The sequence below is a fragment of the Onychomys torridus genome, chromosome 4, assembly GCF_903995425.1.
Source record: "Onychomys torridus chromosome 4, mOncTor1.1, whole genome shotgun sequence".
Lineage (NCBI taxonomy): Eukaryota > Metazoa > Chordata > Mammalia > Rodentia > Cricetidae > Onychomys > Onychomys torridus.
Window position 1 is genome coordinate 143,353,623 of NC_050446.1, and position 72,089 is coordinate 143,425,711.

At 46.0% G+C, this 72,089-nt stretch overlaps 1 protein-coding gene across 2 annotated transcripts; it reads right to left on the reverse strand.

Moving 5' to 3' along the window:
• Positions 1-19,119: 19,119 nt before the first annotated feature.
• On the reverse strand, positions 19,120-38,628 carry Nsfl1c (NSFL1 cofactor). Of its 2 annotated transcripts, XM_036184687.1 has the most exons (10): positions 38,407-38,628; positions 35,877-35,974; positions 29,940-30,014; positions 27,983-27,988; positions 27,253-27,418; positions 26,670-26,762; positions 25,116-25,225; positions 24,133-24,270; positions 22,224-22,388; positions 19,120-21,087 (listed from the first exon to the last, which is right to left on the reverse strand). In XM_036184687.1, exons 1-10 carry the CDS (start codon positions 38,509-38,511, stop codon positions 20,925-20,927), a joined length of 1,119 nt encoding a protein of 372 aa, XP_036040580.1. In that variant the 5' UTR covers positions 38,512-38,628; the 3' UTR covers positions 19,120-20,924. The 2 variants fall into 2 exon arrangements, with proteins under 2 accessions (XP_036040580.1, XP_036040581.1); XM_036184688.1 differs by lacking the exon at positions 27,983-27,988.
• Positions 38,629-72,089: the final 33,461 nt, after the last annotated feature.

The window sequence follows — 72,089 nt, forward strand, 5'->3', positions numbered from 1 at the left end:
TAAATCTTAAACAAACAAACAAACAAACATGGATGCTGGGAACTGGACTCAGGTCCCGTGCACACTCCACAGATATTTTCCAGCTGAGCTGTCTCCCTACCCCAGATGCTTTGCCCCCAGGAATCCCCATAGCTCATTTCCTTACAGTTCCCTGCCTTACAAAAATCCTCAGATCAGGGTCCAATAGTCCCCACATGTCCTCAGAAACTTTTCAGGGGATGTACAAGGGGATGCTACATTTTATAATAACATCAGGACATCACTTGTCTTGCTTCTATTTTTCATGAATACAGTGTTTTCCAGAAGCCTATGACCTATGACGTTACAGCCAGTTGAAACAGGTTTGAGGAAAGCTACCTGCTCTTTGTTGAGCTAGACCACCCAGAGGATTTGCAGCACTATGTAGCAGCACTATTCTTTATGCTAATTTTGGGGAAATATAGCTATGTCCATTAAAGATGTTATCATGTAATTATTAATTTTCAGTTTTTATTTTTTGGGTTACTGGGGATTGAGTCCAGGGCCTTGTGCTATACATGTGTCAATAAGTAAAGCAATTTAAAAGTTGGGGCTGCTCACCCCCTCCTCCCAGCCTGCCTCTATCCTCTTGGGACTCAGTCTCTTGGTGCAGTCCCAGGATTCTCCTAGTTTTTCCTCATCACTTCCCTCAGCCACTCCTCTTACTGAGGAGTCCAGTAGACCTGTACAACTGCTTTGTACCAGGGACCTCATGACCACCACGCTGGGACCCAGATCACTGCATCATCACTGCTCACCAGAGAAGCTTCCTCTTGGCAGTAGCTAGGGATTAACACAGAGACCCACCCACAACTGAACAGTGTGTAGACAGAGACCTTAGAGCACTCAGCAGCCCTAAATGGGATGTCTTTATTAAACCCCTCCTCTCAAGGCTGAGGGATCTATGCAAAACAGGAGGGCAAAGGTGTGTAAAAGCCTAAGGTGGCAGATGAGTCCAAAGAAATGAGTGGTACACATACGAACTCAGAGAGTGACAGGCAGCATGAGCAAGGCCTGGGCAGGTTCAAAGTGGACAAAATTCAAACTGCACTGAGAAGGGGAAGTGGACACAAAGGCCCCTAACTGAGAAGCTGTTTCTGATTCCTGCCAGGAGAGGGAAAACCAGTTTTCCCCAACGGAGTGACATTAGGTATGTCGAGCACACTTCAGGGGAGGCTCCGTGCTCAGGAGGAGTCGACCAACAGAAACAGATGGAGGGGTTTGCACATTTGTTGTTGTTGTTATGGTTTGATGTTTTTTATCTTCTTGGCTTCTGTTTGTTTTTTTTTTCTTTTTTTGGGGGGGTGGTATTTCTTTCAATCTGGGGAGAACATGAAGTTGGGTGTATAGGGGTGGGGAAGGATCCTGGAGAACTTGGGGGAGAGGAAGGAATACCAAAAACTACTATATGGCCAGGCAGTGGCAGTGCATGCCTTTAATCCCAGCATTTGGGAGGCAGAGGCAGGCAGATCTTTGTGAGTTCAAGGCCAGCCAGGTCTACAGAGCTAACTCTAGATCAGCCAAGACTACACAAAGAAACCCTGTTTTGAAAAACCAAACAAACAAACAAACAAAATACTATTGTATGAAACAGCTAGTTTTTAAAATGTAGTAATATAAAAGGTTAGGCTGAGGAGAGAGCTCAGCGCAGTGTTTGGTGTGCAAGCATGAGGGCCTGACTTTGGATCCACATACAGCCAGGTGCAGTGGCATGGGCCTGTAACCTTAGCGTGGGGACAGACAAGGGAGATCCCAAGACTTGCTGGCCAAGTGGTCTAGCCAAAATGATGGAGCTCCAGGTTCAGTGAGAACAGTAGAGGATGACACCTAATGTTAACCTCTGGCTGACATACACCCACACATACATACATGTGTGTACACACACACACCACACAAAAAATTTAGTTTCTTAGTTTTAATGTTGGCTATGCTGACTACTGACATCTACTGTTAAGAGCACTGGCTGCTCTTCCAGAGGACCTGAGTTTGGTTCCCAGTACCCACAAGGTGGCCAACAGCCATCTGTGACTCTAGTTGTAGCAGATCCAATGCCTTCTGGTCTCCATGGACACCAGGCACACACATGATACACTGATATACATGTGGGCAAAACACCTATACACAAAATAATAAAATGAAAATAAAGAAAAGCCTTTCAGCTCCATAGTCTTTTTGTTTTGTTTTGTTTTGTTTTTTGTTTTTTTGAGACAACGTTTCTCTGTGTAGCTTTGCGCTTTTCCTGGATCTAGCTCTGTAGCCCAGGCTGGCCTCAAACTCACAAAAATCCGCCGGGCTCTGCCTCCTGAGTGCTGGGATTAAAGGCGTGCACCACCATCACCACCACCACTACCACCACCGCTGCCGCCTGGCTAGCTCCATAGTCTTTAAGAACATGAGGAAAGCCAGCTGTGTGTGGTATCTAGAAGCTCAGCACTCAGGCGGCTCAAGCAGGAAGAACTAGTGGCAACAAAATATAGCTGATCCAGGCCCGGTGATTCCCTAGTCCAGCATTCAGAAGAACATCCTAGGTTATATAGTGGAACACTGTCCAAATGGAGGTTGGGAGGGAGGGAGGGAGAGAGGGAGGGAATACTATATAGGTAGTCCAGTCCTCAGTTCCTTCCCGTTCACCCTCTTCATGACATTCAGTAAAAAAACACCGTAACTTAAAGCAGTTAACACGCATCTTCTCTGGAATGGCTGTCCTGTGCAGGGTTGGTGCTGTTGGCCCTCAACACCAGGAACAATTACACACAGATGTTCAGTGAGCATTCAGGGCTGACTACCCACCATGGGCTGGGAGGATAGCAGGTGATCTCCATCACCCCAAGTCCTAGAGGATGGTGACAACGACCTCATGAGGCTAGTGACTCTGGAGGCAAGAAGGGCTCTCAGAGTTGCCCATCTGGGCTGAGGTTGCTGCAGCTGATCTCTCTGCACTGGATGAGGTGGGCCAGCCGGGAGGGACCCCTCAGCTTGGCTAGGCCCGGCAGGGTTTGGGGCACCAGAGGGCATGTGTGTTAGGGAAGGTAACAATAACCTGAGGAACCATAAAAAGCAGTCCCAAGACTGCTATTAAGTAAGGGCAAAGAGCAGATGGGGTGTGAGGGCTGGGGCCAGAGAAAGGAAGGGATCCTTGTGGAAGCCCCGGCCTTGGCCAGGGGTGAATGAGCCCGCATTCTCAGTGCTCAGGGCAGATACAGGGGTAGGAGAAAAATCCTGACTCAGCTGTGTCCCTGGCCTTGACTTTGGGACTGAGCTCAAGGCTAGGCTAGTTGCTGGGAGTTCTGGAAACCAACCCAGGGAAGGAGTGAGGGATTGATTACTCATTAAAATTCTTAATGCAGCACTGGTATGCCATACATAACAAATGCCAATTGTTTTTTCTTTCTTTTTTTTTTTTTTTTAAAGATTTATTTATTTATTTATTATGTATACAGAAGTGGGCACCAGATCTCATTACAGATGGTTGTGAGCCACCATGTGGTTGCTGGGAATTGAACTCAGGACCTCTGGAAGAGCAGTCGGTGCTCTTAACCTCTGAGCCATCTCTCCAGCCCCCCCCTTTTTTTTTAAGAGCCAGTTGTTTTCTTATGATGATTTGTATTTATTTATTTTTGAGAAAGGGTCTCACTAGAATTTGTGGTGATATATCGTGTACCCTAATGAAATTTGCCTGAAGATCAGAGACCAGGACAAGCCACTAGATTAAACATAGAAGCCAGGCAGTGGTGGCACACACACCTTCAATACTAGCACTTGAGAGGCAGAGATCCACATGGATCTCTGTGAATTCAAAGCCACCCTGGACTACACGAGATTGACTCAGTCTAGGACAGAAACAGAGCCAGGCAGTGGTGGCACACACCTTTAATCCCAGCACTTGAGATCTCATGCCTTTGCTTGGGAAGCACACACACCTTTAATCCCAGGAAGTGATGGCTGGGTGGAGAAAGATATAAGGTGTGAGGAGACAGGAACTAGAGGCTTTTTCCCCTGAGGAAGCTCATTTGGCTAGAGGCCTCTCAGCTGAGGCCTTTTCAGACTGAGGAGTCCTAGAGCTGAGAGGTGGTTTGTTCCTTTGTCTCTGTGATCTTTCAGCATTTACACCAATATCTGGCTCTGGGCTCTTTATTTATAAGACCTTTTAAAATTTGTGTTACAAGAATTCACTATTTAGACCAGAGATCTACCTACCTATATCTTCTGAGTGCTGGGATTAGAGGCATATGCCCCTACACCCAGCCCAAGATTTTGATTCTTATCATTGAAAGAACAATGGTCTGGGGGTCCGAAGGCCTGTTCCTCTGCTCCAGTCTCTAAGACTATGAGATTGCGGGGGAGGGGCTTTCACCTGCTTCACATCAGGGCCAGCATGTGGAGTGAAGGCTTCCTGGGTAGTGCTCCCCTGCACCTGTCTTTCATCAGAAGCCCCAGGACTGCTGCAGCCTTGCTGAGCCTCACCTGGGAGCATCCTGGCTCTGTTCCAGGAGGCTCCTCTGATGTCAGCTATGATAAAGGGTCTGGATGTAGTAACCACTCCTCTCTGTCTCTGATCAGCTGTGAGATGAGACCTCAGACCTTACTTCCTGTCTCTGAGCCCCAGTTCCCTACTCTGTACACTGGGAATAAAGAGTAACCCTTTATTTCTAAGAGGCGCATCCCTCTGTCTGCTGGAGGGAATTGTTCTGAGCACTTTTAGTGGGATTCCCAGAGGAGCCGAGTAGATAGCCCTGAGCAAGTCTACTTGGACACAGGCAGTACTGCAGTCTGTTGAAGCGCCTGTCCCCACTCTCACTTTGCCTGAGCAGAGGGTGTGAGGAACTGAGGCAATTCCTTCCCAGAGAAGAGACTCTCCCAGCTTCCTACAAATCATGCAAGAGCTTCAGGAATGCAGTTTTCACAGTCCCTCACCCATGCTGGGTGGGCTACTCAGCAGTGCAGCTACCTGTGAGTCACCCAGGAAGCCCATTAGTTCACTAAACTTGACTTGGGCGAAGCTGTTTCCTTGGTATGTTGTCTGTTCCTTATCTGGGGTTACTAGACATTTGTTCTTATCTCCCCAGGAAAAGCCACACAACAACTCTATTTGGCAGATGAGAAGCTGAGGTTTAGAGAGGGAAGGCCACTTACCCAAGGTCACACAGTGTGTTAGTGTTGAGTTAGAATCCAAACCTGTCCACAGAACTTTTGGACCTGCTTTGGAATCGAGGTGCCTGTATTGAGTAACTATAAGCAGGAAAGGGGTGCAAGGTCGACAGGGTTCACATTTGGAACCTGCTGACCCGGCTTTGCAGCCTGCCCACCCATCCCTGTAGCCCACCCATTCCCAACTGTCTAGAGTGTGTGGTCACAGCCAAGGACTCAGTGAGGGCCAGAATCTACAAACAAGGACTCTACCAGCAATGCTCAATCTTTGTCAGCCCCAGCCTGAGCCTCTCTGTATCTCTCCCAGGGACCATATTCTTGGCACCTAAAGGACATTCCTGGGTGCTCCAAGACCCCTAACCATATGGGAATTTGCCTAGTTGGAGGTTCAAGCAGTGGAGTTGGTGAATTTGTTGCTGTTCTTAATTTAGGGCTATCCTATCTGTGCGAACATTGAATCCCTCAAGTTGGGGTCAGTTCAAAGCTTTGTGAGCAGCTGACTTCAGGTTCCCTGGGGTCAGAGACCAGATAGCCTCCTCTCCATTACCCAAGTAGGAATCATGAGGCTGGGAACACTGCTCTACACATCAGCCAAACTTCTGGGCTGGGCACCACCACCCATGGAATGATGCTCCGACTTAACTTCTCCTTTTACCACACCAGACCTAGTTCACTAATTCACCAACATGACTGCCTAGCTGTAAGTGAACACTTGTGGGTGCCACCATTCACTCACCCACGCTCATCCTTGAACTCCCCCACCTGGATCTTGGGTGCACTATGGTACCAGAGCAGTGCCTGGCTGCCAACCAACAGTGACACATTGGAAGAAAGGATGAGGCTTGGTGAGGGTAGTGGATGAGGTCAATTTAGGAGGCAACTCGTTGGGCCTGACCAGCCTAGGAGACCAGAGGGAAGAGTCTGGCCTGGGGGATTCTGGTCCTGACAGGGTTCATGGGAGGAAATGGAGGAGCAGAACTCTACCTCCATTTGCTGAAGCCCTTGTGCCTGACCTGGTTGGTGGTCACTGCTTCCCCACCGCTGCCCTACTTCTTCCAGGGCTGGCCTCCAGCTCATGTTTCTGCCCTGTGGTGTTGGTTCCTCCACTGGGCTCTGTTCCCAGGTGTTCCTGACTTACGGCCTAGATTGTTGTCTCTGAGCCACAGCTCGGGGCCAGGTGCTGTGTTCAGCACTTAAAGTAACTTCTCAGGACTTCATGGAGTCTGGAATGTTAGCTGCTGTTTTGAACCCAGGAAACATAGTCTACTCAGAACTCGCAAAGCAGTGGTGCTGGGCTTCAGGCTGGCTGACTCCAGTCTGTGTTAACTGCTCCCCCATAAATGCCTCTTAGGAAAGGGCAGATGTCACCAGGGAAGGGGTGGACTGGCGTGATTGTGTAAAAGGCCACAGAATCCTTTAGATCCAAATCCCGTCTCTGCTTGGGTGTGGCCTGCTTCTTCTTCACTCTGGAGCCCCTCTCCGGCTGGCATCACATCAGAGCCCGGCAGCTAGCTTGTACCCACTGATGGCAGCTGACACGGCTGTTCATCCATTGTCTGTTTGCACAGATAAATGAAGGGCTAATAGTTTTTAGTTGTGATAACTAGTCATTGAGCATCTACCACGAGTCAGCACCATGCTGGGCCCTATCCATCAAAGGTCCCCTGGACTGCCCCTGGCCTTTCTGCTTACAGCTCCTTACTTACTTACCTCCCACTGGAGGAGCTCAGAGCTGCTCCCAGCAGAACGAGGGCCTTGTTCTGGGACGCTCTTTGTGTCTCTGTCACCGGGTGTGTCACTCCATAGTGATGCCTCCATGAGGTCAGTTTGTTTTCACAGCTTCAGCTATAAGTTGAAATTCAGTGAGGATGTAGATATGTCAACTTAAATGGAGAGACCCAAATTGGCTCTTAATCACTTAAATGCCTTCTCTAGTGTGTGAGTCCAATCTGTTAAGGCTACTGTTTGGCCAAGCTGTGGCCAGGACACTCTGTCTCCAGGGCGAGGCTCTGGTGTACGTGGAGCTCCACTATGGTCTGCAGTCCTGTTAGAAAATAGAGAAGAAACAGGGTATCCTTATGCTTATGTCCTACTGGCTAGAACTTTGTCATGTGGCTATCTCCAGCTACAAGGGAAGCTGGGAAGTACAGTGTTTGCTTTATTATAAACCTGGAGTTCCCATCATGGTGAGAAAGGAGAGGGATTTCAGAACCTGACCCACAGCCCAGCTCTGTGACAGACACAGGGGACCATTAGAAAGTCAGCACAGAATGCCTGAGCAGTGTGCTGTACTCGCCTGAGCAGTGTGCTGTAGTCACTTGAGCAGTGTGCTGTAGTCACTTGAGCAGTGCACAGTACTCACCTGAGCAGTGTGCAGTACTCACCTGAGCAGTGTGCTGTACTCGCCTGAGCAGTGTGCTGTACTCGCCTGAGCAGTGTGCTGTACTCACCTGAGCAGTGTGCTGTACTCGCCTGAGCAGTGTGCTGTACTCACCTGAGCAGTGTGCTGTACTCACTTGAGCAGTGCGCAGTACTCACCTGAGCAGTGTGCAGTACTCACCTGAGCAGTGTGCTGTACTCGCCTGAGCAGTGTGCTGTACTCGCCTGAGCAGTGTGCTGTACTCACCTGAGCAGTGTGCTGTACTCGCCTGAGCAGTGTGCTGTACTCACCTGAGCAGTGTGCGGTATTCACCTGAGCAGTGTGCTGTACTCACCTAGCAGTGTGTAGTACTCACCTGAGCAGTGTGCAGTACTCGTCTGAGCAGTGTGCAGTACTCGTCTGAGCAGTGTGCAGTACTCGCCTGAGCAGTGTGCAGTACTCGCCTGAGCAGTGTGCAGTGCTTGCCTGAGCAGTGTGCTGTACTTACCTGAGCAGTGTGCAGTGCTTGCCTGAGCAGTATGCGGTATTCACCTGAGTAGTGTGCGGTATTCACCTGAGCAGTGTGCTGTACTCACCTAGCAGTGTGCAGTACTCACCTGAGCAGTGTGCAGTACTCACCTGAGCAGTGTGCGGTACTCGCCTGAGCAGTGTGCTGTACTCACCTAGCAGTGTGCAGTACTCACCTGAGCAGTGTGCTGTACTCACCTAGCAGTGTGCTGTACTCACCTAGCAGTGTGCAGTACTCACCTGAGCAGTGTGCAGTACTCACCTGAGCAGTGTGCTGTACTTACCTGAGCAGTGTGCAGTGCTTGCCTGAGTAGTGTGCGGTACTCACCTGAGCAGTGTGCAGTGCTTGCCTGAGCAGTGTGCGGTATTCACCTGAGCAGTGTGCAGTACTCACCTAGCAGTATGCAGTGCTCGCCTGAGCAGTGTGCAATACTCGCCTGAACAGTGTGCTGTACTTGCCTGAGCAGTGTGCTGTACTCATGTGTTTTTATGTCTGTGGGCATATCTGTGTGCTATGTGTGCAAATCTGTTTCATGTCAGTTCATGTGCATATCTATGTGTACCTGTCTGTGCACATGTCTGTGTGTAGGACTAACCAACTCTCTTCCTCCTAGAAGGATCCTTCATGAGGTGGGGACTTGGGCTTTCAGGGTTGTTGCTGCAGTGGGCACTGGGCTGGCACAGATAGGTTTCCCTAATGTTGACTTTCCCTAATTAGTATTTTCTCCCCAGGGAGGCTAAACCATCTTCTCAGTTTGTTTTGCAGTGATAGGCATTGAACCTAGGGCCTCACGAGTGTAAGGCAAGCACTCTACCACGGAGCTATATCCCTCAGCCAACTTTTAAACCAAAAGATCATGACATGGCTATTCTTACAAGTCCAGTACCTGCAGGAGCCCCCACATATCTGGTGAATGAGTTAATACATTTTGCTGGTAAAGCAAACAAGGCTCCAAGAGGTGGCTCACCCAGGTTCCCACAACTAACAAGCACTAAGGGGTGGGGGAACTCACCTGTGTTACAGTACTTTGCATCCCAGGGAGGAGAGGTTTGCTTGAGTGACGAAACAGGGGCCACTAAGGCCTGTCCACTGGACACTGGATGCCTGGGATGGAAGATTGCCTACACCAGACCCAGCTAAGGGAGCCTACTCCCCAGACTTGATCAACTGCACCTTGTGTCCCTAAAGACCCCACAGTTGAAGGGCCTCCAGGAGGCCACTGCAAACACTCCCAAAGGGGTGAGGGGAGAGAGGTCAGTCTAAGGTTCAGAAAAGACTTTGGGATGGGCAGATCTACAGTGACAAAATGATAGGCAGTGAGCTCCCCACCGCCCAAGAAAGGTGAGAGGGTTAGAAGGGCAGAAGACAGTTCTGCCTGAAAGTCAGAACACAGGCCATGAGGCTACAGCAAGAATCACAGAGAGGAGGCGGCGTCACTATGCACTTCAGTGCTTATGACCTTTGCACTGAGTATGTAGGTCCCCAGCAGCTACAGCAGTTTTTGCTTTGCTTTGACCTATGTGTCCATGCACCTCAAGGGCTGGGCAGTCTTTCCAAGTCTGGAGATAGGATCTGTGTCTGGCGCCAATGATTCCTGTCATTCAAAGTCATCTTGTCCCTTTATCCCTGCAAGCAGTCTTAGTTCATCCAGGCACAAAAATAAACTTCTGTAAGGATGAAGAAAAAACAAAAAAACAGTAGAAGCGAGTCATAAGACAAAGGAAAAGAATTAGAAAAACATTAGTGACTCCTATCTTCATATTTCAACATGTACCTCTTTGGTTCTGAATTACTCTTTATCCATAGAAAAGCAAAAAAGGACAAGGAATGGAGGGTCACAGGAAGAACCCACAATGGCTTCCAACTGTTTGCAAAGATGCTTAGTGTCTCTGGAACCAGGAGGTTAAGGTAAGTGACACAGGGGAGGGTCCAGTCTTCCACAGAAGGCAGCTGTAAAAGCCAGGCGGGCCACTGGGTGGGTATGTAAGTGAATAGAAAGAGCCATCATTACTTCCTTTTCTGTCCTTCTGACATATTTAGGCACAACAAAATGCAGCAAACCTCTTCTCCCTGGGATGTAAAGTACCACACAACATAGGTGAGTTCTCCGGTACCTGTTTGTTAGTTGTGGGAACCTAGGCAGAAATGCCAGAGACCTAGTTCTGGCTCAGGAGCTGGAAGGGTAATTCTCTTCTCCCTCCACTTTTTGAGACAGACTCTTGCTATAAGTCTTAAGCTGGCCTTGGACTGTTCATCTTCCCACCTCCGCCTCCTGAGTAGAGATCGTAGATGTGGGAATGGCAACCAAATCCCACCTCCTTCTTGTTCTCCGTGACCTGCCCCCAGACAGCCCCTGGTGAAGGGTGGCAGCAGAGGCCACTGCACACTGAGAGACTGCAGGCAAACCCTGAAGGAAGGGTGATTTCCCAGTGAGTCGGCTGGGCTGTGAGCAATAAAGACAGCAGCAAAGTCCTCTGCTGCTCCACCTGTCCTCCTGCTCTCAGCCTTGCCTTGGACATGTGTGCTGAGGTGGGCACTGGAGCTGCTTCTGCTGGCAGGCTGAGAGGAGAGTCTTAGGGAACTGGGAAGTGCCAGGGAGGTTAAGAACAGGAGGAGCTGGTGAAGTAGCCTCCTGAGGGGTTTGTGAACACCTTGGCTCACTGCTGAGCTACCAATGGTGCATGTGTGGGGCAGGTCCAAATGACACAGAAAAAGCTACCAACCCAACTGCCAATGGAATCATTGACCATAGAAGGGAGGGCTTTTGGCCTAAGCTAGCCAGGTTTTGTTTTCCTGCCAAAAAAGAAATACCAACGTTCTTTGTGGAATCTAATCAAAACTAAAGTTCTGTAATATAATATTCAAATGTTCAGGACACAGTCCAAAGTCACTCAGTTTTTCCTCATTGTGACACATACCACAAACCTTTCAGGGGATATCTCCTATCCCAGCCATTACACCCAGCACATAAAGAGATAAGATATTCTGAATATACAGAGGTTAAAAAAAGGTAGAGAGTAGAAGGAAAAGGTCCCAAGAACAGGCAAAGAGTCAGAGACACCCCCTCTATTACTGTTAGGTGTCCCACAAAAATCCCAATCTAAGCAACTACAACATATATGCAGAGGACCTAGCACAGATCCATGCAGGTTCTTGTCTTGTCCAGCCTTGATATGGAGGTTTGTGCCAGTCTTATTGCATCTTGTTTTGCGGTATTTGGTTAATATCCCTGGGTAGCCTGCTCTTCTATGATGGGAAATGTAGGGGCAATGGGGGAGAAGAGAGGTGTGTATGTGGGGGAACTGGGAGGAGTGGAGGCTCCAGTCTGGATGTAATGTATGAGAGAATGAATAAAAATAAAAAAAAAAATAGGGTTGGGGATTTAGCTCAGTGGTAGAGCGCTTGCCTAGCAAGCGCAAGGCCCTGGGTTCAATCCCCAGCACAAAATAAACAAACAAACAAATAAATAAAAATAAAAAAATATACAGGTACTCACTCCCAGATGACATGTGGACATTGGGGCTCTATGACAAAATGTGTTCCAAGCAGTAAGGATACAAAAATTCACATGGCACAAAATCAGCCATTTTAAAGTAGCATTTAGCATATGTACAGAGCTATATAACCACCCCTTCTATCTAGCCCCAGTAACCCTGAGGCACCACTTCCTATTCCTCCCTTTTTCTACCCAGACCCTGGCAACATCGTTCAGCTTCTGCTTCTGTGGATTTACCTATTCTGGTTATTTTATATTGATAGAATCATAGACTGTGTATGACTTTTGTATCAGTCTCTTTCACAAAATGTTTCTGAGGTTATTTGGAGTTAGTATGTAGCTTCAAAATCATATGAAGGGGGCTGGGAATATCAGTCAAGTTCTTGCCACCCGAGCCTAAAGACCTGAGGTTGATCCCCCAGAAAGTATAAAGATAAAAATGTAAAAACTGCTCCTGTTCTTAAGTTGTGGATTTTATCATGCAAATGTGCTAGATTTTATTGCATGTTTTTTTGTGTCTTTTGAGATGATCAGTTTCCCCCTATGTAATACTAACATTAGGTATGTTACACCAATGGGCTTGTGTTCAACTATCCTTTCTGTAAGAAATCTCACTTCGTCATGGTACTAATCCTTTTGATAAACTATTGGATTTAGTTTTCAGATATTTTATGGGGGATTTTTGGAGTCCATGTTTATTAGGGATATTAGTTTTATATAAAATGCTAGGAATTGTTCATTTCCCTTCTGTTTTGGGGGAGAATTTGGTAAAAACTATTTTAACTCTTTTGTCTATTTGAGAATTATTTTTGTTGAGTTGTAAGAGCTCTTTACATTTTTTGGCTACTGTGCTTTTGTGATCTGCCAATGTTTTCTCCCACTATGGAACTTCTTTTTTCTTAAGCTTTAAAAGATAGTTTATTATGTATGTGGGTGATCTGCCTACATGTATGTCTGTGCACCAGGTGTACACCTGGGGGTACCAGATTTGTTGGAGCTAGAGTCACAGTTGTGAGGTGCCATGTGGGTGCTGGGAATTGAACCCAGGTGGTCTGAAGAGCAGCCAGTGTTAACTAATGAGCCACCTCTCTAGCCTTCAATTTTCTTAATATCCTTCACACAAATGTTTACAAATTTCATTTTGTTGACTTGTGTAGTCCTTCTGTTGCTTGTGCCTTTGGTGCCACAGTCTGTTTCCCACCTCCAAACCCAAATTCTTAAATTTTCTGTATTCTCCAACTTCTAAGTGTAATACAGTTTTGAGCCATATGGCTGTACATATAATACCTCACTTTTCCCCCACTGTTAACCTGTGAAGTTGGTTTGATTGATGTGTCTACTTTACAGATGAGAAGGAAGGCCAAAGGGTCATGTGACTTGCCTAGAGTCTTGCTGCTAAGGGCAACACTGAGATTACCAGCAGTCCATCTGAAGTCCATCTCCTTAGTTTTGTAAAAGCGAACTCAAGCAGAGCATAGGATCCAATGTTTCTCAGATGGGAATGGTGACTGGTTTTCTTTCAATCTCTTACAGATTTTATAGATTATATTTTATATGTGCTGTGATGAAAAAAAACTATTTTAATGTAGATTTGTAGCAGCTGGATTTCTTAAAACTACATGATGGCTGATCAGGAGACTCTTTAAAGATAAATACATTTGGGGTTGGGGATTTAGCTCAGTGGTAGAGCGCTCGCCTAGCAAGCACAAGGCCCTGGGTTCGATCCCCAGCTCAAAAAAAAAAAAAAAAAAAGATAAATACATTTTAGAATCATAAGTGGGTCAGTGAGATGGCTCAGTGGGTAAAGATGTCTGCCACCAAGCCTGGAACCACAGGATGGAAGGAAAACAGATTCCTACAGATTGTCCTTTGACCTCTACGTGCATGGCACGACATGTGTATACACACACACACACACACACACACACACACACAAATTTAAGAAAGTAATATAATTCCAAAAGTAAAATGTGAAAAGTTACATTCTTATATGGCCCATTCTATAGGTAAAGGCAGATAGCTACATAAACATGAAGACTGAAGTTTGGATCTTCAGCATCCATGTGTATATTGGTGGGCATGGCAGCCTGGCTGTAATCCTAGCTCCTGGGAGGCAGATATGAGACTCCCAGAGGAAGCTTCCTACCTAGAAACTGGCCAAATCAGTGAGGAACTGCTCTACCCTACAGTATATGGCTGACTTTGTAGTTGGTCCATAATGATATGAATAATATAAGGGATCTTTTTGAAAAAAGGATACCACATGCTATAAAAGCTGCATATTCTGGGGTTGGGGATTTAGCTCAGTGCAAGGCCCTGGGTTTGATTCTCAGCTCCAAAAAAAAAAACAAAAAAAAAAAACCCTGCAAATTCTGTAGTTGGGAGGATTTGTTTAATAGGAAAAATAATCTGGCAGAGAGATTTCTTGGGAGTAACATGACCACCAGTGCTTACCACTGGTCTGAGTCACCCCTGTCAATCACAGAATGTAGAAATGCAACATTTGTGTCTTAAGGATTGTCTTGGAGCCAACCCCAATTGCTGGGATTGTGACTCACCCTATTGGGGAAATACACTTCTTCTCCCCACTTCCTGAGATTCGCTAGCATAGAATCCAGGACATTTGAGGAACAAATGGACCATTTCCATAGTGAATCAGCATGTTAACTTCAGCTGTTTTCCCCAACAGTATGAGTGCATCCAATTCCAGCAGCAGACAGTTTGCCATGAATATAACTCATGTAAGACACTAATGGTAAGTGTTGTTATACAGTACAGCATCCTTTCTGAATCGGGTAACAGTGAATTGTTCTCCATTACATGGGGGAAAGGAACTGCTCAAATAAGAGATACACTTGGTTCTATGGTCCTACAGCCTTTTGGGGAAATAGCAGACAGGTCTCATTTCCCTGTATGTAGCATCTCTCTAGATATTTGGAGTTGGTTACTGTATTGTGAGGTTGAAACATCCTTACTTCATTTATTTTTATTTGTTCCAGAAATATTTAGTTGGATTCTTAAAAAAAAAAAAAAAAAAAAAAGAGGTCTGTGTCACAGGATTGGTCTGAGGATGGAAGGAGATGACGTAGGGGGAGGAATGAGCTTATCATGAAATGCAGAGAGTACAACAAATGGTTTATTTATTACATTTATCTGCACAAGGAAAACTACCAGGAGTGCACTTTCATGTACTGAACTGTCCCATACCACAGCACACCCTGCTGGTACATCCACGGGAAACATTTCCCAGCTGCTGCCATTGGCCTTATGTCTAGCTTTTGTCTGCCCTGGCCAGCACAAGCTGCTCCACTGCAGCACTGTCTGCAATAGCAAAAACACCAGGGACACCAACAAGTTCTTCACAAGGAATGTTCTCCCGGGTCTAACATTCAATGGGAAAAGATGCAAATGGGTGGGCGGGCTGTCAGTTGTGAACAAGAACCATTGCAGATTCACTGACCCTACCACTCCAGGGATGATAAAGACATTATCAACCTATGTACCACTACAAAAGACAGACCACTGTTCATTAACTGGCACAAAGATTAGAATTTTATACTTGACAGCTTGCTTATTCTGGCATGAATTTGTCTATCAATTTTGGGGATAGACAAAAAAGGAAAAATATGGGTAGGATAAGAAGGGTAAGGCTTTTGGTGACAGCATGACTTCCTGATTGCATAATGTATTCTTATGTCATAGGATTGTTAAGATGTGCAAAGTTTTGTATCTTAGGGTGGACAGTGGGTATTGATTTGTATATAGAAGCCTGGAGGGATAAGTAAGAGCCTTGTGGTAAAGACAGAAAGATTATCTCAAATAGGAGATCAAGTAGAAAAGATATATACATATATATGTATGTATATATTTTAAACTTTATGAATATATTACCTGATTTAAAAACAAAGCAAAACAGCTGGGCAGTGGTGGCACACACCTTTAATTCTAGCACTCTTGGAGGCAGAGGCAGGCAGATCTCTGAGTTCAAGGCCAGCTTGGTCTACAGAGTTCTAGGACAGCCAGGGCTACACAAAGAAATCCTGTCTCAAAAAACCAAACCAACCAACCAACCAAACAAACAAACAAACAAACAAACAAAACAACAAAGAACAGAGTCTGAGAGATGGCTCAGTTAGGCTCTTCAGTTCCCAGCTGCCATATGGTGGCTTACAACTGTATGTAACTCCATTTCCAGAGGATTCAATATTCTCCTAGCCTCTGTGGGCACAGCAAAAATGTGGCACACAGACAAATAAATAGGCAAAACACCTATGCACAGTAAATACAGTAAATAAAAATAAATAAATCTAAAAAACAGAATGAAAACATCCATCATTGAAGAGGGAAAAAAAATTCCAGCTCACAGTCCAGAGAGTACTTCATTTAGAGGTACCAGGGTCCTCTCACTGGTCAAAGGAGCCAGGCCAGGTGCTCTGAACCCCTCTCCAGAGACACAGGGCTCTTTGGGTATTGGCCCAGTGCTGGGAACACGTGCCTATAATCCCTGAGAAGGCCAAATAAATCCCTGGCTGGCCCACTGGTTCTCCTCATTCCTCATTCTAAGGTCAGTCTTCCACACAGGCCTCTCAGGCCCTACAGAGTAGTCCCCTGGAGTCCAGCTGAGCTATCTATGGGCCACCCCCTAGCCCTTGGGAGGCTCCATAGATGCCTGGGGTCCAGACCTTTCTAGGCACCCACTGCTCTGCCTGCAGCTTCACTCATACCAGCTCTGTATGAGGCAGAGGCCTAGCACTAACATCACCTCCATGTTCTCCAGCTGTCTCATGGACATCCTACTTCCCTATAAGGGGGAGAAAGCTTGTTTCCCTTCCTTGGAAGATTTAATGCCTTTCAGCAACTTTGTTTAAAGAAAATTCTTCAACAACTTGACTTTTTGTGGCCTTGTTGTGGGATGGGAAACTACAAAACTCTTTTGAACTCTCTGCAAGCCCTGTGTGTGGACAGCATCTTACCTTGGGCTGTAGGGAGGCTGGGCCCCCTATTGTCTCAGGGACAGTTTCATCACAGTTTACCATCATAGGGAGCTTCACACTAAGCACCTCCTGCAGTCTGCTCAGCTGGAACTTTTCTTGAGGCATGAAGGTCTGCTCAGGGCAGAGAGGGCACAAGGATGAATGTGTAGGATCCTGGGTCTGAGTCTTAGCTCTGCTATTACAAATGTGTCCTCGAAAGGCTTTTTCCTCTCTGATTTGCCTGGCCAAGTGTTCAGTGCCTGGCTCTGCTAAGGGCCTAATAGATGGCAGCTGTACTCATCAGAAAGTTCTTCCTAGAGTCAAATGCTTCACAGGAATCTTTGGCCCCCACAGTGTGGGATGAGGGGACTATGATTTCTCTAATTGATGAGAAACAAAGACTCAGAGAAGCTTAGGTGACTGCTCTGAAGTCACACCTAGCAGAAAATGGAACCTAAGCTCAAAGTCAGATCCACCTGTCCGCACTACCTGTCTGCTAGATCTGGCCCTTGAGAAAAAGTCCCACCCTATCCATCCGTCCATTCCCACCTCCTCCCCTGTTTTTTTTTTTTTTTTTTTTTCTGTTTGTTTGTTTGTTTGTTTTTTTGAGACAGGGTCTCTTTACATAACCCTTGCTGTCCTAGAACTCATTATGTAGACCAGATTGGCCTTGAATTTAGAAGAGATCCACCTGCCTCTGCCTCAGAGTTCTAGGACTAAAGGCAAGAACTACCACACCTGGTGGTTTCGCCTCTTTCAAAGAACCAATCCCCAGCTATACTTTACCACCCAACTCACAGGTGCTGTCTTCCACTGACTCCTCCACCCTTACATGTCCTTGTCATCCCTGCCACCTCTCTCCTTGGGCCTTTTTCACAGCAGAAGAGCCTTTGCAGTCCAGCAGTGAGTGGTTCAAATGTAGTGTTGCCCATTTTTTCCATTGGTATCATCTTCCATAAAAGGGTCACCATGGTTGGTACCTGAGTGCTGACAAACTAAATGAGGTAAAGTACAAAGTTAGTGCTCAAATAATGGCAGTAGCTGGCATTATTGATAGCTAAGTCCTGGTGCTGGCATTAATCCCAGGTTCTCAGTGGGCAGTGACTGGAAGGCCAGGTGCTGTTCTCTTCACAGCATGCCCTACCTCCTGAGTACATCTGGCTTTAGTCCATATTTTTTACCATCTGCACAGGAAGAAGTAAACAAGACCAATGTACTGGCAAAAAGCTACCTTTCTGGCTGTGAGCCTACTGAGGAGATTGGGGTAGGAACTGTAGTTACCAAGAATTTGCTACTCAGGGCACTTGCATTCTTTAGATATGAATCTCAGCTCAACTTCAATTTCGTCTGCCATACTACTGCTGAACACCAGACCCTTGTAGAGCTTAGATCTAGTGAGGGCCAAAGTAAACACACACACAAATGGAGAGCATATGCTGTATCAGGGAGAGGTGAAAAACAAGGTGAGGGAATAGCAAAGGGCAGTGGGCAGGAGCTGATCCTGCAAGATCCCTTAGGAGTTTCCAAGCAGAATCAAAGGCACCCAAGGGCATTAGAAAGCGAGGCTGTAGCACACAGTTAAAGTGGTGAAAGGAGCCTTCTGCTGGGTATGACAGAACTGCTGACCACGGGCCAGTCAGGGGACCGTGGAATCACTGCAGACTGCAAGTAAGGTATGATGGAAGCTGGTCGGGGAGCTGAAGGGGAGGGGTGGCAAGGAGCACCTATGAGGCACCAAGGGATAAAGCTGCAGAAACTGATCATATGCAGGAGCTGGCTCAGACTTGGAGCAGGTCAGATGCTTTAACCATGTGCTTTCTATCCTGCTTCTCAGGCTTGACCAGAGAGTGTTGCCTGGAAGGAGATGGGAAGTCAGAGTCAAATCCTAAGACAGAGCCACATCCATTGTCAAGAAGGAAGACCTTTTACAGCAGCTGTCTTGAATCTGGTAGTTAGGACAGAGAGGGCAGCAAGGAGCTATAAGTCTGCACCAGCTGCGTCTTAAGAATTCCAAGTCACTGGGCAAAGTCTGGCAGGGGAAGGGCATCTCTGTAGTGCTGGTAGTAGGAAATAGCTAATGACACTCGGGAAGGAACTGTGGCAGTATTATCTAAAGCCAAGAATGTGCCCAGTCCCGGCCCACATGTTTCCTTCCTTCCATAATCATCATCTAAGGAAGCCAAATGTATATAATCCCACCTGTGAGTTTTTTGGTGTAGTCAGTAAGACCAAATATGTTCCAGTGGACAAGCTTGAACTGCCGTTGCTAGAAAAGGCATTATGGAGCCAGGCATGGAGGCGCATACCTGTTATCAAGGGTATCTAGTTTCCACAGTAACTTCTAGACCAGCCAGAGGTAAACTGGGACCCTGTCTTAAAAAAGAAAACAACAGGGGCTGAAGAGATGGCTCAGAGGTTAAGAGCACCGACTGCTCTTCCAGAGATCCTGAGTTCCAGTCAGCCACATGGTGGCTCACAACCATCTGTAATGAGATCTGGTGCCTTCTTCTATATACATAATACATAAATAAATCTAAAAAAAAAAAAAAAAAAAAAAAGAGAGAGAAAACAAAAGCAGGCATCCTAATTAACTTACCTTTACTCTGGTGAATATGAGGTATCCTTCCAACAGATCAAGACATATCCAGGCACTGTAATCCATGCACTGCACGGCCCATTTAATTTCAAGTGATTCTCCTACTTTCCACGCAATGCTGGGGATGATCCAAAGTGCTCCAGTTGAGAACAACTGCCCTGAGTTCAACAGCCCAGGATCGGTGGTTGGAATATGCTATAACAGCCCATTGGGGTGGACAGATGTTTCCATCTGAGCCTCCAGAACAGAAGCCTGAAGCTAGAAACAGCCTTCCTGGGCGTGGAGCCATTTTATGCAATCCCTCTGGCCTTGGGCCAGGCCCAGAACTGGGGCAAGTTCAAGCAGCTGCCACCCATACTCACAAGTAGGGGAAAAACCCAGGTCCCCTTGTAAACCACTTGAAGATGCAGGCTGCAACCAGGTGCTGGAAGGGCACTGAATTACGCAGCAAGGCCTGGGCATTTCAGCATGGTTTCTGGAACCTTGCCCATGGCATTTCACTAAGACCTGGGCCCCGTGAAGCGCTGAATAGAGGTGCTGCTAATTTCCTTCCAAGAAACTCAATATAAAGGACAAACTCTATTGTACTCATTCTGGTTTTAAATGGCCAGTTTTGTTTTCCAGACCTTTGTTTCTGGTTACCTTCACATGCTGGAGACCATACCATGGTGGATGCTGCAGCCACAGCAGGGAACTATTTGCCATTGCCCTCTCTCAGGATGTTTCTTAGTAGCTCCCAGTGTCAAGTTGGCTCCTGGCTTAGGGCAGGGCAGGAAACTGAATAGTATAGTCAAGGAGGCAGAAGAGTTCTAGCCAAGGTCCCTACTATTCTCCTTACACCTTCAAGGGTGGGGAGGTCTTTGCCAGGCTGGGATGTGGCTCAAGCTACTGTTAAGTCAGAGGTCAGCAGGGCAGGGAACAAGTGTGAAACAGACCTTGTGACCCAAAGCCACACGCTGACATTAATTACATATGCCCAAAGAAAACTAGCTTCTCATAAGACTCTTACAATTACCACCACAGTTAAAGGCACTCCAGACACAAGACACTTATTGCCATACCTAGATCTGCCATTAACATTAGTGACACTTTTCTTTCTTTTAGACAAAGACACCCTAACTAAACTCACTTAGGTTGGCATGTGCCATATCCTAATAGAAAAAATGGACCAGGCAAGATTGCTGTAAATAAGACAATGATAGCAAGCAGGCCTCACCAATGAGGGAGCTGAGAGAGTACTTATCGCCAGCAGAAAAAGTTTTGTGCATCCAGCTTTGGCCCCAGATGTTGACTCCTACTTAGTTTGACTGGGGCAAGTGAGATGTTCTTATGGAAGGGAGTGGCTGCAGTTTCTTCCTGCATGTCCCCCTCCTTCCTTCTCTATGAAGTGAGAGTCCTCCACACAACCATCTGTGGCAGGAGGAACACACCAGGAGATGAGTATGTGTGCCACAGTGAATTTATACAGATGATAAATGCACAGTCCCCTTACCATGCTCCAAGATAAGATTTTCTAACAATCAAATATAGTTCCAGTGGGAGAGTTTCTGTACAACAGGATTGGTGGTATTCCTTCAACTTTTTTGGTTGTTTTTATTTTTTTTCTTTAAAGTCCATTGATCACCACAAAAACCCAGGAAATACAACTAAAGAGAAAACATATGTCCAACTGAAGTCTAAGAGCCCAGAGCTACACGAGACGTGGCACTGGAAGGACTGGGTGTGTACAGGGGCAGGAAGGTGACCCCATGGGCACGGCTGCGGTCATGGGAGACACACAGGAAGGTGAGGCAGCAGCTGGGCGGTTAGGTTAGGCGCTGCACGATGACAGCATTGAGAAGGTTGGCTTCCTTCAGGGTCTGGTTCTCGTCAGCCAGCTCTTTGTTAGGAAAGGTCGTCATAAGGACAAAGCTGGTGGCAGCCATGGCTGGCCGGGCATCCACGATGAAGAGCCGGATGTCGCTGATCCTGGAGGAGTAGGGTAAGTGGGAGGTGATGAGAGGGTTCTCTGCTGCAGCCCCTAACCCTAGCCCTTGGGAAGAGGAACCCATCTGGAGGCCCCTCTCACGGTGCAGGCCTCTTCCCTTCTCTACAGAGCAGACACAGCTGTCACCCAGAAGCACACCAGCTCATTCCTTCCCCTGCCGAAGAGCTCTCTCTTCCTGAAGTCCTTATTTCTTTTCTCCTTCCTTCCTTCTACATTCTGCCTTCTTTCATTATCCTACTCCACTTCAGGACTCTTCGCAGGGCTGCCTCCTATTGCCTCCAATCTTGCCATAGTACTGGCTGTAAGCACACATTTCTGGGACCACCTGACTCCTGCCTATGCCTACAGACCCTGAATCCCAGCAAGACAGACACGTCACAGGAAGCACTTGTGAACTGTATGCCAGCATTTCCTTAGTCCTAGGAATCCCTCCTCCAGGCACTGTCCTGCACCTGGGAGTCACAAGGATGGAGTCAGTGGAAACAGCATTTTTCCCTAGATACCATCAACAGAAGCTTCTTTCTGCCACTATGTAATGGTGACCCATGAGAGTACATCATACAAGATGTAGCCTAGACCTCTCATCTACACTCTGCACAGGCTGTCACCTGGCTGGGGTAACCAGTGAGGTAAAACTAAAGTAGTAGCTGGTTAAGATGGATCCCAACTCTCTCAGAGGGAAACACCAATATTAAGGACATTTTGGAAGAATCCAGGAAGGTCTTTGGGCTTGCTTTACACCTTTATCCCATAAGCACATCTGGTCAGCACTCAAGAATTGCCAGACTACTCACTGATCCACACCTGGCTTAGCTGACCCACCATGATGAAACTTAGAGGCCCTATTTTAGAGAAAGGAGCTACCAAGTATCTTCACTGTTAACAGCTCACTGGCACTTGTCCTGCTAGTCTCCACATTACATGGTGCCTCAGTTTCACTATATTTAAAACCAGAGGTACTTCCTTTGAATAAAGAGCTTGGTGGCTTAATTCTGATGAGGAATGGGACCCACAGGTGGGATGTGAACAGACGGACCCCGCTGCTGCCTGCTTCCCGCAGGGCTATGCTGGACTCTAGGACATGCTGACAAAAGGTAGTCTAGACAGTGCAAAATACCTGTGGTTGTGGTTGAATTTCTGCACCAGCCTCCCACCATCTGCAAGGCGGATTTGGATGTTCGTAGTAGGTTCTGCCTCATTGATTAAGATGGATGAGCTGGCTTTGGCTTCATTTTCTGCTTGCTGGGCTGGAGAGCTGGTGTTCAATACCTGGGGGGCCGTGCTGAGGAGAATGGAGCACATCAGGGCAGTGTAGAAACAAGGCCTTCTCCGGCAGAAATCTCTGGGTTCTCACTGAGCAACTGTTATGCGCCCGAACTTGCTTCTGATGCTATTGTCAGTGACTAAGAAAGGCAGAATCCTGCCACCTAATATATTTACCTCAGAATCCAAGCAACAGCCACTCAGGTCAGGTGCTTACCCTGGGTGTCCTACACAACAAAGGCTAGAAAGAGGACAGCCTGTGGTAGCAGAGATGAGACTGTCGAGAGGCTAACGAACCCACAGACCAGGATGTCTCAACTTCAGTGAAGTGGTACTTGGAGGACGCAGTCCAAGTCTGTGTGACTAAGTCATCCTCTAGTATGTCCCCCTGCACCTGACTCAATCTCAGAGGATGAACTGCCATGTCACTTGGCTACATAGAACTTTTTACGTTTAGTCTTCATATGCAAGCTAAAAGTGAAGATTTACTTACAGAGACCTGCATTGCAATGTTGTTCTTAGTGTTAGCAAATTTCCTAAATGTTCCAGCAAACACTGTTAAATTACAGGAGAGCAAACTATGCAAGCAGTAGAAATGAAGGAGTAAAAACACAACCACACTCCACTGATTAGACCAGAAGTAGGGGAAAAATATTACTTATGGACATTACTTATGTATATTCCTTACTCTGGCCTAACCAGTGAAGTACGGTTATCATTCTCTATCAGGAGATAAGCATTGCTGTATTTTATTTCTAACACAGTTTTCCTGTCAGGGGTGAGAACATGGGAGGGGTATAGAGGGAGAGGAGGGCATAAATGACATGAAAATGGAAAGGTGGCTATGGGTGAGTGAGGGAGGGTCCAAGGAGAGTCAGGAGAAGAGGAGAGAGGAAAAAGTAGGGCTAAAAGGGCACATGTACTAGTCAGCCTCTCGTCACTGTAACTAAGTACGCAAGGCAATGACCTCACAGACTTTACTGCTCAGTTCCGAGAGTCTGTTTCCAAAGGTAGGAATACCAAATGGCAAGACCAAAGCCTGGACAGCAGAACAAACTGCTGTCCACCTCAGCTCAGGAAGTAAAAGACAGGAAATGGAAAGGATCTCAGAGTCCCTGTCTCCAATGAACTAAGGAGTGCCCATGAGTGTGTGCAAACACACTACACAAGTAAGTAAGAGCAGAAAGGCGTATTTTTCAGATACTAATTGACCATTTCTGGATGTTAGTGTTAGGCAGTACCAAAAAACAGTAGTCCTAAGAGTCGCTGAGCTGCCAGGACAATGAGTAGCAGCCTTTCCAAGGGCAATAATGTCCTTGTGCTCCCGTGCATCCTGAGCAATACTCCTGGGAGGCAGTGTTGGATAAGGAGTGTGCTTATTCTAGGCTTAGCATCCAGGAGATCCCAGCTTCCTCAACACTCCGATTCTGAGTCAAAGCAGCAGTTATGTGACACTTACTGCTCATGCCAGGCGGTTCTACATACATCAGCTCCTTTATTCCCCCCAACAATAGTTATGTGGGGTAAGGACTCTTATCAATCCCAATTTACAGCTGAGGAAACTGAGGCTATGCAACCTAAGAGCCACACAACTATAAAGTAAAACAGAGAGAGACTTAACTCAGGTCTGTAGACTCCACGACCCATACTCTCCTTTCTCTTCCTCCCCTGAAATAAACTCAACTACTCTGTAAGCAATGAGGAGCTCTTCACAGTGAGCACACGGGACTAGCTAGTGGGACTGACAGTCCAACTGCTCTCACCTGCCCAGTTTCTGGCCCTCGCCAGTGAAGGCTTTGAAAGCTCCCTTGGGCTTCACGAAGTCCTCATCCCGATGGTCCTCCATATCCAAGTTCACCTGCCCACCGTGAGCTAGCCTCCGAAGCTCTGCAGGCACCTCCCTGAGGGAAAGCGCAATGTTGGGTGTCACTGTAAGCAGGATGGACACACTAGCCATAGTGGTGTCCTGGCTAAGTTTTTATTATCAACTTGATACCACCTAGAGTCATCTGGGGAGGGAACCTTGACTAAAGAACTGCTTTGCCCAGATTGGCCTGTGGCTATGTCTCTGAGAGATTTTCTTCACTGACAAGTGATGTAGGAGGGCCCAGCCCACTGAGGACCACACCATCTCTCGGCAGGTGAATCTGGTTATAGAAGAAAGCCAGTCAAGCAGGAGTCAGTGAGCAGCTTGTTACCTGAGGGTGTACACTGAAACAAGTAAGTTGCCTTTGGCTGTGTGCTTACCCACAGCAACAGAGAGCAAACTGGGAACAGTGCACAAGGTGAGAACCAGCCTCTCAGTCCCTCTGCTGTCTCACGCCCTTCTCCCTCCTCTTTGTCTCTCCATCTCTCAGTCTTCCTTCTACACCCTTCAGGACTTTCATGGAGAGAAGAACTGGGAAGAAGGTGAGGGGGACACTACCCTCAGGCTGGCACGGCATCTCACCCCTAACGGCCTGAGGAGAGGGATATTGTTCACGGTACAATCACTGGGGTCCACCTCTGTGAGTGGCTACCTGTCTGACTCTACCTTCCCCATCTGCTCAGTCACAGCATGGCCTATTGAGCTTTGTCTCAGAGCAAAAGGCAAAAAGTGGACAACGTTTTTTAGAGTGCCCTGTGAATCTTTATGTCAACTGTGCTAAATCTGCTTCAATAATTTTATTTTTCAAATAAATACTGTTCCTTTCTCACCTGACATCTCATGCATTGAAGTGAGACTAACGTGGGCTTTTCTGCTTACCCTCTACGGATAGACTCCAGAAACTGGGCATTGGATGGGTCTTGGTAGCTTCTGAGTTCACCATTGTCAAGGCTGAATCCAGTTTTCCAGAGCTTTAGCACTACATGAACCTGTGGACAACAGGAGGGAAGCAGTTAGTTACAATGACAGGAACTTGGAGAATGCACTAGGAATCTGCAAATGAGTGGGTTTTCACTATTTCACCACATTACTATAAACCTGCAAGTCAGACAGGTGTGCACATGAATAAAAAAGAGTAACAACCAAGTGTGTAAGTACCAACCGAACTAGGAACACAGGCTGGGAGAAATGGGCATTGTTCTAAGGAGACTTTGCTAGCAAAGTGACTGTACAGTAGATGGCACAATCACACCTGGGATCCTCAACTGTCGGGCTGCCAATGTGCTTCACGTACAGCTTGCACTACATGCAACTCCAGTGACAAATCTAGTCCTGACCTATTTTTGCAGTTATTAAAAATGATACCTTGGGTTGGAGAGATGGCTCAGTGCTCAAGAGCATGCAGTACTCTTGCAGAAGACCCAAGTTTGGTTCCCAGCCCCATGTCAGGTAGTTCACAACTGCTTGTAACTCCAGCTTCTAAGATCAAACACCCTCTTCTGGCCTCTGTACTCAATGGACATATCCCCTGGCCCCTCTACACAAATTAAATATAAATCTCAGGAAAAAAAGAAATCTATAATTTGTCAATAACTCCCTATCACACTTACAGAAAAGGGTCTGGAAGGTTGACAACCAATGCCTTGGTGACCATGGCTACAAGTCTATAAAAGTTTTATTCTCTGCCGGGCGGTGGTGGCGCACGCCTTTAATCCCAGCACTTGGGAGGCAGAGGCAGGTGGATCTTTGTGAGTTCGAGGCCAGCCTGGTCTACCAAGCAAGATCCAGGGAAGGCGCAAAGCTATACAGAGAAACCCTGTCTCGGAAAAAAAAAAAAAAAAAAAAAAAGAAAAAAAAAGTTTTATTCTCTTCCTGCTGACTTTATTTGGAATAAAATGTAAATTATTTAAATTAGTAGAAATGAATGGACACAAAAGCAACATCAAAGTATTTTGTAGCATACCTTTGAAAAAATTTAAAAAGATTCAAAATTATATAGTATCATTACATGTGTGTGTGTGTGTGTGTGTGTGTGTGTGTGTGTGTGTGAACGTACATGGAAAATAAAGAAATGCAAGCAAAATGAAACAAAACAAAGCCCATCCATATTTCAGGCCTTCTTTGGTATTCTCTTCAATCTATGCCAATTCACCAGAGGAATCTCCACACACTGCCCCTTTGTCTGAGACCCACAGAATGCTCAAAATCCTTCCTACGTCCATCCTTTTCCCTACCCTTTGCCTTGGCCCTCTGCCCACCAAGTGAAAACTGTCTCATTCTTATGGTAAGTCCACATCCAGGCCACAGCAAGGACACTGTTTCTGCAGGCTCCTCTTTCAGAGGCTGCCTGTTCATATACATGTGACCAATCCCTTCTGAAAATGGACACAATGAACAGCCCACAAGTAATCCCCAAGGAAGACAGACACTTACATCTTGGCCTGAATGTCGCCTCCTTTCTCCTGCCACATAGGCAGACTCTTCCTCTGGTGCTGCTCCAAGGCGGTAGCCCCCTCCTGCAAACGGCTATAAAGGACACATTCATAAACACTTGGTGGCAGAGTTACTCAGGTACAAAGACACATTTGGGATGAGGCAGAAAGCATGTTAACTACTGGATATCAAACTCACTGGTCACAGGGCCAGGTTAAGAGGTGAAAGCTGGAATGCCCAGCTAGAGAGAACAGCTACCACCAACCTCTCAGTAATAATGGCTCAGTATAATGGGTTATAGGATAACACCAATGACTTTTTGATTTTCCCAAGGACAGAAATTTTTACATAAAAACTGGTAGTGAATTTAATTTCAGTGAAATAAAGGAAAACACTAAGTTGGTCCAATTGGATAGGTGTGTTTCTAAGAACAGATCCAGAACACAGGCCACACTAGCCTTCCACACAGGAGAATAAGTAGCGAAGTGAGAAAAACAAAGAATCAGTCACTGCTGGAGGGAAGCAGGCCTCAGTAACCACCGTGAAATTCAATTCCTTTGGGCACAACAACCCTTATGCTCACTCTTGGTTTACTGGTCTCTCCAGGGCTCTTGGTCACTCGCTCCACAGCTACAGCCCCATGCTCTTTGGCACCCTTAAAGAGATCATCCACCAGCTCGTTGGGACTTTTCTTCCGGGGAGGGCCAACAATCTGCTGTCCACTTCTCTCTGAGCCTCCAGCATAAAACCTGTGTAGAAAATGCCAAACACACCAGAAGATGAATAGAAGATGCCCCAGGTTCTGGGTACACTGAAGCAAAAGGGATAAAGCTTCTTGTCTTTAAGGAACTCATTGGCTAGCTAGGAGCACATGTAAGGATGCAGGCAGGTGTGATGCAATGGGAGCAGCCATGAAGTTGGTAAGGAGGGTCTCTGGCACAAAGTCGAGCGGGTAGAGGGACACAACACAAAGGTTAAGGCTGCCTAGGTATTTCCTGAGCCCTTTTGAGGATGATGTTATCAGGTGGAGAGATGAGGGAAGAACATTCCAGGCATGCACAACAACACATCAGTGCAGGAGAGTTTCAGCAAGGATCATCCATCTGGAGGCCCCTGTCCAGAAGGCAGCAGCTATGGTCCAAGTCAGAAGCAGCTAACTCTAAGAGCTCTGGATTAATGGTAGTGGTGCAATTAGTACAAGCAGCTAGGATCCAGTCCTAGCTTGACAACTGTGTGACCTAAGTAATAAGCCAGTGCACTGCTCGTATATTTTCTTGCTTTGGAATGAGAAAAGGATTACATGCCCTACCTACCTGCTCCTTAAGTCAAGGTCGTGAGGTTCAAATCAGCAGATGTATGCAAAAGAACAAGCAGAGCAATGCACACATGTGAGGCAGACTGACACCACATCAACAATTCCCCCAAGACTCGCTTCACCTGCCAATCTGACGACATACACTGGGAGCCTCAGGAGACATACTAGAAGCCAGGGAAGCTCCAATCTCAAAAATAAGCTCCAAGATACCTACACCAGGTGTTCCAGTGGTTCAAGACCAGCTTGGGATTAAGTTAGTACTTTTCCACTAATCTGGATCTAAGAATAAGTTGTCATGTAGCTGCTTCCTCATCTTATTTTTGTTTTTTCAGAACAGGATTTCTCCATGTAGCCCTGACTGTCCTGGAACTCACTCTGTAGATCAGGCTGGCCTCAAATTCATAGATATCTGTCTGCCTCTGCCTCCCAAGTGCTGGGATTAAAGGCATGTGCTACCACCACCTCTCTTCATCATTCTTAAGCTAATTCAGCAATATGTCTCTAAAAGGGGCCAGTGGGAATTTGTAAAAATTAATCTTGGTCTTCTAATTCCCCATAATTACTCTAGAACGGGAGAAGCAGCATAAGCTCTATTTAATGTTTCACAGCTAAAGTGTATAGGAGCCAGAGAAGCTATAGGGATGTGACCAATGGAAGGTCAAAATGGCAAACATGACCAAGCTGGAAAAGGTGGAGGTGGTATTGGGGAACCAGGCAGTCAGACAGGTAATAGTCAGTGCCTTCTACTTGAGGAGTATAAAACCTTGAAATGAACAACACCCCAGAGTCTCCAGTATATTTAAAGCAAAGTTCCGAGGTACTGTGAAGCACTACATGGCTGAAACAGAACACACGTGACTTCTCAGACCTCCACGGCGAGGTCACTACATTTCCACAATGGTTATCTTCTACTCCCTGAGGAATGCTTGGCAGACCAAAGCAGACCTATGGAGAATAAACACCTGAGAAATGAGGCTACAGCCAGTTTATTCTTGTTCAATCTGGGTAAATACAGTTCAGCCTGGACTGAAAGGCCTTAGTTAAGGGATCTTTAAGTCTTGGCTTAAGAACTAGGAAGCTGTGATCAACAGCCTTAAAAGTATTTATGTTCCTGCCTGACCTGGTATTTTTGTTAGAGGAATTACTGTAAAAAAAAAAAAAAACCAAATCAAAAGTGGTCAAAGATGAATACACAAAGATGCTCACAGCATTGACACTGACAGTAGTACAGATACACTACAGCTAGCAAAGCTAAGGAAACACAGGAATTTCAATGTCAGCAGGAAGTGTCTACAAGACCTTGAGTAATGCAACACAAGAAAACAAAATCATCTTCACCATGTAAAACACAAAAGTCTATACTCACAACAAGGACTGCATGGGAACATACCAAAATATTAATGATAATTATCAAGTGAACGCTATAATCTTCATTCTATGAGTCTCATATTTTCCACAAAGAAACAATAATTCCATTACAATATTCTAAAAGTGAAAGAAATGTAATTGTGCTGTGAGAATACATATTTATAACCCCATCTTCCTACTTATTGTGAGATTTTATTTATGTAAATAGAAATATATCACAAGTAGCTACTTGGCTATTTCTGCATTGTGATCTTATGGATAACTTTTCCATTCTTAGAGCTTCTGGTTCCCTTCCCATAATATTCTTCAGCAAACATTGTAACAATTAGAAATAAACAAACAGATAGAGCAAAGCCCAGAACTGTTTGGGGGGGTGTGCAGGAGTGGGGGTTGGGCGGCTGCACATCCATAGCAATGAGATAGAGATCACTTCTAAACTACATGGAGCAGACTGTTCTTAGGCTATCATACCCCTACACACAGCACTGAGGGCTGGCAATAGTGATCATGTCTCTCCCACAAAATCCTAGGTGATTTAAGCACCACTGTATACGTCCAATAAACTGTGCTCCCTTTCAAAGCCTTACCTCTGCCCCTCCTCTTCTTCCTCCTCCTCATCTTGGTCATGAATAAGGTCTCTGAAGGATGTCACCCTATTATCACTGGAGACAGAAAGGAGCAAGATTATTTCAAGAACAATTACAGAAAGGCAAGGCCTAGGGTCAGCTAGGGAGTAGACACTAAGGTAAGATGTTGTGGTGTGAAGACAACACAGATGGAGGACTGGCCTAAGTTTAGATAACAAAGGATGTGGCATTTGTCTGTTCAGGTCACACAGGACTGAGAATAATTTAGCAAGTACTACTGTGAGGTAAAGTGGAATCCAATTTAAGCTGTTCTGGGAATGAGGCATTTACTAATTTTAAAACTTACTATTGAGGGCTAGAGATGGCTCAATGGTTAGAGCACTTGATGCTCTTGCAGTGGACCCAGGTTCAGTTCTCAGCACCCAGATGGTGGCTCTCAACCACCATCTGTAACTCTAGTTCTAGGGAATCCAACACTCTTCTGACCTCTGCAGGCACCAGGCATGCACATGGTACACACATATAAACATCATTTTTTTCTTATTATTAAATAGTTTTATCATTTAATTTTTAGCATGCTAGGCACCAACTAAGTGTTGGATTTATAAAGATAATTAGACATAGTTCTTATAGGCTAGTGGCACAGACAAGTCACCAAACTATCTACTATAATGCTGCACAACAGTGGCTGTGACAGTACATATGACCTTATGAACACAAAGCCTCTTGTCTAGTGTGGGGGAGACAGAACACCAAGAAAGGCTTCCTAGAAAAAAGACACATTTGGGCCATCACCAAGGACTGGAGGAGAGGCCACTGAGTGGAAAAGGACGGTGGAAACAGTGGGAAGGGGACTAAAATAGCATGATGGAAACACACATGTAAACGCAGAAACAAGAGAGTAACATACTAGAGAAAGGTCAAGGAGTCGTGGAGAATGAATGTGCGGCGGGCAGGCAGCCCTGGAGAAGAGAAGCTCCCTGCCTGCTTCTACTGCAGGGTAAGTCAAAAAGGTTCTGTTGTTTAGATCCTCATGCCTCCGTCTCCCAGGTGCTCAGATTATAGGCACGAGGCACCTCACCTGGCAAGAACAGTATTATTATTAATATTCAGGGGGAGAAAACAGAGTCCTGAAGGCTGAAGAGGCGAGGCTTGAGGGGTTAGCTTTGCTAACATTGTTTTCAATTGCTAATTTCTTCCTTGTTTGGACCTCAGTGAACAAAAGTTTAAGGACTGTGAGACATGCATTTCATTTATAAAGATGAAAAAAAATTCCATTATTCCTTGGGAAAAGTAGCTTTCCTAGAATGCAGAATGAGAAACGGGAAATTCAGGTTCACAAGGCGAGACAGAGGTATAGCTGTCTACTAACAAGAAAGTTGCAGCTCTGTCTTAAAGATTTGTTTCCATGAAGCAATCAGAGGACAAGAAAAACTATGAGGCTTCATCCGTTAGAAACAAAAAGATAAAACCCACAGCAAACACAGTTGCTGCTTGAGTTAGTTGAGAGTAACCTCCTAGGTATTCCTTGAGGGAATATGACAGTACAAAGGGTCCCAGTGATAACGACCACACTAATACCTGGAAAGGCAACTTCACTCACTTTCCCAGCTCCCTCTGAATGACAGGCCAGGACAGAATCCATGGGAAAAAACTGCTACTGCTTTGTTGTTAAACACATTCATATACACAAATACACCTGCTTGAGCAAATAACATACTCTCCATATGGGTTTTCCCTTTCTCCTAAACCTATATCCCCAAATCCAGAAGCAATTGACATATTTTGGTGTTGGTACAGATGATTTCCATCCTAATTCTGCCCCATACTTTGGGATTTGGGACATTTAATTCTCTATTTAAATTCTCTAAGCCTTCACTTTCTCACATGTAAATGGACATAATGCCAGCACCAACCTCTTGGGCTTTCTGGGTACTGCTGGGGTGCTGATACATGTAGAAACCTCTGCATGCTATGGTGCACTTAGGGACTACTTTTCTGAAGCAATTTTAAGTGCAATACTTAGATCAGAAGTGCCAAGAGCTCCCAAAGTGAATCTGTGACTCCTCAACCCCACACTGAATCTCTGGACTCAGAACCCTGCAAGGGGTGCCCTGCACAGTCCCTGCTGAGGACGGAAAGGGACCTCAAGTTCAAGAACAACTACTCTCAGGTAAAGCTTTGGAGAATCACCTTATGGCACAAATATGCTGAGGGCATTATTAACATCAGAACCTTCTGTTCAGTGATCTTCATTTGGAGGCATTAACTACCTACCCCCGCCCCCAGGTCCCTGGTACCCTGAAGCAGCACAAAGTCCAAGTCCCTTAGTACACACTCTGCTTTTAAAGCTGGGCATCTTGGTTCTATGACAGCTCCTTTCTGTGACTATGGAAAGGCTCTATCTACATGTTCAACCAGAAAGACGCAGGATATCATTTTGGCCATTCAGCATCTGAAGTGTGGGAAGGCCCAAGCATGGTGGTACACACCTATAATCTTGGTACTTATGAGGCTGAGGCAGGAGAACAGCAAACTACTTTATATGTAGCCAGCCCTCGCTACATGTAAAGACTGTCTGGAAAAATAAAATATAATGAGCACAAATAAAAAACATTTGCTTTACTTAACTTTAATGAACTTAAATAGCTACAAGATGCTAATGGTAGCCTAATGAACAATATATAGTCTGAGGGAAGGGGATAATGCAGGTCCTGAAACTTTAACAAGCATAGGTTCTGTTAGGGATTAAAAAGGATTTAATCCCTAAAGAGGGTTTAAAAAATAACTGACTGTTGCGTTTTGTTGGATTCAGTGACGGGGTGGGAAGTGCTGGGCAGGAAGGCAGCATGTGGCAGCTTTGGATTTAGATAAACACGGGCCTGAGAACACCAGGGCAGCAGCTGTGACTCAGCTTTTCTAAGACTCTACATGTTGACCTGAGACTGGTGGGCAAGAACACAGGTGAGGCTATCTGGCACCCCTAGACAGATGATAAGTGAAATACTCACTCTCTTCTAATTTTATTAGAAAATTTTCAGTTAAATTTCAGATGAAAATTTTAGAAATTAAATTTTCAGGTAAAAAATTTCAGTGAAATTGTGAGAAAAAGGGTTCAAGACAACATGGACAGATGTAGCCATGGATATGGCTAGAGTGAACAGATTGGAGCTGCAGCGGAGTTCTGAGAACAGGGCTGTGGTGTGCTGCTCAGCAAAGGACACAAATGGAGGCAAACATGGGGATGGGAGGTGCACTGAGATTGACAGGCAGACAGCAAGAGAGCCAGCACGCCTATTTAGAGAAGAGACACCAACAAAGACAGAGCCATACATGTGACAGGGATGAGTCATCAAAGAACTCAGTTTGGTTGGAACAAAGGATTTAAGAAAGGAAAAGGGGTTAAGATGAGGAAGGAAGAGTCAGGGAGAACTTTGGAGGACTTCTGAGCATCCATGAGAAGTAGCCTGCTGGGGCTGAGAGCTGAGATTCAGGAAGTAGGACAGCTCTGACCTTTCACCTCCGTTCGACTGGCTTGTGTGATCTGGGGAAGAAGCCCAGCTCCCGTGTGTCCTCATCTATACAAGGGGGACAGTACAGTCTCACCTCAAAAGGTGGTTGACAACTAAAAAACCACCTACAAAGACTTAACTCAGGGGCTGGCACTTACTAAGTGCTCAGTAATGACAGCGATTCACAGTGAACTTCCATTTCTCCCAAAGTAAGTTATGCAAAACACTTCATGCCTTGAGAATCTAAGACACTCTTGCCAGAAGACAGTTGTCAAAGTATAGTTAAACCTGTACCTACACTGTAATCTAATGACATTCTTCTGCCCCTTTCTAGACCCCCTCCTAGAGGCTCAGGGGCTCCACACGAAATGCTTCATTCTAGAGTCGAAGGAGGAGCATAGTGACGGAGTGTCCTTGCTTGGCATCAGACACAACATGAAAGGTAGACCACAGGTGAACAGGGATCAGTCAGCAGCAGGCTAAGTGTCCTGTAACAGCTGGGTCAAAGGTTGGAGAGCAGCTCTCCCCACCCTCACTCCACACACACATCAAATACTTTGGGGTGCTGGTGCAGTTCAGTTTCTCCCAAAGACAATGACATAACAAACCATGTCTCTTTCCCTTCCTCTTTGCTCCACTGAAGCCCACTATCAAGTTTAGGGCTTAACCAAAACAGTAAGGTGAGACCAGTAGGCCTGACTGTGTCCAGTCTTACATTCTTTTCAAGCTTAATGCTAGCGTTTAGCTGTAGTTCCTTGGTTGTTTTACTTTTAAAGCACACATGCATGCACATACACACTTTACCACATGCATGTATCTGCCTGTTGGAATGAGGCAGGCTACAGTGTCAGTACTAGAAGGCACATATTATACTCTAAGTGCTACATAAAGCTGTTAGATTTGGGTTTTTTTGTTTTTTTGTTTTTGTTTTTTTTTTTTTTTTGCTTTGGGGGACAAGGTTTCAGAGATCCATCTGTTTCTGCCTCGAGTGCTGGGATTAAGTATGCCACCATGTCCGGCTTTTAGTTGTTGTTGTTGTTGTTATTGTTGTTAGAGTCAAGGTCTCTATACATAGTTGTAGCTGTCCTAGAGCTCACTATGTAGGCCAGGCTGGTTTTGAACTCAGAGATCCACCTCCCAAATGCTAGGATTAAAGGTGTGTACCACAATGCCTGGCTTGCTATATAAGTAGTAATTCACTGACTCTGCCAAGTGGCAGACACTATTAGCATTTCCATTGGACAGTTTTAAAAACTGAGGGGCTGAGATAAACATCCAGTTTAAAGTCACAAGTCTCTGAGCTGGGGATCTGAACCTGGCAATCAGCCTCCTTGGCCCTATTCTAATAAACCCCACTGTGCTGAGACTTTTGGACTGCAGGGGAAGAGAAGGGATCAAAAGACTGACATATGAGGCTACATTCCAACTTCTCCTTCATGGTACTTTTGACCCACCAATAACCAACAGTGAGGTTGGATCAAAGAGCTGGATCCCAAGAAATTAGCCACCTTTGCCAATAGCCCATACCTTTAAAATGTCCATGTCCCCGCCCCCACCAATAATAACCAAAAGATCACTTTCCTATGACCTCTCTTCTGTGGAAACCAAAGGCAGGGAAAGGTATGAAGAACCTATGAGATTTGGTGTTATGTTTCTCAAAGGGAAGAAGTGTACTTTAAAGCTCAGAAGCCCTCCAAGAGAGAATTCACCACTTCATGGCAGAGACAGTCTTTCTGCATTCTGGAGTTAAATTCAAACCCAGCAAAGTTTTCTGGCTAAAACACACTAGAGAGCTAGTGCAGTTCGACTAAAAGCGTATGAGTTCTGGGAGCGCAGACATTTCTGTGGGAAGAACCCGACTGCAACCGAGAAGACTGATGTTCTCCTGCAGTGAGCCAAAGGTCTAAGAAAGGTGAGGTGCCACAACACATTAGCTTACTGTCTGGTCAACTTCAGGAAAGGTGGATCACACAGGCTTTTTCCACAACCATCTTGATAGGGTGCTGGGCACTCCTAAAGTCATCTAAGCTCATGGATATTGTAGCACCCACAAAGGAATGAAAACTTCAGAGACGAGACAGGAGACAGTCATGAACACAAAGACCTTAAGCAGGAGCTAGAGACAAGGCCTAGTGGTTAGGAGCACTGAATGCTCTCCCAGATGACCCCCAGTTCAAGTTCCAGCATCCACATGGTGGTCCACAACCATTCATTAATTCCAGTTCCAGGGAACCCAATGCTTTCTGGCCTCCACAGTGCACAGACATACATGTAGGCAGAACACCCACAGACATTAAAAACAAAAACCAGGTAGACCCTTACACCCCTCCGTTCTCTTAAGTGGATCTTCACACCTCTTCATACGCCTAGGCCTGAACCCTCTGTCAAGTCAGAAATTCATGTAGCAACTGAAGTTGGTCCTTACCTGGGAGCTGTGCCTCTGGACACTGAACTTGGGGTTGCCTGTGAAATGGTCACAATGTCTTCATCCCCTCCATCCTCATAAAAGCTTGCTAGTGCAATCTGAAAGAGAAAGAGTACCTTGGGACCCTCTAGTCTTTCACCTGACACATATGTGACAATGGAACAAAAACATGAAAACACAATTTACACTTTAAAAAGATGTCCTATATCTGGAACCAAAGAAAATTAGACAGAAAGGCAACAGATAACCTATATTACCTGAAAAAAAAAATCCACTCACTAAGAGGGGACAAAGAAACAAGTAAGATTAGTAAGGAAAACAAAATAAGATCACCATCTATCTATTATTTCTTTGTGTGTCAGTCTGTCTGTATATTATATATGTGTTAATTCATTGAACCCATTCAGAACTCCATTATTAGTATTATCTCATTTCACAGCTGGTACAGAAGAACTGAGTAATGAACTGTCTGTATATTATATATGTGTTAATTCATTGAACCCATTCAGAACTCCATTATAATTATCACCTCATTTCATAGCTGGTACAGAAGAACTGAGAATTAAGACAATTCTGGAGTTAAGAAGTGGGATCAAGGGATTGGGGATTTAGCTCAGTGGTACAGAGGTTGCCTATAAAGTGCAAGGCCCTGGGTTCGATTCTCAGCTTAAAAAAAAAAAAAAAAAAAAAAAAAGAAGTGGGATCAAGCTTCACCCCAAGTAATATGCTCAGGCTCGCTCTCTGATGTTTCTATAGCAGAAGTGATGCAGTACAGGGATAAGATGCTATATTTCCTTTCTTTGTGAAGCCCAATGTCCTATTTTGTGAAACGGGGATACCATCCCACCATCTCTCTAACACCAAATGAGATAATCACTAAATTAATGCACTGTCATTTCAGCTTTACACATATGGAAGTCCTTGTTACACATGAATCCTTTGGCCATTTGTGAATGTCACCAACTCAATGAGTGGGCATTGATTTATCACATATTCTCTACACAAAGAGACAGGACAGTACAATGAGGTCGCACACAGATGAGGGAGGCAGATCTGGCCCACAATGTGACAAACCAAATAGGAGGAGATGAGCTGTCAAGGGACAATCAGTCTGAAGGTATCTTCATGTAATATAACCAGCCTGCTGGGAAGTAGTGTGCCATCTTACGACTCGCACTGAACTGCCATTTAGAGAACCTGCATTCAAATTCTGGCACTGGTAGCCAAGTTACCCACAGGTAAGAGCCTCAGTTCAGATGATCTACTGGGACAGAAGCTTTTCCATTTTGTGTTTCTGTTCAGCACAGAGGTTTCACAGTGCCCGTAAGAGCATGTGATCTCCTTATTTGTTTTGTTTTTGAAACAGGGACTTACTATTTAGTCCTGGCTATTCTGAAACTCACTAGGTAGACCAGGCTGGCCTTCAATTCAGAGATCTTCTGCCTCCGAAGGATTGCTCCAGCACACCCATCAAAGAGAGGCTTTATCTCTAATGTTTGGGAAGACATTTAAATGCTGCAGTTAGCAGACACGGTTAGGTTACACAGCTCACACTGAGCACATTCTTTGTCCCTCTGCCGGTCCAATTCCTCATCCATAAAATAGGGTTAGTCTTTACCTGTTTAATTAGTAGTTAGTGAGGTCTTCAACAAGTTACTTATCCTCCAAAGTCTCAGCTGCAAAATGTGAGACATGTAAATGAGACATTTTGTAATGCTGAACAGTGTCTGGCTTGTAGTAGGTATTCAAGAAATATTAGTCATCATCATCTACCTAAGACGTAGGCTGGCCAAGGACATTTATGCAATCAGTTCTTTCTAACATTAAATACTGAGTGTTTCTGAGTACTGAGAGATGGGTATTGCTCTAGGGATCAGAAGTGTACAACATCCCCTGCCTGGTGAAGCTTATCTTGTCTTCTAAATTAATCAAGTACTTAGTGACCGTTTATCACATGCCAGTGAACAAGACGTAAGCCCCAAGAGACCCCCATTTTACAGGTAAATTAACTAGGAAACGTGGAGAGGCCCCAACTTTGTGCCACAATCCCACAGGTAGTTTCTTGCCGCAATTAGGCAAGAGGGGGGCGTGGGCCGACTACCAGGCAAGGTTCCTCCCTCCAACACCACACCGTTGCAGACGCGGAACTGGACGACCACCGCGTCCTAAGTGGGGCTCCATCTGGCAGCGGGTCTCTCGAATCCACCCGGCCACCCGCAGGCACTCCCCGCGGCAGCCACGCCCCCAGGCGACTCCTCCACGCGGGCTGCCGCAGCGCCCAAAGTCTCGCCGACACTGCGAGCCCTCAGGGAGACCGAGGCCTTGCAGAGCAGGCCGGGACCCGCCCGCGTCCCCCAACTCCCAAGCCGAGCCGGCGACGCGTGGCAAGCGAGCCCAGAGACCATGAGGCCTGGACTAGGGCCCTGCCCCGCAGGGATGACTGTGCGCTTCGGGCGCGTAGGGATCAGAGCGCGGACTTCGCGCTCCGCATTCCCCAGCCCGCCTGTTGCGGCCCGCCTTGCGGCGCTACCTGCAGGTCCCAGCCGGCTGACTCCAAGAAGAAACGGGCCCGGTCCTCCTCAGCGCCCGTCACCGCCACGAACTCTCTCAGCGCGTCCTGCCGCTCCGCCGCCATCTTCGCCCCGTGCAGTTCCCAAACCGCTCCGGCCGACACTGCAACAGCCCCAACCCCACAGCTGCGTTCCGCCCTCCGTTCTACCCGGCCCAGCCGCTGGGCGCCTGCCCGTAGGCTCCGCCCCTCGCGGTGCCTCACGCAAAGCCCTCCGTGCGGGAAACCCAGCCGCTTCCTGCCCTCTGGCGGCTGCTCTGCGAAGCCCACCCTAGTGGCGAAAGCAGAAGGTTGATGTATGTGAGTAGGGAGGAGCTGTTTCTCCCAAAGGCCAGTGGGATGTAGGACTCTAGAAGAAGTCAGATCCCGCAATCCTCACGGTCTCATCCCTTTATCTCGTTAATTTATTTACTTGTTCATTCATTTCCTTCTTGAAGCATTACCTAAGAGCTGTCTATGGCTTGATGTTCTTCCAAAGACTGTGAATATAACACAGCAGAACAAAGTACTTTGTCTTCTTGTTGCTTTTGTTCTTTGAACCTAACAGTCCAATGCTTACAACCTCTCCATGGTTTCCTATCTTACCTTAGGAAAAGTCTCATGGTTTGACTCGTGTATGAAATAGGACAGTCCAAGCCGGGCGGTGGTGGTGGCGCACACCTTCAAACCCAGCACTCGGGAGGCAAAGCCAGGTGGATCTGTGTGAGTTTGAGGCCAGCCTGGTCTACAGAGCGAGATTCAGGAAAGGTTCAAAGCTACACAGAGAAACCTTGTCTCGGAAAAAAAAAAAAAAAAGAAAGAAAGGAAGGAAGGAAGGAAGGAAGGAAGAAAGAAAAAAAGAAAGAAAGAAAGAAAGAAAGAAAGAAAGAAAGAAAGAAAGAAAGAAGCCAGCCCTTCCAACTTGTTTCTATGGCTTCCTCTGATTCAGGTCCCTTACTCTTGATGGTCCTGAAATCTATAGGTGTTCATTGGTGCTTCCTCACTTCCTCCTGGTCTATGCTCCAAGGGTATTGTTTCAGACATATTCTACCTATTAGGTCCTTGATTTCTATGTTCTACCCTGCCTAGGATGTTTTTCCTTTCCTCTTTACTTTATTAACTCTTGCTCATTTTCAGGTTTTGCTTACTAAGGGGGCTTGAGGAGCTCCTCAGCTCAAATCCTGAGTCTTTCTTGCTTTGTAGATCGGGCTGGCCTTGAAATCTCATCTTCCTCCTGACGTGTGTGTGTGTGTGTGTGTGTGTGTGTGTGTGTGTGTGTGTTTTGAGACACAGGGTCTCTCTTTGTAGTCCTGGCTATCCCCTAGAATTCACTATGTAAACCAGGCTGGCCTTGAACTGAGAGATCCATCTGCCTCTGGCCTCCCAAGTGCTGGGATTAAAGGTGTACACCAAGCCAGGCAGTGGTAGCACACTCTAATCTCAGTTACACAGGGAAACCCTGTCTCAGAGGACCAAAACAAACAAACAAACAAACAAAAACAAATAAAAGGTGTGCACCATCACACTTAGTCTCTGATCTCACACCCTGAATTCTAGAATTAAAAGTGTATGCCACCATGCCTGGCTTCCAAACTCTCTTACTAAAGTTGTTAACTAAACAAAGTCCAGTTTTCTCTTAACACTGTAGATATTTTTCTTGGAAATTGAGAGGTATGCCTCACCCCGCCACTGACACACTCCTATTTCATCCCATGTTTCTCCCCTATTCCCTGTTCATTCTACATTCCTTCCCTCCCCAGCTTCACACCTCCAGCCTTTTCCCCACCCAGTCCCACCCAGCCTTCCTTTGGCATTCCCTGTGCTGTTGCTTCTGGCCTGGTGGCTTCACTGTGCTATAAACTGGAGTTTCCTGGAAAAGCCACATCTGTGTTGAAGTGACTACGGACTGACGATGGAGTTGGGAGGTTGGAGATCAACAGCCAAAATGATCTTGGGCCATCTCTAGTTTCCCAAGTAGCCTAAGACCCTTGTTGATGGGTTTTTGTTGTGGTTGTTTTGTTTTTGTTTGTTAATTGGTTTGTTTGCTTGCTTTTTTTGAGAGCCATATGAGCCTTTCTTGGTTCTTGGCAGTATTGACTGGGGGAGGTAAGGTGCTTGATGAACAATTGTTACCAAAGCCACCCCATGCCAGTGGCTTCTCAGTTCATTGTCTCACACTCGAGATTAATAAAGAAACACAGATAACTAGGAGAGAGAACTTCCAAGAGCAGGCGGGGTTCAGGGAGGGATTCTGCAGGGCTGCCTGCCCAGTGACCTTCTGTGGATCTAATGGTGGGAACTGAACGGAGACTGAGGTCATCTTTATTAGGATTGGTCAGTTTTGGATGCCTTGCAGGGTGAGCTGATGCTGGATGACAGATTTATGTGTGTTCCTTCAGCTCCACTGGAGAAATGATTGTCTTTTCCTAGCTCATGACCCATTACAACCTCTGGCCTTTGCAGAACTTCCCTGCTTTGCTGTAACCCACTAATATATTTGGTAAATGCATTTATTTATGACTGTCTTCTGTGCCGTGACCACAGAATTTCACATGGTCCTCTTCCATAGTGTAACATGTCATTTTGGACAATCTGAATCCTTGTTTCTGGGACATGGTCATTTATATTTAGCTCAGACTATATTATCTCCTGTACCATTTGGAACAAGAGCTGTGCTTTTAAATTAAAAAAAAAAAAGCTGTTGTTACAGTATGTACATGATGGGTGTGCATGGGCTCACGTGTCACTATGTCTGGGTGGAGACGTGTCTTTGGTCAGTGACTGGTTGTCATGTGAGAATTGTGAGTGCTTGTGAGAAAACAAGATTCTTGTGACCTCAGTGTCTGCAAGACACAGACTTGTTCTTGGAATGTGCTTTCATGCTCCTCCTAGGTGTAGCTGATAGGAGTGAGTTCACTTTAGATGAATATTGCAGCTGGCTATGTTATTTGTTCACGTGCCTCTGTGGGAAAACATGCTTGTCCCACATGTGGCTTGTCCTTGGGAGTGGACACTTTCCTCAGGTGACTCTTCCTCACCCTCAGAGTGTAAATTGTTTGATGCTCTGAGTAAAGCTGGCTATGCACAAGACTTTACTCCTCATTTATCAGCGCCATTCTCCCAGGTCCCACCAATGCTAGGACAGTAAATGGTTGGGGTTCTACATTGGATGGACAGGCTTTTTGTTGTTGTTGTTGTTGTTATTCATGGTTCCCCAGAAAAAGTCACTTAAACACCCAAGCTGGTCTTGAACTCACTCAATATTAGGCAAGCCTTAGATATTCCATCCTTCCCTCTCAGCTTCTCCAGCAGCAGGTACTGAAAGGCTTGTGCTACCAGAGCCAACTTAAAGGTGTGACAATCATTCTGCCTCCGAGCCCCAATCTCTGCTTGATTGAAACTATTTATACATTGAAATAAAGCTTTGTTCCAGGCTTGGTGCTTCTCGGTTCTCTCTGCTGTTTTGAGGCTGAAGCGCATGTATGGGAATGAGTACTTCATAGATAGATAATGGCCAGATTCCCTGGGAACTGTCTCCAGTGTAAGCACAGCCCTAGCAACTCAAGAGCTACTAACATCAAGTCTTCTCAGGATGCAATTCTGCATTCCTTGAGGCAATGCTCCCTGGCAGGGCAGATCAGCCGGATAGTGGGGTGTGTGTGTGTGTGTGTGCGTGTGTGTGTGTGTGTGTGTGTGTGTGTGTGTGTGTGTGTGTGTGACAGACAGAGATGGGGGAGGGGGAGAGAGAGAAACAGAGACAGACAGACAGAGACAGAGAGTGACAGTGAAAGAGAATGGTTTCTCAGTAATCTAATATACAGACACATAAAAGGCCAATAGTAAAAGCAAAAAATCCCCACACTTTAACAGTTAGACCCTGACTACTCAGTACCTGACCCAGTGACCTGTGATGTCTTATACAAATGTTTAAAGAAAGCTTCCTGTAGTTCCTTGCTTCAGGAAACAACTAGTGCTGTAAAATGTACTATTTAACTAGATAATACAAACTCCCTCATCCCCTCTGATACAGACTCCCCCCCCCCCCCAAATGGCCCAAAAGAGAAAACTAACCTACCCCTCATCTGTTATAAGACTTCCAGCCCCTCTCAGATTTACAATGCAATCCTTTCTCTGGGTGCTCACCGGCTGTGGCCTTACCAAGATGTATTTAATACACTTTTCTTCTGCTGGTTTTTTTTTTCTTCATTTTGGGGTGGTGGTGGTGGTGTAAATTCACTTATAACACACTCATAACCGACCTGTCACTTTCCACAGCATCTAACAAGTCACCTTGCATCTCCTCTGGCAGGCTGGACCTGGAAAAGGAGGCTCAGAGCAGAGGTAAGGTGGACATGTGTCTCTACAGAGCAAGTTCGGGGCTCTCTCTCCAACAGTGCTGCCCCAACAAGCTAGAGTGGAGACAAATTAAGCTGGGGGTAGTGGTGCACACCTTTAATCCCAGCACTGGGGAGGCCAAGGCAGGGGGGAATCACTGAATTCAAGACCAGCTTGGTCTACAGAGCAAGTTCCAGGATAGCCAGGGCTACACAGAGAAACACTGTCTCAGAAAAAAGTAAGTAAAGACAAGTTAGGCTGAGAGCCTCCCAAGTCCATTTATATATCCCTCATTTTCAAGGTTCAACTGTTATCATCCTAGACTCTGCTTAGTTGTTGACCAGAAATTCCTTTAGCTCAGAACTTACTGAATATTCACTGAGTCTCATAGCAGCTGATTGCCTGCTTTGCCTTTCTCTTCTTCCTATACCTGATTTAGAGCATTGCTGTGAATGAAACCCCTATGAATGAATGAATGAATGAATGAATGAGTGAAGAACTGTCTTCAGGCCACTTCCAGCCTTTTTGCTCCACAGAGTCATGCTTTGAGAATGAAAAGCAGGAAAGCTCTGATAGAAGAATGGGCAGCCTCTGCAGCCACACATGTTCTTTTTTTCTTTTTTTCTTTTCTGGAGCTGAGGACCGAACCCACTGAGCTACATCCCCAACCCCTGGCCACACATATTCTCTCTTTGTCTCTGTCTCCCTCTGTTTCTCTCTGTGTCTGTATCTGTGTTTGTCTCTGACCGTCGTCTGTCTGTCTGTCTGTCTCTCTCTCTCTCTCATCCATAAATGACCTAAAGATTGATGGCAGGAAAACCCAGCCCTTCATGCTAACCCAGAAGACACAATAACAAGCGTCGATGTCACTGGAGTGCCAGCCACAGTGTCATTTCATGTCACCCCCTCATCTACCTCAGGGAGTGGAAGGCACCAGCAGGGGGCGACGAGGCTTCCCAAATGGCAACAGCAACAAACAGCAACAGTCAGGTGGGAGGAGAAACAAGTGGAGGGGAGACCGTGGGCGGGCAGGGGGCGCGGGGGGGGGGGGGTGAGTTATACTGTCAGTTGTGACAACTGTCTGGGAGAAACAATGTAAGGGAGGCAGGCTTTATTTTCTCAGTTTTGGTGTCCATTCTGGGGTGTTGTCTTCAGTAGGGTATGCCCACCCTGAGATGCTGTATTCAGAGAGGTATATGGTCACCAGGTCACCATCCAAAGGTGTTGCCAGCTGTGGGGTACTCTCATCCTGAAATGCTGCCTACAGTGGGGTATGCCTGTTCTAAGGAACTTTCCACAGGAGAGTGTCCTGAGATGCTGTGGTTAGCAACCCATACTCCAGCTTCTTGCCACAGTGTGCCCCTGTGCCTGGCGTAGCCACAGAGAATGGGGGGTGTGGGGGTGTGGGGAAGACTTTGCATTTGACGCAGGTCTCCTGGCCCAGCAATGTCATCCGGGGGCTGCAGGAGGCCTGGGAATCTATAAATGAACAAGTCTATAGGGGAGGGCCATCAAATGGCCCTGGAGCCACATTTTTGGAATGCATTTCAACAAATTCGCTGGCTTTCATCTAGTTCTCAAACCTGAGCCCAACACCCCCCTCCCCAACTTCAAGGTCACCTCCCTGACCAGCCAGGAGGAGATTCACCTTTCTTTTAGCACCATGGCTGATCAATCACCTGCACCTTCAAAATGGAAGCCTTGAGTGCAGAGCTCTAGACGTGATGTCCAGTGACTAGGTGCTCAATGGGGAGAAGGCAAACAGTCAGATGCTACAGAGACCTAGCTTCCAAAAAGTCTGCACTTATCCTGGAATAAAAGAAGAGGAACAAGTGAAAGCTAAAGGACTTGGGAGGGAGTGTGAGGGAGAGAGACTGACAGGGGATTGTGGTGCTCTGGGCTCTTGGGAATGTTGCTGTAGCCTCCGACCTCAGCTGAGAATCCACCATAGGGAGCAGGGTCTACTTGACTTGCACTGGGACCTGGAGCCAGCTCTCCTCTCTAACAGAGTGGCCAGGGCCTCCTAGTCTGTGAATCGTTGGATTTGAAGAGAGACTTACCCTGCATTTGTGAACAGTAACTGTCATAGCCTCTCCTCCTAACAACCCCTGTGCTAGGAGCTCAGTTAGGGAGCAGACACTGGGGTGGAGGCTCAGCTTCTGGCAGGATGATTTTCGAGGATCTATAGGTTTTATCCACAGGGGAGACACTTAGAAACACACTCACCACCTGGGGACTCACTCAACTTTACCCTGGTCCACCCTGGAAAAGATCCCCTCAGGACCAAAGTTCCAACCAAAGTGTCACCTGACTGTCCTACCCTATATTTCTCCCATCAGTGAAGGCATACTGGGGAGGAAACTGATAGAAGAAACAAAACTAGCCAGAGAAAACAGAGAGAGTGTCCGCACCCCCAAAGAGGGGAGGGTCCTGGGAATAGACATGGCCTCCTGGGTACATGCATTCATGGCGGGGAATCCACACAAGTGCGTAGTGAATGTGAATGGAAAAGTCCAGGGCACGAACCTTGGCACGGCCCTCACAGGAGCAGCAAAGGGCTGTTGGCCCTGGGCTGCATGCGAAGTGGTGTGAGGGTAGGAGGTACAGAGGGATATATAGCATTTCCTTTCTCAGTGCCAACGACCAGAATCCCACTGGCCAGAGACTAAGACACATGGCCACAGGCACATGCAAGGAAGGCTGTGAGAGTCTGTAGGTGTTGGCTCCCTCTAGGCAAAAGCTCAGTGACTTCCACTGTTAAAAGAGGGGACATTAATGATGGGGACAGGTGAGTGTCTCATTCTGACAGTGGTACTGGATAGCAAAGTGTCTGCCTTGCTGTGGAAAGGGGTGAGTCAGGGTGGCTGACCATATTTGATAGCTGTCATACATTCAAAACATAGAACTGTTTCTTGTGCTAACTTTACACAGTAATGCCTGTACCACTTGTGCACGGGGCAAATACAAACAAGGATGATGGAGAAGGGTAGTCCACTGAGAAGGCCCCACTTCAGTGGGGAACATCTTCTCTTAGGAGCTTTGCTAATACGAGCAGGTGCTCCCAGTTCTGGTAACACTAAGGACCCCTAAAGACTGTAGGACAACCACTGAACCATGACAGAAAGAGGCCTTCTTGGGATCATAGTGGCCAGCCAGCCTTTTAGTTCCTGTGCCCTTCTCTGCATCATGAAAGACCACCAAGGGGAGCCGAGGCACAATTCTTTTTGCTCTGCTAGGAAAAAGTGAATTCATACTGATAGATCTCATGTCAACAACCCTTTGTTTCCTGGAAACTGTCCTATGGAGTATTGTCAGCTTCAGGTTCCCTTTGAATGTCCTCCAGCCAGGAGAGGAGACCACCCTGGCTTTGAATTTAAAGGGCAGCACAGGCCGTAGTTCGGGTTGTGGGATGCCATGATCAGGATAGGCAGGATAGCCCTGTGCAGGAGGCAGCTGCTGTATCTGTCATGCTGACTCCATTGTACCTTTGCAACCAGTGGGCCACCAGCCACTCCCTGAGGATGAGCGTACCCTGTGGTGGACTCTGATAGAAGCTGAACTAAGCCGCTGAGTGTTGCTCAACCCTGGGTTCTGTGTGGGACTCTTTACAGCTTAGCTCCAGCACACACACGATGCTCCCTTCAGGTCTGAGGCAAAGGCCTGTAAGCCCAACCTGGGCAAGAAATCCAACTCTGAATATGAGCCGGAGCTAAACAGCAGGAGCCCAGGCCTTTGCTGACACCACTCCCAAGAGCTACTCAGGAGAAAATTTCCAGAAGTCAGAGTGGAAACAGCATGATTTGGGTATGATGCTGAGTCTCTGAACATTTTCTTTTTTTCATGCGCTTGCATGTTATTTATTGATTTATTTTTCTGTCATTTATTCTTCTCTCAGACATTGCATCCCAAGTGCAGTCCCCCCCCCCCCCCCGCCACTTCTCCCAGTCCCTCCTCCCACCCCTTCTCTCCCAGATCAACTGCTCCTCTGCTCCCCTTTGAAAAGAGAGAAAAAAGCAGGCCTCCCAGGGATAGCCACCAAATATGCCCTAGTAAGATACAATACAACTAGGCATAAACACTCTTATCACATATCAGGACTGGACATAGCAACCCAGTAGGAGGAAAAGGGTCCCAAGTACAGGCAAAAGAGTCAGAGACATCCCCCATTCCCATTGTTGGGAGTCCCACAAAAACACCAAGCCACACAACCATATGTACACACAGAGGACCTAGCACAGATCCATGCAGGTCCTTGTTTGTCACTTTTGAACATTTTTTTTAAAGATTTTATTTATTTATTATATACACAGAAGAGGGTGCCAGATCTCATTACAGATGGTTGTGAGTCACCATGTGGTTCCGGGAATTGAACTCAGGACCTCTGGAAGAGCAGTCAGTGTTCTTAACCTCTGAGCCATCTCTCCAGCCCTCTGAACATTTTCTTAATTGTGTAAAATAAAAAGAGAAAAAAAAATCCTTTTGTGAGAACCTGAATTTGGATGCATAGTTGTGCTTTGCTTAGGGACCTTCCCTTGCTGCAGGCTAGGGCTCTACTCAGAGATAGTGTGGCAGGTATGTTAGTGGACAACTGTTCAAGGAGGAGCCTCGAGGGAGCCAGAGGCAGCTAACAGCTTAGAGGCCCTCACTGTCAGGGCAGCTAGGCCACCAAGGTGTCGTTGTGGGTAGGAGAGCTGTGAGCAGAGGGACAGTAGCACCCAACCTTTCTCGGGAGAGCAGGTGAGTGCTAGAGTGAGAGGACTGGTGTTGGTGTGCGAAGGTGTGCTAGATCTAAAACCATCGAGCTAACCCAGGGGGCACTGGCAGTGGCACTCTGGTCCCAGCCCTCATGTGTGGAAGGCAGGTGCAGAGAATTGGGCCTGGGTTGTCTGCACTGGGTGCAGTGAGGATCATCCAGCTGGGAAAGAGAGAGAGAGAGAGAGAGAAGAGACCAGGCAGGCTGGAACTCAGCCACTCTGCGGCTTGTCATTTCGCCGCTGTGTTGGCCGTGAGGAACCCTCCATGGGTGACATCTTGTGAACTTCGGGTTAGAAAGGCTTCACAGAGCTGCTCTAAGGTTGCTGTTTACAAAAGTCACTGGGTGGGAGTTGGGGAAGAGACTGCCTTGGCTGGCTGGTAGAGATGAAGATTTCTCAGCTCTCCATCCCCTCAACCCCACTGGCCCTAACAAGAGCCCACTTGGGCACACACTGTCAGCAGTGATGTCTGTGCTCTGCACCTCTTTTATTCTGGAGTCTGGAACTTGGTATGTGCCAGGCAGAGGTGCCTATGGAGCCAGTCCCCAACAAAACCCTCTACTCTGAGTCTGCCACATATTCCTGGTAGACAGTGTGTCACAGGAGCCCTCACAGCTCTCTGCCGAAGATCAGGTATATCCTCTGTGGCTGCATGGGATGAGAACTCTGGGAGCTTCTGTACCCTGATTACTAGAAGGGGTGAGGCGGGGGTCTTGGTCACACAATTTGGTAAACATGGGCTTAAACCATGTTGAAAAGGGGTCCTTTGAAGCTGGAGGTCTCAGTGCCCTTAATTTGGGAGTCTGAGATTCCAAGGAGGAGGTTAAAGGGTATTCCCTAAATGTACTGAACTACAGGGTCCTTCTTTTGTGAACAGTTCTTGTCAGAACCTTGCCAAAGCACAGACATCTATAAATTGACCCATTTGTCAAATGATCAGAGAAGGCTTGCTCTGCACCGTGATGCATGTGGCTCTTTGCTAAATAAGATTTCATTGCCAGATACATAGATTCCTTGCTTGACTGCAAACACGTGGGAATCTGTTGGTTCTGTCTGGAGTGTCCTTCTTTTGAGGGCTTTCCATAGCATGCACACATCTTGACTCTTCTATCCTCCACACACCACGGGTGGGTACTTGGAGCCTAGACATCTGTGACCATGTCCCTGTGGAAGAGGATCACTCTGAGCAGGGCCAGCTGGCCCCTTCTGTGTCAGGCACATGGGGCAGTTGAGGAAAGACAGGATTTGGTTAGCTGCCTGGTAAAACGTGGGAAGCAGAGAACCACAAGGACATGAGAGGCAGTCACACAACATCTTTGTGTCACTAAATGCACTGCCTTTAGATCTTGCTAATCAGTTGGCATGTGTTGCAGCCCTTACTTACTGGGTGAACCCGTCTTGATCATGAAGTATGGTCCTTTTAAGTGCTGTTGAATTTTGTGTGAAGTATTAAGTACTCTTACTACGGACTGTTGCATCTGTGTTTACCAAGGACATTGATTATACCTTTCTCTTGTTACTTACTGTATCCACCTGGTTTTGGCACCTGAGTCACACAGGCTTCTGGGATGAGTCTGGAAGCACCCTCCCCCTTTTCATTTCATGCAATCGTCCGAGAAGCATTGGTGTCTGTGCTGATATTTTGTGTATGCTCTAACAAAGCTTGCCTGAAGATCAGTTGGTGTTGATACTGAGCATTTATATCAACAAAGATGAAGAAGTGGGAAGCGGCTGGAGGTACAACCAACCCTATAGTACAACCTCTATGATGAAGAGCCTTTAATGGAACATTACAAAATCCTAATGACCCTTCGGGGAAGTAAAATTGGCTAGCCATCTACTCACCCAGACAAGGGTAGCAGTAAAAGTTCTTCAAAAAAGCACAAAGATCATCTTCATCAAATCAGAAATTGGAATAATGAAATCTCTAGACCATCCCAATATTATTAAACTTTTGCACATAATAGACACCACAAATAACACTTACATGGTTATGGAACCTGCCACAGGGGGAGAGCTGATAGGCAGGATTATGGAGTTTGGCTACCTACAGGAGGTGGAGGAGTCCCATAAGCTGTTTAAACAGATGGTATGTGCCCTCCAGTATTGTCACAGGAAAGGGATTGCTCATAGGGATCTAAAGCCCCAAAATATTTTAGGATGTGATTGCTAAATTGTTAACTGTAAACCCTGGACAAAGACCAAGAATAGGTGACGGTTGTGAGTTTCAATGGCTAAAGCATGGCAATGAAGAGTCTCCCAGTCCCTTTAGAGAGAATGATGAGGACAGCTACCCAGACTCCACTGTGATGGTCATCATGAGGGTCATGGGATATAAGCAACAAGAGATGAAGGAAGCTTTATGGGAGAAGAAATTTGATCAGGTGATGGCCACCTACTTGATTCTTAGGCAGCAGTCACCCTGGAGGGAAAACTTTATAAAAACTCTTCAGCCTAAGCAGTCGGCTCGAACCTTGAACCTTACAGGGTCCCACGACACCAAAAGTAACTATAGAGGGGATCTAGTGTCCCTATCCTTCTCGCCTCCATTTTGCCCACTCTACCTGAGAGTCCTGAGAACAACAAAAAGGGGAGAGTGGGGTACAGTATGCCTCCCACCCTGAACTGCCCCAGCAAGGAAACAGCCCCCATTGACAGAATCTGCCCTTAGCGTGTACATGATGCTCACTTCATGAACATCAGCTGGGGGGATACAGAGAGCATTATTAACATCTCCAGTGAAATGTATACCAGAGTGTCTTCAGCACCATTATCCCCGGGTGTGTTCAAAGCCAGCCTAACAAATCAAAGAAGAAGGCATCCTCACAGGATCTTTTATCTCATCACACCTCTATGGAGGAAATTCAGTGCAAAGACATCAACATACCAGGTGAAAATATCAGGTCCTCTCTCCCACAAACTGCACCCCAGGAGGATTTCAAGGGACAGCCCCACAGTGTGGCTACAGCTGGTTCAAAGAACAACATGACCTCACAGGATAGATTACCTCCATTCTCCAGCAAGAAGGCCCAGGATGAGGGTCCCATTGTATAAGAAAAAGAGCTCTCAGCCCATCCTCCCCAGAAACACCCTCAGTGGCCGGTGCCAGACTGCACCCAGAGCCCCCTTTAGAAAGCGGGTTTGGAAGAGCCTACAGAGAGGGTTAAAAAAGGCCTGAGAAGTTTATGTTGCTGCCTACCAACAGAAAAGAGGGAGCGCCTAGGCCGCAACAAAATCCTGGCTGTGAGCTTAAAGGGGGCCGGGGAGGCAGCCGAGGTAACAGGTAGGTGGAGAGGCTACAATGTACTTACGTATCTAGACCTCTTTTAAAAAATGATCTTTTCTTTAAAGAAAAATATTTATTTACTATATGTGTGTGGAAGTTAACTTGCAGGAGTTGGTTGTGTCTATACTGTGTGGGTCCTAGGGAATGGATTAAGGCCCCAGGCCTGGGGTCAAGTGCCTTTACTCACTAAGCTGTTTCCTGGACTAAATGATATGCTTTTAAATAAACAGATTATAAACATACCCATTTTAGGGGTAGATGATAATATATTATCACACCAGAAAGCAAATCCCACAGTATCCTTCCTGAGAAATTTGACCTAGATGTAGCTAGACAGCAGAGGATAGTGGCCCGAGGCTGGGCATGGGTGAGGAGAAGGTTGGTGAAGAGACCAATGGAGCCAGTGCTCAGGAGGAATCAGACTAGGGCCCAGCACTGCACAGGCCAGCACAGCCAAGCAGAAGACCTGCATATTCTCCTAAGAGGCCCCTTTCTTGTGTCTGTTTCAAGTGCTGGTGGAGGCACTGTGCCCCTTGGAAGCTGATACCAAGGAGTGAGAGCAGCGTGCTGAGGATGCAGACAGGCACGGGAGAGAGCCAGGTAGGAAGTCCAGATGGCTATATGCCAGTGGGAAGCTGTGCCCATACCACAGGCTGAAACTAGGGGCAAAGTGTTCCTGTGTCTACAGATGAAGACTGGGGAGCAGGGGGCACGCCACACCCTTCTCAGACTACCCGGACCCTGAGGACTGAAAAGGGATTCTGGGAGGCAGGTCTGAGAGACTCTTGATCCTCCTGACTCTCCCTTGTAGGTTCATGATGGCTGGGGGTGCCACAGTTGTGCCTGTAAAGTGAAGCACTCTGTGGGACTCAGAAATCCTATAAACAAGGATCCACAGAGTGCTGAGATCATTAGGAAAACTGGCCTCAGAGGTTTTCCACACACAGTGAGACCGTCAGTCCAGCTACCCGTCTCCAGGTGTACCCATGAGCCATTAGAACAGACAGTGGCACTGGAAGCAGAGGAGGACCCCAGAGGGCCTGACCAGTTTGTATGTGTTCAAGATGAATACTGCTGACCAGGTTGGAGCCAGAAACAGAGGAACAAGTTTGCAGGGAGTGTCCATCTTGTGCTCATTTGGGAAGGGAGAGTGTGTGGGAACAGGTGAGTCCATTACATATGGTGCTGTTCTCAGCACCGTCCTGAACTACTAGACAGCTGGCTTCCTACCCAACAAGATCCAGACACCTTCACAACTCCCCCCAGCACTATTATTGGTGAACCTGCTTATGGCTTTGCAACCTGACTCATATGGATGCACTCTTCTGTACTCTGTATCTATCTGGAGCATCAGGGACACACACACACACACACACACACACACACACACACACACACACACACGTTTCTCCCAAAGTACCTTGTGCACAGTTGACACTAGTGAAGTCTGCTTGAACTGGAGAGGACTCCCATATTCCATGTGATTTCCTTCCTGGAAATGCCTCAAATTCCTCTAACTCAGCTTGTTCCTGTCTCCACCTCCACCCCAAACACCCACCACCCTGCTCTGCTGCTTCGCAGGAGCCGTGTGAAGTCAGCACATGCCATGGTGCACACTTTGCCCCAGGGTGTCTGGTTGTGTGCAAGGTAAGGCCCACCAGCTGTGCTTTGAGTGGAAGCAAGGTGAAGTCTGGAGTGTTTGACAGTTGGATTCAGAGATGGAGCTGGTTCCAAGCATGACCATGGATAAGAACCTGTTGATGGAAAAACTATGGCAATCCCTAGCTTGACAGTGAGGGCGTTCCTCTGGGTGACTCATGGTCTTCTGCCATATTCCCACCTCCTAAGATAACTCAGAGACACTTAAAGGGATTCACACCCCTCCTTAGGCCCACACCCCAGTATACCCCAAGACCACACTCTAGTACCCCAAGATACTATTTTCAACAGTATCTCACTTGAAGATCCCAGCTGTTTTCTTTCTGACACCCTGTAGAGAAATTGCTATTGTGAAGCTTTGTGTCCCCAGGCAGCAGGCTTGGAAAGACTGGTGTCTTTGCTGCATGTGTGACCCTATGCTGGGGCTACCAAAGAGACTCCTGGGACTACACTCAGCAAGGGACATTTTCAACTGGATGGTGCTGAGCAGGAGATGCCACCAAAACCCTAATACACTGGATGGAAGAGGGACACAGAGGTGATGCTCCCCTGCTCAGGCCATGGGGGAAAGTGTGATTAGCTACAGGGTGATGGACAACTGAACATTTGGTAATCTTACCAAAATGCCGTGTTTTCAGGTCTCCTTGATGGAAGAGGCCTCATCTGATTGACAGAGAGGTTGAGCCAGAAACTTACAAACAAATGGACTAAGAGGAACAAGAGAAAATGTCTACTGATGCAGGTAGCACCCAGGCCCTTGTACTAACCCCTTGTTTTGGGGGAACAGTGTCTGAGGCACCTCGGAGACTTACCCCACTGAGGGCGGTGCCTCTCTGTCCTGGCAGGAGCCATGTGAGGGTGAGGTGCTGCTCAAGTCCCTTCCATCTACTGTATGGAGTCAGCTGTTGTTACTGTTCCCTTGACCACCTAGCCAGGGACACCACTTCTCCATCGCAAATACTGCCAGCTGCAAGGGACAGACACAGAGAACACTGACAGTAATTTGAGGGCTTCTTATACTGGGGCCCTTTTTAGAGAGTGATATCGACCAATATCTAGAGAGCTGAACCATGAGGACAGTCACTAAGAAAAGGTCCTAGATCATGAGAGCTGAGTGACTGATGACTTTACGCATTGTGTATCCAGCTGAAGATCAGCCATTGAGGATATGCTCAGAGAGCTGTGGTTAGATTGCTCTGCAGAAGTGTTACTGAGAAAGACAGGCTCTGGACAAACAGATATATGGCACAAATATCTCTGAATAAAGAGGTTGTTTTCTTGCTACAATAAATTCTTTTGTATATTTGAACGACATGCAGTGGTGTCTTGATTTATATCTATATAAACATTCTGATAGTGGAATTGGTCATCATGTCTGTCTTCTGAATGCACCGTTTCTCTCTGTGGTGAGAGCACCAATTCTCCATGACGCACTTGGGTCTGCGTTCTGTGCGTTAGATCTCTGCCCTCTTCCTCCTACACACTGCCGAGTCTACATCCTGGAAACATCTCTCCATCCCGCTATTATCACGAATGGAGAATTTTGTTTTAGGCTCCACATATTCAGTGTTTCTCTCTTTTCAGGGTAATTTTTCTTAGCATAATGTCCTTCAGGTGGACTCAAGTTGGCCACAAGTCTCAGTATTCCTCTCCCCTTTGTTTTTCTGAGACAAGGTCTTGCTGTGTAGCCTAGGTTGACCTACAACTCCTGATACTCCTGCTCAGAATTCTGGGTACTGTGGTGACGGGTTTGTGCCCCCTGAATTATAAGGCCTAATCACATTCTTCTTCAACAGACATGTGGATGTAGGGTAGACACATTGTTAAAGGATTAGGTTTTGATTCATTTTGAAATACTCCCAACTTTCTCTGCAGTTGTCCGATCTCAGCATCATCAAAAAAAAAAAAAAAATCCTTATAATTGGGTGTGGAAATGCTCACACAGGCCCTGACTCCTAATCACAAGGCACTGCCTTTGTGTAGCCTGTAATCTGGTTCCTTCCTCAACTTGTATTTCTGCCCTGCCATTCATATCCTGTTGAGGGGGCAGAGCTTCCTTCAAGGGACAAGGGATGCTCTGTCAAGTGAACTAGAGACTGAGAGCCTTCCAAAATGATAGGAGCCCTGGCCCCCTGCAACCAAATCATTGTTGGAAGAAATGGAAAAAGTAGCTTGCTTCTCTTTCTGTGGAGACACAGCCAGCATGGGCTTCTGGCACGTCTGGTTTTGGTTTTGTGAGGGGTCCTGCACTGTGCTGTGTCAGTTCAGCCCTTGCAGCAAGCTGGTTGACTCCATAGCCTGGCTGTCATGAATAGGTCTCGGATACATGGGGCAGTACAAAGGTCAATTGGAGATTTATTAAGGCAACTCCACATAGTTAAAAGGGAGGTTTATTTTGGGGTAACTTACAACAAGTAAAGGGATTGGTTACAGGATCCAGGAGAGTGTGTCTCCACACTGTGTCTCATGGTGGTTGTATCAATGTTTACTCTGCCAAAAATGTGCAAGGTCCCCAGTTCACACACTGGCAAATGTTTTTTGTTTGTTTGTTTGTTCATCTTTTGATAATATCCAGACTAGTTTATATGGTGACATTTATGACAACTCATTTATCAATGGTTGGCCATATTTCCTAGACAAATGGAGTTTAATTCACAAAGTTCTAACCTATGTCTCTACCTTGGTGAGTTTCCCCTACTTTCCCAATAGAAATTTTGAAGCATCATGTCTTACATGAAGGTCGTTGGTCCATTTGGAGTTGATTTTTATGCAGGCAGAGAGATAAAGATCTAGTTCACTCTTCCACATTAAATGTACAGTTGTTTCTAGCACCATTTGGGGTCTACATAGAAAGATTCAGGCCAGTCTGGGCTAAGTAGGGTGTAGATGTAACCGTCTTATTAAATAAGAAACACAGAGCCAAATTCAGTTAAAAGCCCAAGAGGTCAGAGCAGTGGCTAAATAAAATATCACCACGACTTCTTAAGCACACACCCTTAATCCCGATCACATGACCGGCAGATCTCTGGCAGATCCCCAGTTGTGAGTCACCTTGTGTGGGTGCCAGGAATCTAACATCCATCCTCTGCAGCAGCAAGAAGTACTCTTATCCAATCTTTCCGACCCCACACTCTCTGAATTTTTATAAAAGTTTCAGATGTATCAGCAGGACCACTGTCTATGATTTGCCTTGAAATCCTTACTGGAGAGAAGGCCGTCAACAAGTATCTGCAATCAGCTTGAGACTCACGTTTGAGCCACAGCAAAAAATAAAGCCTGAAAAGTTATCAACATGATAGAGGCATGGACATTCATCTCTAATAAGACAGAATTTCTGGCAGAAAAGAGACCGAAGGGGAAGAAGAACCAGAGGACCTGCAAGGCAGTTCTGGGGAGAAAACACGAACACTCCTTCCTCGTGGACGGAGCTGTTCTTAGCACAAGAAGCACTTTGAAGTCGTTATTTAGAAAAGGAAATTAAATTGTTGGAGCCAGTGACTGATAATTTTTAACAATTAAAAAAAAAAAAAGCTTAAATATCCAGTGCTTATAACTGTTACCAAGACTAGATTAATAACTGACCAGAATTCAGTCGGATGATATGTTAAACTTTGAACTTTTAATACCATATGTGTTGTCTTTGAGTCTCATTTTTTACATTTCTTAAGTCACTTCCTCAGAACTTTACCATTTGCATAAACCTTCTATTTTCTTTTTATTCTGAAAACATCCAATCATTTACTGTGAGACATAGGTGCTTGATTATTGAGACTTGTCATTGAAAATAGGGGCTCTTTTAGTAGGAAACAGCACCATGGTAGTTTGGAGTTGTCTCTCCCTTGAAACCTGTTTTGTGAGTTTACTTTTTTTTTTTTTTTTTTTTTTTTTTTTTTTAAAGCAGGAAGCCTGTTAGCTCTAGGAAAAGCAAGGCCTGATTTTACATTTAACACCAGCTTTTGGCTGGCAGGTTTTAGCCTCAGTTTCAAAACTTTTTTTTTTTTTAAAGAGGCTCATGTAACTTAAACTTTCCTTAGAACTCTCAAAATTTTATCACTCACAAGCAACATGTCCATCTTTTGCACCCATGGAAGCACTTTCTGTCTATGAATGGGTCGACCAGGCAGCTGCAGCCTCTGGAGAGGAGCTGGCTGAGGTCTGTTTTGCTGCTGTAACATGTGGCATGACTGCTAAATTGTCAGATGGGGTCTATGACAAGATGGGGGCCAACATTCCATCACAGAGATCTGAGAAGGACACACTTTACTGGAATGAGCCAGAAGGATAGACCAAACGGCCTCCATATCAATTAAAAATGGCAGAGGCTTACCTGCTATCCAGTCAGGCTAGGCTCCTCTGTGGTAATCTCAACGGTTTTGTTGGGGGCAGAGGTCCCAGGGCGGCATCACTATCTGGCTACCAGGCCCAGAAGATCTGAGAAATTTTCCTGTGGAGGAGAAACTTGGAGTGGGCCAGGGAGGGACCTGACCTGTCTTGGCAAGGCAGAGTGGGGTAGTTGACCCTCAGGAGCTCTGTTTGTTCACAGTTTGGGCAAGGTCCTGGCAGCAGGTGAAGTGTGGGCGTCAGTGTTGCCACACTTGAAGCTGGTCCCAGGTGGAGTCTGTTTGTGCCACGGAGTCTGTTCGTGCCACGTAGTCTTTGGAGGTGGCCTCGGAGCTGCTGGCGGAAGCTGGTACTTTTGTCCATTGGAGAGCTCTTTCTTGCTCCTCCCCTCCATTAAACACCTGACACCATACTCAGCCGCCCTCTTGGAGGGGTCTGAGGGCCATCATCTAGTCTCTGATTTCGAATCTTACTTTACATTGAACAAACTTTACTTGTTTTCAGTTACTTCCTTTAGGCTTAACTTTGACAATATATAAAGAAGGTCAAAGCTTATCCTTGTAAATGAATCACATTTGTGTTTATCATGACTACAAACATAATTCTGAGCACATTAAAATCATTTTAGGGGGCTGGAGAGATGGCTCAGCGGTTAAGAACACCGACTGATCTTCCAGAGGTCCTGAGTTCAATTCCCAGCTCCCACATGGTGGCTCACAACCATCTGTAATGAGATCTGGCACCCTCTTCTGTATACATAATAAATAAATAAATCTTTAAAAAAATATATGATCATTTTAAGGTGACTGACCAGTAGCTTGCATGTCTTAATTATCTTTAACGGTTTACCAGTTGGTACCTTAAAGAAGATTAGGATGTTTTCATTAAAGATCCTTGAGTATCAAAATAAACACCAAATTATTAATACAGTCTGGGGAGAGACTGGGAACTTCATTTTCCTGATTCTTTTATAGTATAATTTTATAAAATATCACAGTTTTATGTGACTCAGTTTATCCAAATAACTAAAGTTTAACACAATTGCCAAAGACATAAGTGGTTAGACACGTATCTTTAAGTCAGCTTCTGCTAACTTAATTGGATCTCAGGAATTTATCAAATATATGTTGTTCCTTATCCAAAATATCTTAGAGGTCTCTTGTCTCATTAGTTCAGAAAAATCTATTTTTTTTAAAAAACAAGAGTTGTGTGCTGTAGAAAATTAAGATTACCTATACATATATCAACCCACCCCCCACCCCCACCCACTTTTTGTTTTTTTGAGACAGGGTTTCTCTGTGTGGCCTCGACAGATCTGTAACTCACTCTGTAGACCAGGCTGGCCTTAAACTCACAGAGATCCACCCGCCTCTGCCTCCTGGGTTCTGGGATTAAAGGTGTGCGCCACCACTGTCCAGTTGTACTATCAGTTCTTTTGTTATAGATTTTAAGCTAACTTTTTTGCTTAGGATCTTACAGATTTTTTAAAAACCAAATGAACTTTAAAGTCCTGGGATAAAGTTTATTTTTCAGCAAAAGTGTCAAAGATAGTAAACAAAATCAAGAACAAGAGGGAGGAGCATTCAGAGAGCTGAACATCTGTGCTCACACTGTGCCATTTGTGATCTCTATGGAAAAATCCACTGTCATCTTAGCTGTCCGCAGCATGCAGTGTCTTTGTCCTTGGTTGTTCTGGTTTGCTCTTTTCCCTGTCACAGAGTCAGGTGACCAGTCTGACCCGGGTGGTACAGAGGCTTTGGAGGAAACCTTTACACAAACACACTTAGGTCCACAGTGAGCAGGCAGAATCCCATCTCCTGAGTCAGATTTTCAGTAGAGTAGAACTGCATGTGTCAGTATTCCAATGTTATCTGCACCCAAAGGATATTCAAATCTCTATAAGACTGAACTTGGTGATCAGAGTGGGGGACAAGAGCGGAAGGCAAAGGTTTGGAGATAAGGGAAGTTTCGGGTCATTTGCTGGTGTGGTGGCAGAAGGTGGTACAACCTGGGAATTTGAAATCAAGCATGCCGTTTTCTGGCCATTGACACCAATTATCTAGTTTGTACATAGACCAAGACGTTTATAGCAAGACATCAGGCTTTAATGGAATGCCTGAGTCTAAGGTGGAAAGAGACTTAAGAAGACAGGCAAAGGGAGTTGAAGAGTGGGTGGGAAGAGTTCCTGGTTAGTTCAAGCTCCAGAGAGAGAAGAGGTGGGAAAGATTTAGGAAAGGCTATAAGAGTCCCACCAGGAGGATTCCAATAGCATCGAAACAGACAGAGGAAGAGAGAAGGATAAGTGTCATGGAGGATTTTTCTGTCCTGCCTGCCAGCTCCCAGATAATCACACAGACTTAATATTATTAATTATAAAAGCTTGGCCAATAGCTTAGGCTTGTTTTAACTAGCTCTTATAACTTAAAAACTCATTTCTATTAATTTACTTCCTTCCTTATGGCTTTATTACCTTTGCTCTGTAAAGCCCATGTTGCTTTCCTGCTTTATCCATGTCAGGTTGGTGACTCCGCCTTTCTTCTTCCCAGTGTTCTCTCTGCCAAAAAAATCCTGCCTAGTTATTGGCCATTTCACTTTTTTTTGTTGTTGTTTGTTTGTTTGAGCTGAGGATCAAACCCAGGGCCTTGTGCTTGCTAGGCAAGTGCTCTACCACTGAGCTAAATCCCCAGCCCTTCACTTTTTATTAAACCAATCACAGTGACATATCTTCATACAATGTAAAGGAATATTCCACAACACACACACACACACACACACACACACACACACACACACACACACACACTTCTTCCTTCCTTCCTTTTTTCCTTTTTCTTCCTTTGAGACATGGCCCATTATGTAGCCCTAGCTAGCCTGGAATGTAATATATAGACTAGGTTGGCCCTGAACTCACATAAGATCTACCTGTTTCTGCCTCCCTAGTGATGGGGTTAAAGGCACATGATGCCATACCCCAATCAATTTTGCATTTTAAAACCCTGGTCTTTATTTACCCCAGCTAAATCAGCATTTAGTTATATATAAGATAGACTTCTATTCTACACAGTCTTTTAGTAATGAATGGAACTCTTCTCTAGATTTGTAAGAAGCCTACATTTTGATATATATTAGGTGGATAAAAATATATTTTAGATACTAAATCTCCTAATTTGTCCCCAAAAATCAAACTATGGAATTCCTTTCTTTGTGAAACATGTTGAATTGATTTAAGTGGAACTGGGGGCTGTGAACCTGCTTATGCTGATGGGGATTCCTGTTCATGGCTGGCTCCCTTGGGTGCACAAGACAACAACAGTCACCTGCTGCTACAAAAGACTCTTTTCCTCTATTAATCTCTAAGAGCTGCAGTGACACTCGCTGGGAAGGCATGTGAATTCTTTAACTCTCTTGTCTCAAATCAATACACTCTCTCTGATAACTCATCCTCTAAGTATCTTCTGCTGACCAGATCAGAGTAAGTAACAGAAGACTGAGAAGCAGCAGTGAGGGTCCATCTGGAGTCCAGAAGTGAAGACAGAGTGGCAGGGACAGCTCAGCCCCACGGCTCTGGTGCAGGCTTTAACAGCCTGCCACTGCACCTGGCTACTGCACAGCCATGCTGAGGGAGATCCTGAAGCCTTCACAAATCACCCCAGCTCTAGTGTCTGATTGTGCATGTTGTTTTGAAATTTGAGTCATATGGTCCGTACTCTTTATAACTGGTCAGAAATTCTCTCTCTCTCTCTCTCTCTCTCTCTCTCTCTCTCTCTCTCTCTCACACACACACACACACACACACACACACACATGTACACAGATTTCGTATTTCATGTGACTTCCCCTTCTGTAAGTGCCTAGATGTCACATTAATCATCCTGTTCTACTGCTTTATAGGAGCCATGTGATATCAGTATGCACCTTGTTCCCCAATTTGCCCAGGGCATCCAGCCATGTGCAAGGAGAGGCTGACCTACTGACTGTTATTTGAGAGGATCCAAGGTGAGGGCTGAAGTGTTTGCCGCTTGAGTCCAGAGAAAGAGCCGGTAACAAGTATTGCAGGGGGCAGGGAAATGTTGATGGGAAAACCCATGAGCTCCCATGGTCTGATGGTGTGGGCTTTCCTCTGGGAGGCCCATCGTGACTTGCCACATTCCCACAAAGCAGAAAGACCAGAGATCCTCCAATATGGTTAAAGTCAAACTGGATTCCTCCACCTCCAGACCCCACTCTCTAGTGCAAACCATTTGGCTATTCTCATCCGTTTTACCACAAAGCTGGCACCTGGCATGCACAGGTCCTTGCCACCTCTGCCTCCACTGCTGCTGCTGCTGCTGCTGTTGCATTATTATCTTTATTGTAGGCTGGGAAAGACCAGGTGCTTCTGGTGCCAATATGTAAACACGCAAAACCCCATGCTGTGGAAACCGCAGAGAAACACCAGGAACACCACTCAATGTGGAACCAGCCTCATCTGCAGGGACCTGGGAAAGGACCTCCTTTCTGAGCAGACACCCTGAATGGAAGAGAGGTACACAGGTGAGTGACGCTTCTGGCTCAGGCCATCGGGAAGGGGTGGTCAGTCACAGGTGATACACACATGGACTTCGTGATTCTTACCAAACCCTCCTTACTCCGGTCTCCTTGATGCAAGAGGTCCCTGCTGACTACCAGCGAAGTAGGGCCAGGGTCAGAGACTCTCAAGTGGATGGACTGAGGAGAACAAGAAAACTGTGATCTGATCCCAGGAGCACCCAGCACCTTACCCTGACCCCCTGTCCTGGGAGAACACTGTCTGAGGCAGCTTGGAGAACTTCCTCATGAGGGCAATTCCTCTCTGTCCTGGCAGGAGCCAAGGGAGGGTAAGGTGTTTCTCAAGTCCCCTCTATCCACCACATCTCCATGCATGGGGCATGGAGAGTCAGCTGGTCTAACTGTCCCCTTTGGTCACCTAGATACAGACACCACTTCCCCAGTAGGAAGACTCAGAAAGACTGCTAGCTTCGAGGGACAGATATACAGAACCTACAGACATGTTGGGGTCTCTCTATCTTTGCACCACCCACAGCAGTGACATCAACCAATGCTTGCAGAACTGAACCATGCATACATCCCTAAGAAAAACACCCAGCTAGTGAAAGGCAAGTGACTGCTGACTGTGCATTGTGTGTCTGGGTGAAGTTCAGCCAGAATGTGAACAGACATTGGGCACCATGCTGTGCCTGCAGAAGTGTTCCCAAGAGTGACACGTACAGGGACCTGGACAGAACACCTTACTGCAATACTAACATTATTATTTTCTTTTCAAAATAAGTCTCGTTGTCTATTTAAGCCACCAAGTACCAACATTTCATGATATGTCACCTCACCATACAATTTCCCCAGTTGATGAGAAACCCTGTGATTCACAATAATCCACCACAGTCATTGTGTACAGTAGATCTCTGGCTTCTTCCCACTACAAACTGGCTCATTTCCATCCTTAGACCAACATCTTCCTATCATTTTAGCATCTCGCTTTAGGTCCCTCTAAACACTATTCTCCCCCTCTTGTGGCTTCTTTGCTCAGCATTTTACCCTCCCGTTTTACCCACGTTGACTTTAATGGCAGGATCTTTTCACTGCTTTCTCTGAAGCAGGTTGCTGCTGTGACGAGCAGGCTAGCCAGTAACTCGCCCTCCCTCTCAGGATCCTGGATGATGTGGTGACAGGCTTTCTTTCCTTGTATATTTAGGCCTAATCTCATTCCTCTTCCTAGACATGTGGATGTCTTGGGCAGGCGCATCATGGATTCCAACCCATATCACACACGTGTTGACTCCTGGACAAACATTCACCATGACTGGAATGTTTCTGTACTTTTTGTTTTACATACCTGTTACCTTCAATACCTTAAAGATCTGATGGCTTGAAGATTTTGATGCCAAGGCACTTTCTTCCAGTGTCTGGTTCACACCCAGTTTAGCCTCTCCCTCTGGAACAGGAGTTGGGGGCCCTGTCTTGCACATCCTCTAGAGTCATGTAAGCAAGGGACAGCATTTTTTTCTTTTTATTCAGGGACCACTATGCATTCTAGTTAAGTGGGTACAGTCTGGGAGTGATGAGATGGTATGTTCATTCCTGAGAGGACAGTTGCTATGGGAGTCATGAGTATTCATCTAGGGGTACTATATAGTTCATTCCATGGGATGGACAAATAATTGTACATCCTAAACATGAGGTCTAGGCAGAAAACCTGAAAGCGGCAGCCAGATAGAGATGAGCCACTGCTGTGGGGAATATGTGATATAGTAACAATCTCAAACTTCATTTGCACAGAAAAGTACTTCCCAATGGAATCATGGGAAGGGTCCCAGACAGAAGTGAGAATCCTGTCCCTCTGCCATCAGATCTTTTATATGCTCTAGAGGGCCTCTGTTCTTGCTAAACATGACAATGGCCCCTGGGCATTGAACCTTCCCTAAAGGGAAGTAGTTTGGGCTTCCTGGGTACTACTACTACCATATGCCATCATTGGTGTGCCCCCCCCCCTTGACACAGGCCTGACCTAAAGCCATCATGTTGTTGGTCCCCAGGATACTAGGCCTGTCTTGTGGGGTAGTGTGTGGGCCACCTGGGTACTGGGCCTAAAACAGCCATAAACATAATGCCCAATAAGCACTGATCTACCTTGGGCACAGCCCAAGGTCCATCCCCTGGCATTGTGCCTTCCCTGATGCCAGTTAGGGGATAAGCCCTAACTTTTCCCAATATGGTGGTACAATGCAGTTGGTCCCTGGCTATCATTCCTTCCTAGAAGGTGCCATTTCTGTGACCCATCTGGGTACTGGCATGTCCTGGTGTCAGCCTGCTGTCCCAACCCTGGGCACTGCTCTTGCCTTGGGAAACAGTGTGTTATTGCCTGGGTATCAACTCTGCCTTGTAATACAAATATGCTGGGTCCTCTGGACACTGCCCTCTCAGAGGTCATTTTTTGTGTGGCCTCCTGGCTACTGAGCTTACTAAGGAGTTAGTAGTCTGTCCTGGCTATTTGATCTGTCCTGAGGACAGGGCATGGCCTCCACCCCATGTGTATTGGGCCTGCACAAGAGGGTAGTATGTGAGCAGACCACTAGGAACTTGACCTGCCCTGAGATCCAATATGCATTCAACCTTTAGGATACGAAGCAGCTGTGGGTGGGGCATTTACTCAGCCTCTGGGTATTAGGGTCTGCCTCGTGGTCTGCCTTTAGTGGCCTCCTGAATACTAGGCTTGTCTTAGTAGTAGTGTGAAGGAACTCTCCTGGGTACTGAGACTGCTCCTCATAAGGCCTGCATGTTGTTGTGGCTCTCAGATCTGGGCCTTGCCAAAAGTCAGCATGTGATCAGTCCCTGGTCACCAGGCTTGCTCTTGGGCCCGTGTGCTGGAGACCTGATATGGAGGCACACTATAAGTCTCCACTTGATGTTTGGCATAGAGGTAAACTATCATTGGATCCCTGGTTACTGTGCATGAACTGGGTTGAAACATTTGTTCTATGCCTAGTCTGAGGTCAACAATGGGTCAATCTCCTGGGCAGCAGTCCTGCCTTGTGAGCAATGTTCAAGATGTCTTCCTGGGTACCGTCCCTACCTTGTGAAGCAGTATGGGCATTCCTCTGGGTACTGAGTTTGAACTGGGTAGAAGCAAAAGAGTACCCCATGGGTATACATCGGCCCTCACAGAAACCTGTGGGCATTCCCCTTAGTACTAAACATGCCTCAGGGTCAATGCCCTGGGTCCAGCCTTCTGGGAGGTCAGCATCCCAGAAACCTTCTGAGTCTTGGTCTTGCCCTGGTTGCCTACCCAAAAGTCAGAGTGGTGGTCTCCTTATAAACTGGGAGTACACATTTGTTTTTTGTCAACCTGCCACATACTGGAGGTACCTAGTAATACAGAGGGAACATCTATTAAAAAATTGCCTCCTTCAGATTGGCCTGTGGATACATCTGTGGGGCATATTCTTGCTAATGTTTGTGGTGGGAAGGGCCAGCCTACTCTGGACAGTCTCTCTCCTAGGAAGATGGTCTTGAGTTGTAAAACAAAATATCTGAAGGGTAGCTGGGACTACATGTGTCAAAAATGAAGTAATTACTTTGGGATGACAAGGACCAACAAATTTTGGCCTACAAGGCATTTTCTAAATTAGTGATTGATGGGGGAGGGCCCAGGCCATTGTGGATGGTGCATTCTCTGGCCTGGTGGTTCTAGGTTCTATAAGAAAGTAGACTGAGCAAGCTATGGAGAACAAGTCAGTAAACAGCCTCCCTCCATGGCCTCTCCATCAGCTCTTGGCTCCAGATTCTTGTCCTGTTTGAGTTTCTTTCCTGACTTCCTTTGGTGATGAACAGAGATAGTGATATAGAAGTGTGAGCCAAACAAACCTTTTCCTACCTCACTTGCTTTTTGGTCACGATATTTCATCGTAGCAATAGAAACTGTAACTAAAACATGGCCCCAGCACCTATATCCACGGGAAGGATACTTTTGCTCTCTGTGGGATTCTGGACTCAGTTCTTTCCTTGTCATTTAAATATGTCAGCCCACTTGGGATCCTGGAGTTCGGTGAGAAATATAATGGGGAAATCTAGAGAAGTGGCTCAGCAGTGAAGAGCACTTATCTGGACTTACAGAGGACCAGAGTTTGATTTCACAACACTTACGTTTAGTAGTCCCAATGGCTTGTACCTCTAGCTCCAAGGGATTCAGTGTTCTCACTTATCCTTCTTGGGGACATTTTCTCTCTCACACACACACATTAAATAAATGAAATTAATGTTACAGGGTTTTATTATTTATGGGAATATATGGTGAAGCGTTTTCTGTCTCAGTCCCATTAATTTTAATAAAACATTCTGTTACCATCCTTTTTCTTTGCTATCAATCAATCAAAGTTTAGAAAAAGTAACTACATACCTTCAGTGATATGATGATAATTATAAAAGCCAAAAAGTTACTAGGGAATATTAGGGACAGTTTGAAAAGGCCATTGCAGCATCATACATGTTCACTGCCCAACTAGTATATAACACAATGAAGTATAATCATTATCCTCATTATCATTATTATCTTAAGTGAAGGAGAAGGTCCTTGCTATGGGTTGGATGTGAAATATCAAGGACAAGCTCATGCATTTGACTACTAGGTTCCTGACAGGAGTTGATCTTTTCAGAAGTTATGGAACCCTCAAGAAGTGTGGCCCAGATACATAAACAGGGTCAATGGTGTGTGTGTGGGGGGGTGAGGGATAGTGTTATGTGACTTTTCCTGGAGAAACACAAGCAAATATCTACTCACTTCAGATAGGGAACCAATGACAGACCGAAGTAACAATCCTACCAAAGTCCTTCATTGTTGGGAGCCATGCAGCCTACTCTTGGATCAGCATATGACTACCTGTCCAGTGGGTTTCCTCAGGGCAAGGCACCTGTGGAAATGGACTCTCACTTGAAAAGAACTAGCAGTCCATGGGACAGCGTAGGAATTTGCAAACATGCAGCTTGCGGGTGCTTTTCTCTCTCATTATAGTGTTGGTTCTTTAGGAAGTTTTTAGTTTTACTTTGTCAGTCACACATGCAACAGCTGTAATTCCCCCTGGAAATTCTATTCTTTCTCAAGTATTTGCCCCTAAGATTTAGCAGGGGGCTAATGCTTCTCAAATCTCTTATCTGGATTACTAACTACAACTCCTAGCCCTGGGAACTTTTCTGACACAATAGAGACAGTTAGGTAGGTATTTTTGAGAAAATAACACTTGGAACATTAACCAAATCTCACAGTTCTGGAAAGGAGATAAGGCATGCATACACAGAATAGGGAGAAAGCCTCAGGAATACACATAGTGCCTAGAGAGTATGTTCCCTGGACACAAAGCATATAGAAGCAATGATGGGACCTAGTATGATCCAATGGAAAAAATGCAGTGTAAACTATGGAATGGATAGATCCATCTTTCCCATACACAGGGCTTATATTGGTGGAAGAAGTATGGGAGTGGGAAGGGGAAAAGAGCTTTGTCAAAGTTCACCTTTTATAGAGAGATTGAGACATGGAACCCTTTTATAGAAAAGGGAACTGTATAAAAGCATATCTAACAGACATGAAAAAAATGGTTTGGGTTTGAAGACTGCTATCCTTAAAGCACTGTACCCATTTCTATTACTTTTTAACTTTGTAACCTCAAGTAGCTGCCAGCTGACATAAGTGCTACAAGAGCCTGATGTGTTTTGCTAGATATTTAGTTAAGCCTACACAAATGCTGAACTCTATATCTAGAATAAGGGGTTATGTAGGAGGTGGAAAAGTGTATTTGGGGAATCATAAAGGGAACAATGGGGGCTTTTATAATGATTATGATCTATTTCTTAAAATATGATATATTTCTTAAGAGTAAAAAATAAGAGCCAATAATAAAGCTGTTCATGTAAGCCTGGTAGAAAAAAACTCTGTTAAATATAAATAAAGAGGCTCAAACTATTTGGGGCCACTTGAGTGCAATTCACCTGGTGGTCAGAATTTTTCCTTGTGATGATACCTCTTCCCCATCTCAGAACCTGAACCTGAGCCAAGGCTGGACCCTGACACATCATGATAAACCATTGTGTTTATTAGGTTTATTTACAAAAATATGGGTTACTTGTAAGAATATGAGTGACTCATAAGCAACTACAGCAAATGCCCATGCTTCGTAGAAATAACTCTCTACAGGATTTGCAAACAGCAAACCTCCATATTTAGGAGAATCTCTCCCCAGCAGTTGTTTCTTATATCTATAACCTTGGGGAGGGGGTCTTGGGAATCTTTTTAGCTTCAGAAACTTCCTCAGATTTGTGAGTTGTTTATTTCTTGAGTTGGGTGAGCCTCTCACATCCCTTCTTAGAGGGAACATTTCAATTCTGGGAAAAACAACAAACAAACAAACAAATGGTACACAATATTCCACCCCTTCCAATGGCTCTTACAATCTTTCCGTCCCCTCTTCCGCAATGTTCCCTGAGCCTTGGAGAGGGTGATATTGATGTGTGCTTCTGATTAAGTATTCAGCCACTATGCCACAGTAATAGCCACTCATTCTTAGGATCTTCATCAGTGGTTGAGTCTCTGTCACACACCATCATTTCCGAAATGGAAGTTTCCTTCCATGATCAATTGCAGCTGACAGAAACAGTGATCTATGGGTGTAAGCAAGCACAAATGTTTAGCAGGCAGACTGACAGACTTACTACATCCACTTAACAAAACAATAACAGTTGCTTCCCCACTGGGGCTTTAATTCCAGCCACAGGTTTCTGCTCTGGCTTACAGTACCAGACATGAATTCCTTCTGGTGGAAGGGGTTTTAAATCCAATCAGAAAACTGTGGTTGTATCCATAATAGTCATGCCAATATTGTGCCAGCAGGCAAATACTGGGATTGTAGTATACAGGGTCCATAACTGGGCAGAAATGTTGGGTGACACTTCTCCCCCAGCACCTTTCAACACTATGAAGGCCAGCCAGTAAGGAGGGAACTTCCAGGTCAGTCCAGCTTTGTTTCTCCATGACCTGTAACCAAAGCATATGATGTCTTCAAGAACAGGGCCTTATCAATTAGTTCTGGCATGTAACCGATAACAGGGCCAGAATCCTTTATAATTTGTGTGCCACAGGAATCTCCCTGGTCAACACCTCATACAGAGGTAGCCTACGGCTAGCACTAGAATTCATTAAAATTTTCTATGACATATGGGAGTGCCATTTTTGACCCATGAAAGATACCTCCCGTACTTAAACCATTTAGTGCAGTTTTAGTAACCCATTTTTTCCTTCAGTTAACCCAACTTAGTAGGATCATAAAGTTGGTGGGGGTATCACTATACCTGGTTGTCTGCATCCCAGTTCCGTACATCAGTTTTTAAGAAATGGCTATCGTTGTCACTGCCAATCCTCTGTGGGTGTGCATGCCTACCACTGAGTGGGTGAAACACGTATGGTGGGTTCACCTGTTGCTTGTTTTCACACACAGCTGTGGTGATATCCATGCAGGTGAGTGTATATTTGCGTCCCTCACTGGCAAGCACAGGCCCTATAGAGGCTGTTTTTACCACTTACTTACTGAGCAAACTGACATATGCATGTGCCCCATCATAGCATACATGTGCTGAGCCCACAACTGGGAACAGGATTCACATGACTGAATGGTGCACAGTATTCTTATGACATTTTATAGAAATGCCAGTAGCTTTTACTATTTTTGATTCCATGTTGCCTCCCTTTGTGTCTAGACTTTACACAAACCCAATGAGCAGCCTCTAGTGGCACCTGAGAGTAGGTGGCCTGACATCTGCTTCCTGATTTTCAGGAGGTCTCAGTAGGATGTGAGCTGATCCATGGAAAACTACCAGAAGTTCTGATTCCTCTTGAACTCTATTACACCTTCCTCCCACATCTGTTGTCCTCACTGTGGTAAAACCAGTGCTTGCCAGTTTTCATTTTCCTATTGGGCTACCCATAAAGTGAGGCCTCTAAATACAGCTCACCTGCCAGGGCAGATCGACACAGACTGTGTCCCATGAGTTACTACTAAACACACTCTTCTTAACTAGACCTGTGGGCTACATTTTCCTTCTTTCTACAGCCATATGATGCTTATGCATTATGCATTTGTATGTTACTGCTGCCTGTTCCTATTGGTGCTTCTACTCATACCATACACATACCAGGTATTCACAAGTATGGGTGATGCCCTTTCTAATGCATTATCTGCCATAGCTGTTCATTCAGTTATTTGGAGGTGGCTCAGTGGCTTGAACAGATACTGCTGCCAGGGCAACCTACAGGATGTCAGGACTTCCAGACACCATACCACATTATTGTAAACATGCAAACTACCATTGTAGGGTTTGATTCTGTGTCGCCATGGAAAAAGGCTTTGGCAAAAGGCCTTCACTACAATTCTTTTTTTTTAAAAAATATTTATTTTATGTATATGAGTGACCTGTCTTCATGCACATCAGAAAAGGGAATCAGATCCCATTACAGGTAGTTGTGAGCCACTATTTGGTTGCTGGGAATTGAACTCAGGACCTTTGGAAGAGGAGCCAGTGCTCTTAATCACTGAGTGATTTTGATTTCTCCAGCCCCCTTTACTACAAATCTTAATTGGATAAGCTTATCCTTATGGTTGCTGAGATGGAGCCATTGATGTATTCCATCTGTTGTAATGCCTTATATATTGCTAGAAACTACCATCTAGCACTAAACTGAGCTTCTTCTCCTCCCCATGTGTAGAAAGATAAGGCCTACAAAGTTGAGAGACTAGACAAGCTGGCTATGACCAGCTCAAACCAGTTGCTAAGGCATATTCATAATGTACTTCCTTATGAGCCAACCTTGAGTCTGTTTGAGGGCCTAGCCACAGATGCTGCCAGAGCTCCTGATGGTGCCCAGCCAATGAGGGGCAACCACACAATGTCACCAGATTGGGACCCAGCCTGGGTGCTGGGAGGAGGGTATATAAGGCTCTCCCATTTGCTGAATAAATGAGTCTGCTGTTTGCCTTTTACCTCATTCCCAGTGTCGGTGCTGTTGAATTTGGACTTTCTCACCCCCTCCTTTGAGGGAGCCATTTGACCCTGTAACACCCATGACTGAGAACAAAACCCCATTAGAATAATTTTTTCTGCTTAATTTTTCCATAGCCCCCAATCATAGCCTCCTGAAGTTCTAGTGACTTCTATCAGGAAGAGATACTGTGGCAATAGTGTAGGGAAAAGGGGCTGGCTAAAGAAACCCTGACCCTGGAGCCCAGAACTAGAGAAAGATGGCTCAGATAAGGCCAGTGAAAGACACACTGTTTGGCTCAGTCAGATAGAGCCATTTCTGCCCCTGGCCAACTGACTCATGAAACCAACCAATCACAGAGCAGGATAGTAGAACCCTAGGCCCCAAGTCAACCCCTGGTTGATTCCAACTCTAAGACATCCTGTGTAAACCACCCTGCCTGGTCAGTCAAAGAGAGCTGTTCTCTCCAACCTGGTAGAGGCAGCTACTCTCCTGGACTCCTCCTTCCCAAATAAACCTCTTTCTCACAAGTTTTGGGTGAAAACTTTCATTCACTGGTGCACAGAAGAACCTTTCTGGGAAGTCCCATAGTGGATTGAGCAAGAGGGGAGCTAAACAGAAGATCCTTGCTAAAACATCCCATAGTGAATTGAGCAACGGGAAGCTGAACAGAAGATCCTTGTTAAGACATCCCATGGTGGATGGAGCAAGAGGGAAGCTGAACAGATGATCCTTGCTGAGACATCCCTCAGTGGACAGGGCAAGGGAGAGTTGAAAAGTAACACTTTTCTAGTGGATTGAGCAAGGGGGAGCTGAACAGAAGATCCTTGCTGAGACATTCCTCAGTAGACAGAGCAAGAGAGAGCTGAAAAGTAACACTTTTCTCCTGAGCCAGAGGAGATTGCTACATTTTTGCAATTTCTTAAGCAGGAGAAGCAGAGCTCTGCTAGGAAGCCCCCTTAAGTGGGGGCTGAGTAAAGCTTAGCTGTAACAGCTCTCCAGCAGAGGAGCAGGACTGGTATATCCTACAGGGAAACCATCCCCAATCACACCAGGTATAGTCTGACTTTCCCTAACAGTCAGGATACCCTTCCCTGATGAAGCAGTTCCAGGTCTGACTTTCCCAAGAAGTCAGAAAAACTTCCCTCCAGGGTTGAACTGTCTCCTAGCAGTTCCAGCCATCAGAGCTGTCCTAAGCAGCTCCAGGTGTCCAGGACATCTTCAGGGCAGAGCTGTTGTTCTGAGCAGCTCAAGGTGTCCAGGATACTTCACTCTCCAGGGCTGAACTGTCTCCTTGCAGTTTAGCCATCAGAGCTTTCCTAAGCAGCTCAATGTGTTACCTGACTCCTAGGTAGTCAGGACACCTTTCCCAGAGTTGCAAAACTCATGTTTTAATGCCAAAATCCAGGAAGTAGAAGGGAGGGACATTGAGTTTGAGAATATTTGTTTGAGATGGCACAGGAGGAAAGCCTTTTATCTGGGATCAGGCTGAGAAGGAAGGTCAGCAGGTGCTTGCCCCACCTCTCTGAGCTAGCAGGCTTTCACCCCAGCATTGGCTCTCGAGTCTTTATTGGTAAAAGTGAATGTCTGAGATTTAGTTAAAAACAACACCACATGGCATCCTATTTATCAAATTATTCAGAGAATGGGCAACTTGAGTAAGGCAGCACGTGAAAATCCACCAGTATCCCTCCAGCTCTCTTACATTTACAGGCACAGGCTTGCTTGCATTCAA

Excerpts from the sequence above, each read along its gene's own strand:
- Nsfl1c (XM_036184687.1), bottom strand. The coding sequence starts at position 38,511 with ATGGCGGCGGAGCGGCAGGACGCGCTGAGAGAGTTCGTGGCGGTGACG. Across the intron at positions 35,975-38,406 it reads CAGCCGGCTGGGACCTGCAG|ATTGCACTAGCAAGCTTTTA; the intron begins GTAGCGCCGCAA and ends TTTCTCTTTCAG. Across the intron at positions 26,763-27,252 it reads GAGAGACCAGTAAACCAAGA|CCGTTTGCAGGAGGGGGCTA; the intron begins GTGAGCATAAGG and ends TGTCCTTTATAG.